Source organism: Carassius carassius, chromosome 21, assembly GCF_963082965.1.
Source record: "Carassius carassius chromosome 21, fCarCar2.1, whole genome shotgun sequence".
Taxonomy (NCBI): domain Eukaryota; kingdom Metazoa; phylum Chordata; class Actinopteri; order Cypriniformes; family Cyprinidae; genus Carassius; species Carassius carassius.
The window spans coordinates 25,344,309-25,401,109 of NC_081775.1; the positions used below are offsets into that span (position 1 = coordinate 25,344,309).

Here is a 56,801-nt window from a genome sequence, read left to right on the forward strand (position 1 = left end):
ATTCTAACCCAATCAGCCTGACATAATGATCTCCAGCCTTGTGCTCGTCAACATTCTCACCTGAGTTAACAAGACGATTACTGAAATGATCTCAGCAGGTCCTTAAATGACAGCAATGAAATGCAGTGGAAAGGTTTTTTTGGGATTAAGTTAATTTTCATGGCAAAGAAGGACTATGCAATTCATCTGATCACTCTTCATAAAATTCTGGAGTATATGCAAATTGCTATTATAAAAACTTAAGCAGCAACTTTTCCAATTTCCAATATTTATGTAATTCTCAAAACCTTTGGCCACGACTGTACACGCACACACATAGAGCATGATTTACACACATGATCTGCTCATTAAGGTAAACTGGCATACAGTCTGTATTAATATATGAAGTTTTATACCAAAAAGATTTTCATAATCTGAGGGCTCTGACATCATTTGCATCATTGTGATTGTGAAATCATCACCAGTGATTACTGCAGATGAAACGTTTGGGATTCTGAGTTTGGGATTTTGAGTTTTATAAAGAAGACTCCTATTAATTAACAGTAATTTTGTTAAACATTTTTTACAAGTTAAAATTGTAATATATTTAAAAATGCAATTTATTCCTGTGATACGAAGCTGATTTTTCAGTATCGTTACTTCAGTCTTCAGTGCCATCTGATTCTGATTCAGAAATCGTTCTAATATGCTCATTTGGTGGCCAGCAAACCTTAGGAATGTTGAAAATAGTTCAATTTTTTTGGGGAAATGGTGATACTTTAAGGATTCTTTGATGAATAAAAAGTTTAAAAGAACAGCATTTACTTGAATTAGAAATGTAACATTAGAAAAATATTTGCTCAATTTAATGCACTCTTCCTGAATAAAAGTATATATTTCTTTAAATAAACAAACAAACACATTCAGTGACCCCTTTTGAACTGCAGTGAATGTCACTCTTGATATGTCAGGAAGAGACTGAAACTTGTAACCAACAATGTAGAATTTCAACAAATGTGTTTCCCAGGCCTTGACCATTTTTTTTTTGCAGTCTCAGCATCATTCTTTTTCAGATGTAAGAGATGGAGATGGTTTTATAATGCTGAGACAAACTTACAGCTGCTTGGGTCTTAGATAAGAAACACAGTCGACATCACAATATTCCATTTTTCCTTCTGCGTCAGAGTCCGATAATACGGCTCACCCCCCCGTTCTGGAGATGGACCAAATCTCCTGGGCACTGTGGTCAAGATAAACATGCCCTTTTAGCTCTGAAAAAACAAAGACCAAGTAACATTGTCCATTTTTTTGTTGCTCTAAGTTGCTAAAGTTTCTATCAGAAACATATTTAACTACTATTAGCTTTGGTGAAATAGTAGTGAGTGCCAGAAACATACTTGAATAAAATGTTCACTGCTAGTTATTCTTAGAGAAAACTTCAGACATAGAGGTGCAGGGACACAAATGGGCATTTTTCATCTGAAATGTTTGAATTAATTTGCATTTTAATAAACTATTCATATTCATCTTCCGACTCCACAAGAAAAGTCAAAGCATGTAAACAGACTAAACTGACTAAAGCATCTTGACCTTGTGAGCAAATTTAAAGGAAAATTGACCTCTCTGTGTCCTTCTATAGGAATAATAATAATTTAAAAAAAAAACCTTGTAGGAGTCAATAAAGTGATATGATATATATAGAAAATGTATTTACAATGTACTGAGAACAAAGTTGAGCTAATTAGACTTTTTTAAGTTAAATAAATTAACAACAGATTACAAAATTCATGCATTAACTGTTTTAAAACAAACATGACTAAAGTTACACGGCCCAGTTTAATTTTTTTTATCTGTTAAAGAGACTTTGGACATGTGATTTTCCGTAAATCAGTCAGATTTGTATCAAGGATCTATGTACATAAAGAATCATGATGTTAGCAAACATCTGTGTAATGATTTACCAATCAGCAGGGGAAAGAAAACAGCAAGAGGACCAGACAGAACAAACAGACAGACGGTTCATGGGCTTGAAGCTTCTTTCCTCTTGGAACTATAACTGCGTAAGTTGTTTTTCTAAACTGATGTTTTATTTTTACAAAAAATGTAGCTTTTTATTCCCATTCTCGTCTCTCACAGCAAATATTAGCAATCACCACCAGGCCTATAGGCTATATTGTAGGTTACTGAATAAAAAATTATATGCATTTCATGTTTCATTTTTAGTATAGAGTTGGTTTTATTTAAAAATACTCTTATGCTAAATATGAGATGTATGTGTTGAGACTATAATTTACAGATTTGTTTTTTGCTTTCTCTCCAAGATTGAATTCAACACTATGAATTGTGTCCTGCTGTTGCTCTGTGCAGGTGTAAGTAAATTAATCACAAAATGAGGACATTTACACAATATTTTGTGGTAGTAAAATAAACAATTTAAAGTGAAATTTTATCAATTGTGAATAACCACTGTACTTTTACTATTTATTTTTCACTACCAAGTTCTTGTTCCGTCTTATTGTCTATGCAGGGAACGGCACGAGCGTCACGACGCTTGATCCAACAGATCGCGATTCGCCTCGCGTCAGCACACAGATGCCCCGCCCAGATCTGTTGCAAATTTAGATTTTTATTTTATTTTAATTTTTTATATCGTATTATTTTCATGCATTATCATAATCACAAACACAGGCTTGTGGCGCAAATAGTTTTCCCGTTCTTTCTGTTTACATGATCATAAGTCTCGCACATAAATCAAGAAAATTGTTTACTTCCGCAGTGCAAAAAAGAGTTAACTAAAACTAAAACCAAAGAACTCTCTCTCTCTCAAGTTGCCAACATCATTTAACTAGATGTACTAAAATAACCAAAAAAATGTTTTTTTTAAACTATATAGCCTAGATGACAAAACTAAAAAGTTTACATTGAAATTATATATATAAAAAAAAAATCTGATTTACATTTTAATCACAATTTTAATTGAAAACGAAAAATAAAACTATGTATAATTATTTATAAAAACTTTAATAGTAATGATAAAAATTACTTCCTCTCAGTAATTAGGTTAGTTCACCCAAAAAGGAAAATTCTGTCATTAATGACTCACCCTCATGTCGTTCCAAACCCGTAAGACCTCCGTTCATCTTTGGAACACAGTTCAAGATATTTTAGATTTAGTCCGAGAGCTTTCTGTCCCTCCATTGAAACTGTGTGTATGGTATACTGTCATGTCCAGAAAGGTAATAAAAACATCATCAAAAGTAGTCCATGTAACATCAGAGGGTCCGTTAGAATTTGTTGAAGCATCGAAAATACATTTTGGTCCAAAAATAACAAAAACTATGACTTTATTCAGCATTGTCTTCTCTTCCGTGTCTGTTGTGAGCGCGTTCACTGCAGTGTAGTGATATCCGGTTCGCGAATGAATCACTCGATGTAACCGGATCTTCACCGGCGTAATGATGTCATTGGCGATGATTGCCCTTGATTCAAGCCTTGGGTTTACCCGCGCTCATAACACTAGCACAGAATCAGTTCAGAATCAATCATCAAAAGAATCAGTTTGGTTCAGACGCTCTGTGTGTCAGTCTGCTTCATGCTGAATTACACATGCGCAGTATCATTAGCTCCTCGGTTCTCGAATCGGATGCGTCTGACAGAAACGGTTCTTGACTTGAGAATGAGTCATTATCTGGCTCGGCTCGGTGTTCATCTTCAGTTCTCTCTTCACAGCAGTTCAGTCAGTGTACTGTTTGAGTAAATGAATTACTCCGGGATATTGGTTTGTTTGAACTCCGAGGGAGTGTCAGCCACATTAAAAAATCTAACAGCTTAAGTCATTTATGGATTTATGCTTATTGGAGACGCGAATCGTTTCAAATAGGGCTGTCACGATATTCGATTTTTCATATCACGGTTATTGTGGCCATAAGAATTCACGATATCGATATATCGTGATATCTATAGAAACCTTGGAGGGGAAAAGATAAGTCAAATGATTTTTTATTTTGTTTATTGAGTTTTTCTTTTTCACCCAACGAACATAATATTGATACTGATAAATGCAGGGCACAAGACTCTGGCTTTCTCTGTCTTCTTTGCAGCTCCTATAAAATAACAAGAGAGAAAATACTGTCAAGTTCAACAGTATGATGAATAAATATTAATGGTAACACTTTACAATAAGATGTCATTTATTAACAATAATGTATTAACATGAATGAACAACGAAAAATACATTACACAATTTATTAATCTTTGTTAATGTTAATAAAAATTGAGTAATTGTTCATGTAAGTTCACAGTGCATTCATGTTTACAAACACAACTTGCGATTTTAATAATTCATTAGTAAATGCTGAAATTAACATGAACTAAGATTAATAAATGCTGTGGAAATATTGTTTATTATTAATGTTATTTATATATGTTAACTAATGTAATTAACTAATGTTAACTAATGAACCTAATTGAAGAGTGACCGCAGATGAGGCATTCAGTGCATGGCACTGCGACCAACTTTTTATAGAGTTTAATGCAGCAAGATCAGTTTTAATCGTGTAACTGTTAATAGATTTGTACAAAGAAATAAAGTGTTACTACGCACAGGCCATATTGATTGCAAATACAAAAACTAGACGAGTAAAGAAAACGCGTTACTTATTAAAATAATCACCCTTTAATCAAATATATGAACACAGAAAACTGCTGTTAACAGGTTAATATAACGTTTCCCATTCTATGACCAGTAAAATAATGGCAACTTACTCTGATGAACACGGCTCTCCTCCGAGTAGCTGCAAGCACTGTGTCTCCTTCTTGTGTGACAGTGTCAGCGTTAAGGCACAATACTGCCACCTGGGAGCTCAACCAGGTACTGGCACTGGAGTATTTACATGTGGTGTTATCATAAGAGAACAGTTCATTTTAAATATTGCGGTTATTGCTAATACCGGTATATCATCACACACTAAATTAACACGATATCTATAATTGTTGCTTTGAATATCATGGTTATCGCCAATACCGGTATATCGCGACACCCCTAGTTTCAAACGATTCAGTTGGATTTGTTGAACTGGTTCAAAAAGATCCGGTTACATCGAATGATTCGTTCGCAAACCGGATATCACTACACTTGAACGCGCTCACAACAGACCCGTAAGAGAAGACAATGCTGAATAAAGTCATAGTTTTTGCTATTTTTGGACCAAAATGTATTTTCACTTGCTTCAAAATTTTTTAACTGACCCTCTGATGTCACATGGACTACTTTGATGGTGTTTTTATTACCTTTCTGGACATGGACAGTAGACCATACACACAGTTTCAATGGAGGGACTGAGAGCTCTCGGACTAAATCTAAAATATCTTAAACTGTGTTCCGAAGATGAACGGAGGTCTTACTGGTTTGGAACGACATGAGGGTCATGAGTCATTAATGACATCATTTTCCTTTTTGGGTGAACTAACCCTTTAACAACAACAGGATGATTTCTGATGTGTCTAATGTAGATAGTTCACTCTAAAGTTAAATTAAATAATTCCTGTCTTTTACTCACCTTCAGGTTGCTCAAAAATAGCTTGACTTCATTTCAGTGTAATTTAAAAAATAAACAAAAATCTGTCCCTCACTGCCTTCAGAGGACTTGCATGTATAACACCCTACACTCATATCAAATGGACCACAACACTTTAATGGTGGGTTTACAATCTCCCCTTTCTTCAGCTTGCCCTCACTACCTGTGACATCACTGTTCTGCAAAGCTCCAGCATTCCCCTTTTTTGTCTTCCTGATGATGCCCCTGTGCTGGATGACCCCACATACACCTGGAGCTTCACGTCTGCTCACACAAAGAAGCAGCACACACTTGAGGAAAAAGGAAAACTCCTGAACCTCAGAAACATAAATGCCACCCAAGAAGGAGAGTATAAGTGTGTTAAGGATGGCTATAAAAGAGAGGATCATATGAGGTTGAGCAGAACATTCACAATACGTGTGGAAGGTTAGAAGGTTTTGTTGCATTGATGACTTTTAATCTCAGAGGTCAATGACCAAAATGAACCTTTTCTTCTTTCTTAGTGCCCCCACCGTTTCAGGAATGGCAGGTCGTCAAAGAAGTAGCTGGGAATGATGTGACACTTCCATGCAAGGTTTCTAGGGTTTTCTCTCCGGGAGAGACAGAAAAACCTCCTGTCATCTGGAAACGAGAGACAGAAAATGGTGTGATGTTTCTCAAGCTCGACAAAGACAGAAATGACCAAGAGAGGGACAAGAAACATCAGAGGATTTTCTGGAACACCCGCCCTGAAGAACAGGACTGGGCAATTAAAATTAGTCAGATCACAGCGGAAGATGCTGGGATGTACCACTGTGTCATAACTAATACATCTCAGATGCTGTCAGTGGAGCTGGAAGTGACAGGTACTCCTTTCAGACACTTATTTAAAATGCAATTTTCTGTCTGTTTTAATGTTATTCTCAAAATGTATTCGTAAAATAAATGAATAAAATACATAAAAATATATTACAATATATGTATATAATTTTTAATAAATACTGTGTTTTAACTTATGAATAACAAATCTAAACAAATAATAATAAAATTTAAACAAATATATTATATATGTGTGTGTGTGTGTGTGTGTGTGTGTGTGACCCTGGACCACAAAACCAGTCATAAGGGTCAATTTTTTTAAATTGAGATTTGATACATCATCTGAAAACTGAATAAATAAGTTTTTCATTGATGTATGGTTTGTTAGGACAGGACAATATTTGGCCGAGATAGAACTATTTGAAAATCTGGAATCTGAGGGTGCAAAAAAATCTAAATATTTAGAAAATCACCTTTAAATTTGTCCAGATGAATGCATATTACTAATCAAGAGTTAGGTTTTTATATATTTACAATAGGAAATATAACAAATACCTTCATGGAACATGATCTTTACTTAAAATTCTAATGATTTTTGGCATAAAAGAAAAATCAGAAATTTTGACCCATACAGTGTATTGTTGGATATTGCTACAAATATACCCATGCTACTTATGACGGGTTTTGTGGTCCAAGGTCACACACGCCTTTTTTTATTTTTTATAATATTCTTACATTTAATTGTATTAAAATACAAAAATATCTGTAAAATTAAATGTTTGCATAAATTCTGTTTTAGTATTATTATTATTATATTAAGAAAATGTATTATAAATTAAAATATAATGAAAACAAATATAAAAGCTTGTTTTAACATTATTATTACACTTTAGAAATTATTTTTTTTTTTAAATAAAAAATAAATTGATTTTAGAATACATTTTATTTAACGATACATTTTCTTTTAATATTATTCTTATATTTAACTTAATAAAAAAAGAAATGATGTAATTTTTAAATAAAATGGATGTATAATTTCTGTTAAGTTTTAATATTATTATAAAAAAACCTAAAACAAACATTTACAAATGTTTTTATATTATTTCTACAGTTAAGGAATAAAATGAAACCAAAAATATAAATAAAATAAGGAAAATATAAAAAAATATATACATTTTGTTTTAATTTTACTCTTACAATATAAGAGTAAAAGAAAAAAATAAATTAGTTATTTTTAAAATATATGTTACTTATGAATTTACTCAAGGGTCATCTACTGTAAAACAACATTTTATCTGTAAATGGAATGAGATTTTCTTTTGGGGTTACGTAAATTACTAGTTATAAATTACGATAATACACAAACTGTATTTTTTTATATTTAAATCACATCCTTTTGGAAAGAAATGAATTATTTTTCAGGGTAACCTCTACCTCCTATTTTATACCTTAGCCCCCCCTGTGCACCCCTGCTCTGGCCACACTGGCCCATGGGAGGACTGTGAGGAACATGACAGCAGATCAGGGCAGGCAATTCTGCAGGATTCACTCAGAGACTTCTCCGCCTCTGTCTACGCCAAACTTAAAGGCTCAAAACCCCAAACCAACTTGATCTTCTCCCCAGTCAGCATTGCTGTAACTCTTTACAACCTGCTATTGGGTAAGACAAATAATGGAGGAACATCATACAGTCTCCAAAAGGCTACACATTGTACTTTGAGCTGCTGAGCCTCTTACTTCTCTCTCTTTGCATCACCGTCTTTCCAAGGTGCTCGAAGTGAGACCAGAAAACAGCTGGAAGCTGCTCTTAGGATTCCCCTAGAATTCTCCTGCGTGCATTCTGAGACAAAGAAACTGAAAGAAGTGTTAAAGGACACACTGAGAATAGCCTCTGCTATCTTTTACTCCCCAGGTAGCCGCAGAAAAAACTGCTTTTTCAAAAGGATATATGTAGTCAGAATAACAGCATTGCTGTAATTACATCAGAAGCACTTATTCTGGACTTCCTTTTGATACTGCCTAAATTAAGACTGCAGTCATAGCCACAGCCTGAAGAGTTTTGTTTCCACAGAGCAACAGTTGGGAGAAGCTTTTGTCAACCAATCAAAGGAGTTCTATGATGCCGTGCCAGAGAAACTGACCAATGACAGCAATCAAAACGTGATTCTCATCAATCAATGGGTGAAAAAGAAGACAATGAACAAAATCACTGAGTTAATTGATTATATAGATCCGACTACCTCGTTTGTTTTGTTAAATGCTGTCTACTTTAATGGTAAGTGACTTTATATATAGAAATACTGTACCTTTATATGACACTTGTCATGGAGTGTTTGTTTTGTTTCTTTGTGCTTTACAGGTAAATGGAAGACAGTTTTTGAATCAACAAAAAAACGGGATAACTTCATGAAGTTTTCAGGTGAGGTCATAGAAGTGCAGACTCTCTACAGCTCCAAGTATAACCTTCAAATGGGCTACAACAAGAAATTACAGGCTGACGTAAGTGTTGCAATTTATGCACAAAGGTCATTATTAGGAAATGGTGCCATTTGTGCGCAACTGACTTGGTACAGAATACTTAACTTAGTTACATTATATTATATTATATTATATATAGGTTTATCTTGTTTAGTGTATGAGGCAAATACATTGTTATTGTTTTTCTATTTAGAATATCAGCCAATTTGCATGCCCCCTTTCACTATTATATATATATATATATATATTTATAAATTATCAAAAAAGTGCAACTGTGTTATATGTTTTTAGATACTTCTGAGGCAAGTTTCTCTTAGTCTTTATTCGTGTCTCATTAAGCTCTATTATGGGAAAAATATCAGTGATTACATAAATTTTTCTTTTCCCAGAAAATTTTGCTTTGGCAAGAAACAGAATAATATTTATTAGATAGGGTGGTGCATTTCAAAAAGTAAAGAAGTATACCTATAGATAAATACATAAATAAAAACACAGTACTTTTCACACAATTCACCTATCTGTACACCGCTGTTTTCAATGTCATAAAAACGGGCTGATGCCTTCCTTGTTCTAAAAAGTCCCACCTTCAGAAATACGTAACGAGTTCTGATTGGGCCAGCGGTTCCTGTGTTGTGATTCGACAGCAGCTTGGAAGCAGCAGCCTCCTGGAAACTCGATTGGGCTAGTTTTGGAGTAGTTTTGAGAAGCAAGTGGGCAGGAGCATGTGCTGGAGATGTACTTATAATCACAGGAGCGTTTTTACTGACGAGATGCGCATGAAAATCGCATTCGTTTTTTTTGTACAGCCCTAACATCAAGTTAACAAAGGTAAACAGCGTTGCCCTTTTTGTAACAAGTTACAAAAACTGTTAAACGCACCAACTTAAATAATAAAATACACTTACCGTTGTGGTCCATAAACAACGCCTTCTCCAGACAAAGAGGGAACTGCTCCGTCTTTCAAGAATAATCTTTGTGCGAATCCGGCATTAAACTGATTGAGATTGAGGAAGCTGTCCTCAGCAAAATGTGCTGCATATAGTTTTACATGTGGATGATAATTTTCGGGAACCGAGTTAAACATAAATTGTAACCATTAATCTCCAAGTACAGCGTCCCTGGGAAGGCCAAACAAAGATTATTGGACTCCGAGATGAAAATAACAGCGTTTCAACGACATGGCGACAAACACAAACGCAACTCTTCCTCCTTCTCCGCAGGCGGCAAGGAAATCGACCGGAAGTTGAAGTCGGCCGCGAGCTGCCATTTTGTAGCAGAACTTCACTTGCGTTAGCATCCCATTGACTTTGCATTCATTTTGGCGTCACTTTGACAGCGAATAACTTTACATTTGAGGCGTTTAAAGACTCCATTTGTCCATTATTTATTTCTAAAGATACACAATGTATAAAGGGCTCCATTACCTTCTATGTTACATTATGGCCCCGTAGAAACAGTTTTTGTAAAAAAAAGGCTAACGATTGCGTCATAACCACTCGACTCTCTGTCGCACAGTAGAGAAATTACCATACAGACAGGAGGAGAAGCTCGCAGGCAATTAACTTAATATGGCGTACTGGCGTTACATTTTAAAATACTATACAAAATAATTAATCAGAATACTTACTCCTGCTCACTCACGCCAAAGAACTCCCCGCTCAAGATTAACGATGGCAGTTTGCACGCACAACCACTAGAAGATTTACATCTGTCAGACAGGTTGCTGATGTCATCAAGCTTAGTTTGAGTCTGCGCGTCAGAAACGGAAGTGCTAAAAATCGCTAAAAATGGGCTTCACTTGTCTCAATTGAGTTCCAATGGGGTCGCTGTGTCCACTTCTTTTACTGTCTATGCTTCTCTGTCGGAGCGCGCCCCCTTTTTGTGAATTAAAGTGGGCAGAGGTTAGTCAAAAAACTGTTTTAGTGACGTCATTACTGCAGGAACTAGAGGGATGTAGTCCAAACGGGTCGTTTTTTGTAGGCGAATTCTGTTAAATAAAATATCTCGCTTGGCATTGAACTTTGAGCTTTAGAATTTTACAGATATTATTTATACTCTAACAAGAACATTACACACTAACTAAAGTTTAAAACATGGGATCACGAAGGGGACCTTTAAATAAATAATAAAATATAATGAAAATAAAAAAATCCTTAGTTTCACATTGCATAAATAAAACAATTTCCTATGAATGATTTTTTAATAAATTGGGAATATTTGTACAAGTACAAACACATACATTGCAGAACTATTTCTCCAGGTTGGGAAGTTCTCTCTTACGGGTAAAAACAGCCTGTACATACTGATCCCACGCACAACATCAGAAGAAGCCTTTGTATTGATGGAGAATAATATAAACAAAGATTCTATTGAAGCAATGGTATCTGAGATGAATAATGTCCCAGTCCAAATCGCTGAGGTCATCCTGCCTAGAATTAAACTGACAGTGGACACACAACTGGAGGACTTACTGAGGAGTATGGGTAAGAAAGACACTTAATTTACTCCAAAATGCTGCATCATTTACTCATCTTGTTCCAAACCTGTAATCCATTTTCTCAGTAGAACACAAAAAGAGAGTTAAAAAATATATATATTTTTAAATGTATATAGCTACACAATCCTATTTTCAATACAACCTAAATATAGTCAGAAAATCGTGCACTATATAATATAATACTAAGATATTCCAAGTCATATATTAACTTTCTGAGAAGAAAATCAGAAAATAGAAATATTTTGGAAAAATGTTTGGCCTGTTTTTCACTCAAAGCTATGATATGGCTTCAGATATATTGGCATATAGTGCAAGAGTCATATGGACCACTTTTATTATATGTTTGGCAGCAGTGAATGGAAAATGAAGCTCATTTTGAGCAGCAGTGAATGGAAAAATTTGGCTCATTTTGTATTCCATTGGGGGGGTTGGGGTAACGGCATGCAGATTTGGAACAAATGTGGATGAGTAAATCATGACCTAATTCTCCTCACCTCTGCTCAGGTTTGTCAGATCTCTTCTCAAAACCAAACTTCTGTGGAATATTTCCGGAGGATTCTGAATCATTCATCTCAGACGCCCGTCACAGCGCCTTTCTCTCACTGACGGAGAAGGGAGTGGAGGCCGCTGCAGCCACAAGCATCTCTTTTTCTCGCTCCTTCCCTCAATTTACAGCTCTACAGCCCTTCGTTCTGATACTGTGGAGCGATGAGGCTGGCGCTCCTCTTTTCATGGGAAGAATAATCAATCCATAAAAAGAGAGATAAAAAGACATCACAACAGTGTCTTGCCACTTTCTGTTCTACATTCACTCTTTTATCACAAATGCATTTATGTAACAATATCATGTTATGCATGCAGAATCTCAGTCATTAAAGATGTACTTTACATCATGCATTCGTTATTTATTTTCCATGAAATGAACAGAAATCTGATGCCTGAATGAAAGATCATAAGACTCGAATGCACAAAACTCGCTCTCATTTCCAAACAGCCACTGTTGAACCAATTTATTTTGGACACGCAGTTACAGAGACCGACACACGATGGCAGTCACATAACATGTTCCACACAGACAGTCAACGAGGACACGTGAGAGAGACTTGAATAATCCTCCTTCAGTTTGACCCCTCCTTCATTAACGCTCCCCCTGGAGTCCCATCTTGGCTGGCAGGTGATGCCAGTCCCTTATCTAAATGCCATGCTGTTTCATCAAAGGTAGCCTGGATTGTCCCAATTCACTGAGCAAAAATAAATACCCTTAGATGGGCCCACTGATGGATATTAGGACAAACATAAGCACTGCAGATCGGTGGTCCATCAAAGCATATGTGACATTCACTTGGCATGCAGCTGCTTAGAATAACATTTGATAATTATACACTACTTAGGCAATTCATTTGATAACTCAAATGTAAGAAATAATATATATGAAAAAAAAGAGTCAGGAATGGCCACAGGGGTAATGACAGGATTAACAATATTTTTTTTGTGCAATTAAATGCATAAAATGTCTTCGATCAAGACCAGATTCAGAAAAGTAGATTCAGGTAGCTGATTTATGGAGTCTAATAAACAGCTAATAAATGCAATCACACAGATACAATTAACAGCCGAAATTCCCACGCATGGCAAGAAATCTGCAATCGTTTCACAGATCTTATGTCAGGATGACAAAACAAGTGTAACAAAGCGAACAGAACAAGATTTTGTGTTCTGAACCAAAGACATCCTTGACAGGTAGTTTGTCCTTCAAAGGCTTGGTATGATTGCTAATTTAACCCCTAATGGGGCGTGCAGTCGTGCATGAGGCCTTCCAGAGGCGATTCACCCTCCATACTGGCACTGTCCTGGCAGTAAGGCCTCTAAACCAGTAGAGGGCGCCGTGGAGAGAGAGAGAGCAAAAAAGACTGTCAATGTGCATCAGCGCTTGTTTTTTTGTGTAGGAGACTGTACAAACATTCAACAGAGACACGTACAAAGACAAAACACAGACAGGGGCATTCACACACACATTTGTGTTGAGGTGACTGTCATTTGGTTCTTCTCGAAGTGACAGGCGGCAGTTCTTGAGTGAACGTTTAAATCCATAGACAGCTCCTTTCATTGCTTTAGAGTTCCTTCATGCGCCATCCCTTGTGCTTTTCCTGTGCATCATGTTTTTGTCGGGCTGGAAGAGACTGTAAACTTTCATCCGTAACAAATCACAAAAGATAAATACATAGGTACACATACACATTTACAGTCAGCTGGATGTGTTGTGCTTTGATAGTGTGCAAAATTAAAGCACCACCAACTGTAACAAACACCAGGATGCTATTACACGTTTCACATGTAATAAACAATAACACTATAATATGGCATGAGCTCCTGTGGCATAGTCACAACACAGTACGATTTCACATTAGTGACGTGTAGACCAGAAAAAGGGGTCGATTGTTTGTGCGTCACAATCTGGGCTTGTGATCACACACTTGCTTCTTTCTCATCACAAAAGAATCTGAAGCTGTACAATAGATTATGATGCTTTTTCTCACGCATTAATATTGAATGTCGACGTCATCGTCATCATGCTCAGACTGAGCATTATTGCATTTCTTTATCATTATTACATTTCAGAGGATGAACATATGTGTGCTTGTCTGTGTTAGTCACTGCTAGGGGCTCCTTGCTGTGTTAGTGTGTGCCAGTACTCCACTTTCTTTCCTTTGTTTTTTAGACACTCAAACCAGTGTTTCAGTCTCTCTCCTTTTGCATTAATCCCCAATTCAACACCACCTGAGAAAGAGAGAGAAAGAGAGAACAATAGGATACCAAATGAAAAATAGCAGGACTGCATGATTACGAAAAAATTAATAAATCATAATGAATAATTACACTACTGTTTAAAAGTTTGTGGTTAGACAGATTTTTTTTTTATGTTTTTGAAAGAAATCTCTTATGCTCACCATGGCTGGATTTATTTGATCAAAAACACATTAAAAAAAAGCATACAATTATTAAATAATATAATGTAACCGCTTTATTCAATTTGCTGAGTTGCTGATAAAAAAACATTTCTTATTAGCAATGTTGACATTTTTTTATACATTTTTGTGAAAAAAAATTATTTCCAGGATTCTTTGATGACTAGAAAGTTCAAAAGAACAGAATTTATTTCTAATTGTTAGAATAAATATGATTTATCCTTGCTGAATAAAAAATTTAACCCCCCCCCCCCCAAAAAAAAAAAAAAGAATATTAAATTATTACAGACCCCAAACTTTTGAACGGTTTTGTATTTTCCTTTTGTGTGTGTGTGTGTGTGTGTGTGTGTATGACATGCAACTGCATGCTATATTTGTCTAATATATTCGGTTTTATACTGTTCATAATTTACCCTGGGTTGTAATTAGATGCTTATTTACATATTTATAAGGTTAATAACACCAAGCGGAGAGTGATGATGAGCATGCAACCTCTTTCAATACCTGCATTTCTATATTCACACATAAATCGGTTTTAAATCTTGTGTTTATAATGACAGTTTAACTTTCCCAATGGAAAATGTAACTAAAACAGCACATGAATATTTAATTGATGAGGTAAGTATTATGGTTGGATGTTTCCCCACGGTAACATTCTAGCACATGCTATCTGCTTTTTAAAATTACAAAAGTAAATTATATTGCGTACATACATATTGCTTATATATGTGTATATAATATGTATATTTGACTGTGTTTTCTGAAGCTGACACTTCAGCATGTCTCTCCCTAGTCTAACAACTAATGCTTGCTCTGAATAATGAAAGTGCGTGTGACTATGTTGGTGGACACAAGCTGCTTTTCATTTCATCAGGGCCCTCACATACTGAGCTTCTGTCCCGCTTCGATCACTCCTACACAAACACACACCTCACATCAATACCACATGCTCATGGCCACGAGCAAGCCATGACAAATGAACCCTACGCATGACATCCCTGTCATAGGGAATGAAAGAAAAAGAAAGGAAATAGACAGGGAGCAGGTGAAAGAAAGCAAGTTGGAAAGATCCAAGAAAAAGTTAAATAAATACTAAGCTTCATTGCACTTGTCAATCCGAGACCTGCGTCCTCGGTGTGCCTTTACGCCTGGATGTCTCTCACAAGCCTCCATTCATTCACATCCCTTCATGTCTTTACACTTCTGTTGATCCCCCCAATCCATTCCTCAGCCATCCCCGCTAAATCAGTAACACTGACATCAATTACTCTCACTGTCCTGATCGTTACAGAGCACTCGTGTCATTCAACCATAAATAAACAACAAGAGCTTTTCTGTTCTTGTCTCTTCCTTGGTTTCTTTTCATTAAGGGACAGTTCAGCCAAAAATGAAAATTCTGTCATCATTTACTCACGCACATGTCTTTCGAAATCTGTATGATCTTTTTTCTTCTGTGCAGCACAAAAGCAGTTACATATTTATAGCAGAATGTTCAAGCTGCTTTTTCATTAAAAGTAAACAGTGACCACAGCTGTCGAGTGACACTTTCAGCAATTAACGACTATTTTAGTATGATTCACACTGGACTACTTTTATGGTCCTTTTTTTTTTTTGGAGCTTGACAGCCCTGGACCCCTTCCACTTTCCTTTGGTGCTCCAAGGAAGGAATGGCATGAGAAAAAGCAAATGATGAGATCTTTGGATGAACTTATATATAAAACTCTTTTCTTATTCTGTACAGGAAACGAGATATGCAAGTTGTAACATTCACTTCTACAAGAACAAAGCATCAAAGCAGCACCATCTTAAAGGAAAGATCCATGTCAAAATACGTTGAGCTCTACCTGCAGCATCTGTGGCATGCTGACAATCATTTGAGTTGTCGCTCGGTTTGCATTTACGTGGGAAGTCTATGCAGCAAAGCTTTCTGCAGAAATGTTCAAATCAAGTCACTATCTTACTATCAATGTGTATAACAGACATATTCTATAAATCAGTTTTTTGTCCTTGTACTTAATTTTGCTGCAAAGTTGTGTGTATGCAGTGTAAATACAGAATGTATAACTAAATATAAGAAAGGCACTAAACAACTGTTTCTTGTATAAATCAAGGTATTAACAAGTTAATTTTGAAACTTTGTGTACTTCATGTTTAGTTAAATGCTTCGAACCAAAGACTTCAATGGAAATGCATATTTTTGCTTGTAAAACTCACCTATGAAGTCATTGCTCATGCCTAGGTCATAGTCCCATACTGAGATCTCCAGGGTTTTTTTGGCTAGCTGATCAAGTGGGACTTCATAGGAAAACTCCTGGGTTCAAGACGACACACATGAGTTTTGGTAGAGGGACAAAACAACATTTATATTTATAATGAGTGGTGTGGTCACATTCGACTTTGATTATGCAAAATTACGAACAGCAGGATAGGCTTTCAGGATCACATTCTAGGGCTTCTGCTTTTAAATAAATCATAACTTTTAAGTAACAACAGTAATACAATAAAATGTGTCATATATACCACCTACAACACTTTCCCACAAATTGCAAAAAAAAAAAAAAGTTTTTATTCTTCATTTTGAGTTGAGATCAATCGGTGACTATAGAAATTCACAGGTCAAAGTTGATCAATCTTTGGTATGCAGCCAAGTATGAAAATTCTTCACTTGTGCCTGCGTTTCCACTCGCCCACATTCACATGAATATGAATGGATCTGAATATACTGTAGCTGAAAGTCTAAAGGACTGCATGACTGTGGCAATATCCTAATTGTGACGCATTTCTCCCTGATTTTTTATTCAGATTTTTCCTTTAGATTAAAATGTTACGCTTTTAAGGTCTATAGACTCATTTAAATGCCTTTTGTTTTCCATTGCATTTGTCTGTGACTGATGCTCAGTCACAGCAAAAAATTGTTTAAAAGACAATTTAGTGCAAGTTGACTTAAGAAAGGATTCAGTTTCTTAAATTTGTTTATTAATCAGGAGAGACATAATCTCAATTAATTGTGGAGCTTCATGTGACCACACCTTTAATAGGAATAGCTGACCTCGTTAAACTCCGGGTTTAGAGTCTTCTTCTTCACTGAGGTTTTGTATTTGGACTTTTTCCCCATGTCAGGCCGCAAAACACTGATAAAGAAAAAGAGAAAGAGCCAGAAATGAATCATTGCTCTGCAGTGAGAATTTTATAACTTCTAAAACATCAAAGCAAATCATTAGCACGGTTAATGCTCACAAAACATCCACGACACAATCAAGGCAGAAAAAAAGCACAGACAAGGGTGTAAGAGCTCATTTTAGAGCATGACGAATTCTAGAGCGAGAATAGAGAGAGAGACCTTGTATAGTGAGCTGGCGATGGTGTTGTTCTGGGTGATTCATTCAATCTATTACAGACTGAGAGATGATAATCTCTAATTGAGGATGGATGGAATGAATGGATTGAGAGGGTGTTGGAGGACAGATGATGCATCCCTAAGATCTGTGGCTCATGGAGTCATCAGTGGATAACCAACCAGGAATCATTTATTATTCATGAGAGATCTCAACCTACACAACATGTTACAAGGAGAAAGATGGAGAGAGAGATGTGTGATATGTGAAGAAAAAAAAACGCATGGGTATATGATGCAGGAGACATATTGCCATCTACATGGATCCATGAGTTATGAATCCTGCTCCCAGTACCCGAAGCAGTTACACAGCACACAGCTAAATACACTTTAATAACACTTAGAACAACATTAAATTCACTATGAATGAATCGTGCCAGTGTATATTTGCACAGGACATCTGTGTTGTTGGAGGCTGATTAATTCAAATAATTAAACTAATCAAGTAACTGCAATTCAGAAACATAAATTAGCTCTTTAAAATGATGAACACACACATGACTAGACTGTACGTCTGGATATATGCTGTTTTTGGTGCTTTTCTCTGTCATTTGATGAATATCTGCTGCTATGATCAAAACAAAATGATCAGAGCATACAATACGAACACAAAAATCTCTCAGATAAAATGAATTTAAATAATGCAACATTTACGGGCAAATATCACTGCATTTTGTGAATAATATACATCAGAAAATATAATCATATATTACTGTATATAAAATATATAATAATAATAATAACATTATATAGAATGAATTACATAAAACCAGTTGTTTTAATATATTACCAAATTTTATGAGTGACCTATTTGTTGAATTTTGAACTCAATTCATTAAATTTCAGTCAATTATAGTGATCCAAATGACAGAAACATTCAAAAACAAGAAACCATCCAACAAAATCCACAAACACATCATTCTACTGATGACTGCTTCTCTAATCTCAGGGAGTTCAACACGGGATTCACAAAACGCTTGCTGCTGAAAGATGAATCAGTATCCTGTTTATTTGGGCCAGCTGCTCCACTGAATCACAACCTGTAAGTATGATAATTAATGGATGTTTATATTTTCTATCAAGTGTTTAAAATACAGAACTATTGAAATAGGTGTATCATTTCTGACATGCACTGTACGTGGTAGATCAATCACAACAGACTGGGCCATCTGACCAATCAGAGCAGAGCAGGCTCACGGAAAGGAGGGGTTTAGAGAGACTGAATCTTTGAACTGCTTCAAACGAATCATTTGAGAATAGCTGGAAAATAAGGTGGTATTAAATGCATATTTTGAGAAAACGAAAGCGTCTTTTGACTTTGCATGCATGTAATCCTATTTTAGGAATTTCCTAAAACAATATAAGGAACCGTAAAAATTGCACTTTAAATGAGTTTCTTGTAAGCTTGTTTATTAAACTGGTGTGTAAAAGAAATAACACACTTGCAATCATGCTGTCAGTTTCCATTTAATGTCAACTGGATAATATTGATGGATTATCATTTAACAGCACAGTGTGTGTTTGGTGCAAAAAATGATTTACCACTGGATAATAACCACTGGACTAATGACACACTATTGAAACTAATAATAGATGCTTGAGTGGTGCATCAATATAAAATCAGCCAATCTTTAGATATTAATTGACTGATTTGCTGGTACATGTCAGGATATTAATCAGAATATTAATGATGTTTTATTTCTGTGTGAAAAGCTTTATGTCACTGACAGGATGACTTTGCATTTGTAATGACTTTTTAATGTGATCCTATTAATTTTGTATTGACAAGTCCTGTAAAAAGTGTTGGATATTAATTGGACGTCATTTAAATTTACAACATTTTTGGATGTGTTCCTCTACCCCAGGCCTAATGAATAGACAGGCGTGGGACATGGGACAGCTGTTTCTTTCATGTCTTCATGGAAAGTTGTGACAAAGACATCAACAGTTTGTCAGACCTTGAAAGAGTTACAGGGCAGATAAACTTGGTTTAAATAGCAAAACTGACTGATGCCAAGATTGCTAATATTAGATGCTATTACATTAAGCATGAGGCACATAATGTCCTTCTCAAGAAGAGCTGCAAGAAATTTCATTCTTGATACTACAGGGTTCACTTCAGATCTAACCCTAAGGAGACAACTGTCATCATCTGGGTAATTAAAAGAATAACTGTCGTCCTGGAATAGCCCGTCTACAATGACAACCGTCAGTCCTGTATGAAAGAAGAAATTTGTCATGGACAGAATGTTTACGTGTTCAATGAGACAGTCTTGAGTATTGGAAATCATTGTGTAGCGAGGGCAAATTCTGATGAATAAGAATGACTATCGGGCTCTATTCTTACAGAGCAAGTTCAGTTCATAAGAGGCATGGTAAAACAAAAAAATCATTTTACATGATATTTACATATATTAAAGATGAAGTGTGTCATTTGTAATTAGTGCAAGCAGCATAAAATTAGTGTGTAATTATCATTCCTGTAGCTCAAACAGTAGCAAGACTGAAGGTCATGAGTTTGATTCCAAGGGCAAGTGCATGAACTTATTAGAAGTACACCATGAAAGCAATGTATTCTGCCAAATGTAAAGGTAATTTCTGTGCCACTAGTGCCATCAACTGAAAATGTGTATGCGTGCCAACTTCCCTTCTATATTATGCAAAATTCATTATGTCCAAATACACAGTATTCCTTAAGATACTAGCTAAAAAATTCATGAATAGCCTACTGCTACCACCCAGAGTCACAAATATCCAATAGACACTTTACAATCCAATGAGGCCACGAGAGAGTCATCACATGACAATGTTGAAATCTAGTGTGCTGTAGGATGTAGTACGTCCGGACTGAATTACAACACACGTGTATACTTAAAACGAAAATGTACAGTACTATTCAAAGCTTTGTTTTTTGTAACAGTTTAATAGTATTTTATGAAAGTCTCATAAGCTCACCAAGGCTGCATTTATTCAGTCTAAATACAGTAAAACAGTAATATAAAGTAACTTTTTTTTATTTTAATATATTTTAAAATGATATTTATTCCTGTGATGGCAAATTAAATTTTCAGCATAATTCTTGAGGTGTCACATGATCCTTTAGAAATCATTCTGATATGCGGCTTTGCTGCTCAAGAACATTTCTTCTTATTATCAATGTTGAAAATAGTTGTGCTGCTTAATATTTTTAAGAAAAATGTGATATTTTGATATAGTTTTGATGAATATGTTCAAAAGATTTATCTGAAAAAAATTTTGTCTTAATTTTGATCAATTTAGTGCATCTTTGTTGAATAAAAAGAGTAATATATTTTCAAATATATATATTTTTTAGTAAATTAACTTAAATTGAAAAAAAATCTTACTGACCAAACTTTTGAACGGTACTGTACTTCATTAATGTTTGCTCAACAAATGAAGTAAATATTGCAATCATTTTGGATGCCATAATGACTGTTTTCCTAAATACTTCCATTCCATCTTCCATTAATAAGTCAAACTGACAGTCCTGTCTCTAACTCACGCCACTGCGTCAACTCTGCACTGAGACTGGAGAAAGTATTTTAATCAAGAAAATTACACACTTCAACTTTAATGTGCACCTGCATCCATGTATATGTGAATTAGTCACTAATTACATTTTGACTTAATTGTTTCTGCAATTAGTGAAAAATGCACATTCAAGAAGTCGGTGCACGATGCCAAGTGTCTGAATAAACATTTGAATGTGAGCCTAAATGTCTCGCCGTTGAAACAAGTTCAGATGAAAGCAGAACTATTGAAATTGTGTCCCATGTAATGACATTAATTAGAGCATGTGCAATAATATCTGCATTCCCTTGTCTGTTCTAATTATGTGGTGATGCCGAGGGCCAGATGAAAATAGAGCTGAACTCTACAAGGTCTCATTCATAATCACACACAATCTGAAAAGTGGGGGCATATCTAAATCTTATCAGCCTCTTAATACACATTAGAAATATCATTAGTTTTAAATGCATAGTTTCCACAGACACACTCATGCGAGAAAGTACTTGAAAGCATAAAACTAAAACTTTCCAGACACGGCATTGTTGTGACAGATATGATATGAATTTAGAAAAATGCGTACGTTTGTCAAAGAAGTCTTTTCTTCTCTGCTGTAGTTCATGTCTTCGCTCCTCAGGAAGTTTACTTACTTTCTGTCAGCGGCTCAGCACAACTGTGCCAGGCGTACTTGAGTCATGAATATTAATTATTTTGTGATGTTCTGATTTGCTAAAAAGCAGACATTTAATGCTGGCCTCAACTGGATTACTGTTTATCATGTGCGTGTTTGTTCACTATAAAAGCAACCGATTGACAGAGGCTTCTGCAACATTAAATCAGAATTGACTTGATTTTACTTTCTTAATACCCATTCCTGTTCTTATTCTTTTTTTTTTTTGGACATGTTATTCGAAAGAAAATTAGCATCTTTAAATGCTCATTTAAAAAAACATCTTTCCATTGTGGCTAATTTGACCAAATTAATGACCTCCAATAACCTGTCATGAACAGATCTGATTTTAACACTGAGATTTTTTTTTCATATTTTCCATTTTGTTGTTTTATTGTCACTTTTTTATGTCTATAAAGTTTTTTGTCATTTTTATTTTTTAGTTCATCAAGTTAAACTAAATGAAAATAAGAAATGTTACCTTGGAAACTACTTGAAATAATTTGTTTATATATATATATACAGGTCCTTCTAAAAAAATTTGCATATTGTGATAAAGTTCATTATTTTCCATAATGTAATGATAAAAATTAAACTTTCATATATTTTAGATTCATTGCACACCAATTGAAATATTTCAGGTCTTTTATTGTTTTAATACTGATGATTTTGGCATACAGCTCATGAAAACCTAAAATTCCTATCTCAAAAAATTAGCATATCATGAAAAGGTTCTCTAAACGAGCTATTAACCTAATCATCTGAATCAACTAATTAACTCTAAACACCTGCAAAAGATTCCTGAGGCTTTTAAAAACTCCCAGCCTGGTTCATTACTCAAAACCGCAATCATGGGTAAGACTGCCGACCTGACTGCTGTCCAGAAGGCCATCATTGACACCCTCAAGCGAGAGGGTAAGACACAGAAAGAAATTTCTGAACGAATAGGCTGTTCCCAGAGTGCTGTATCAAGGCACCTCAGTGGGAAGTCTGTGGGAAGGAAAAAGTGTGGCAAAAAACGCTGCACAACGAGAAGAGGTGACCGGACCCTGAGGAAGATTGTGGAGAAGGACCGATTCCAGACCTTGGGGGACCTGCGGAAGCAGTGGACTGAGTCTGGAGTAGAAACATCCAGAGCCAACGTGCACAGGCGTGTGCAGGAAATGGGCTACAGGTGCCGCATTCCCCAGATCAAGCCACTTTGGGCTACAGAGAAGCAGCACTGGACTGTTGCTCAGTGGTCCAAAGTACTTTTTTCGGATGAAAGCAAATTTTGCATGTCATTCGGAAATCAAGGTGCCACAGTCTGGAGGAAGACTGGGGAGAAGGAAATGCCAAAATACCTGAAGTCCAGTGTCAAGTACCCACAGTCAGTGATGGTTTGGGGTGCCATGTCAGCTGCTGGTGTTGGTCCACTGTGTTTTATCAAGGGCAGGGTCAATGCAGCTAGTTATCAGGAGATTTTGGAGCACTTCATGCTTCCATCTGCTGAAAAGCTTTATGGAGATGAAGATTTCATTTTTCAGCACGACCTGGCACCTGCTCACAGTGCCAAAACCACTGGTAAATGGTTTACTGACCATGGTATTACTGTGCTCAATTGGCCCGCCAACTCTCCTGACCTGAAATCCATAGAGAATCTGTGGGATTATGTGAAGAGAAAGTTGAGAGACGCAAGACCCAACACTCTGAATGAGCTTAAGCCCGCTATCGAAGCATCCTGGGCCTCCATAACACCTCAGCAGTGCCACAGGCTGATTGCCTCCATGCCACGCTGCATTGAAGCAGTCATTTCTGCAAAAGGATTCCCGACCAAGTATTGAGCGCATAACTGAACATAATTATTTGAAGGTTGACTTTTTTGTATTAAAAACACTTTTCTTTTATTGGTCGGATGAAATATGCTAATTTTTTGAGATAGGAATTTTGGGTTTTCATGAGCTGTATGCCAAAATCATCAGTATTAAAACAATAAAAGACCTGAAATATTTCAGTTGGTGTGCAATGTATCTAAAATATATGAAAGTTTAATTTTTATCATTACATTATGGAAAATAATGAACTTTATCACAATATGCAAATTTTTTGAGAAGGACCTATATATATATATATATATATATATATATATATATATATATATATATATATATATATATATATATATATATATATATATTTTTTTTTTTTTTTTTCATTCAAAGTTTCAATTTAGTTAAAGTTTCAGTTTTAGTTAACTATAGTACTAAATGATGAAAGTGTTTTTCTTTCTTTCTCATTGAATATACTGTTTAGCTAGTAAATGCAGAAAATGTTGGAAGTAAAATGGTTCACAAATGTGGCCCATCAACTTTTAAATCATTAATTTAGCCTTTTTATCTTTGCAACCCAAGAAAACAAATCTCTTTAAAGCGTAACAGTTATCAGATAATCTGAATTTCGAAATTTCCTAAAGTGTTTACCTCTGTATACACATAATCTCCTCTGGAGATAATTAACTAATCACTGATTGCTCTAAAAATAACTTTATTGAACGGAAAGGCTATGTCTACAAATTATTTGCTTGGTTAATTACATTTGAGATGTTTCAAACACAGCTGATGTGTCGATTCCTTTCCTGAATTTCTCTGAAAATGCCTGTAGCCTTGCCTTAGCACATTGATTAAATGGATTTCCTTCTTGCAACCTGGATATGGTGATTACATTCACATACAGGAGAGAAGAGATAGAGAGTTGAGGGTAAGCTTCCCTGCCTAAGCTTCTTTGGTTAAAACCAGACACTGTGTGTTGCCCGAGAAAAACATCTCAGAAAAAACAAAAACAAAACAGTCACTAGCTGCCCTTCTCTAAATATAGAGATGTAGTTTCTCCTTCCCCCTATGGAAAGACTACAGTATTGATTGGCCCCCAGTTTCCCTCTACAGTTAATCTCTACTTGTGTCCAGTGTCATGTTCCCTCTATTACAGTCTAAGCCAGTCTGGCACTCAACAATAACGATGGTCTGCTGACCCGGGGCCAATGTGGGAGAGTTAGAAGCTGACCAACACAAATGGAATTTTGACAAAATTAAGTGAAATACTTGAATGAGAAGCATCTTTTAGAATGGATTAAAATGTCAGACTAATTTAAATCCCATCATTTTCAAACCAATGAGTTTAAAATTATTTATACGGTTTAATGGTAAAATTTATAAAAATTATTTCAAACTGAAATATTATTATTTTTATTTTTGGGGCGAATGATAATTGATTTCTATAAAGAAAAATAGTTACAAATATAAATAAAGAAAAATCAGCCACAAAAAAAATTATATAAACATGCTGTCATGGAGTTTATCCATAGAATTATAGCTGTATCATTTCTTATATTGTTGTTGTAATTGTTTTTCTTAAAAAAAATTGACATTTCAAAATAGAAACATAAAATAGAAATACATAAAAATAAAAACAAAATGAAATTGGAAAATTCATTGGACATGAAAAAAAAATTACAAATATTTACTCTTCTTTGTTGAGTCTTACTATTTAGCCCTTTTTTCAAAATGTATATATAAATTAATATTTCAATGTAAATTATTTACATTAGCTAATTGGTGACACTGGAATACACCAATAATGTAAAAGCCCAGTGTTTTCAATTATGTCGCTTCATTTTATTTTTTAGAATCCATTAAATTATTACAAATAAAGCCTTTATTGCTATTAAAAAGACACGAGTGGCTGATGCAGAAAATCCAGTCTAATAAAATGAGTTTACTGCTTCAATAAATTCCAGCTAAATCCAGCCATAACTGGAATCAACCTCAGCGGACAAAAAGCCAAATAACATTTGGTCCAGCGGTCACAATGCACAAACAATCCCAGCATCCAAACAAGCCATGCTGTCATACATGTCATACATGAGAGATGGAGTCAAAATGTCCACCTTATCCTAAACTATATTGACAAGTCTAGTCCTAAACAAGCGCTAAAGCAGCTGTCACACACATGCACACGCACACTCCCAGCAGTCTATCCCGCTGTATAAAAGCAGTCCACTCTCTAACAATAGATTTCCACTGCTCCAGTGCGGCCATCAGTGCCTATAACTGGCACGATAAACAAGGAAATCCTATCTCCTCGGAGCAGATAGCGGAAAAAAACTCCTCTGCATCACACAACACATCAAAATACATTCACGATAAGAATGAACAGGACCCCATTTACAGAGAGAGAGTGGTCCAAGATTTATGCATGCTTTTTCAGACTTGAGCGGAAAGAGAGAGAGCGAGGAATGGATACTGTTGAGAAGAAGAGGTATGGCAAATGATAAAAGAACATGTGATGGGAAACCACGGGTGGCAAACTGAAACTGAGAGAACAAGGTTAAAAAAAATGACGACCGAGTTTTTTCTGACTTTCCGCTTGCCTCTTGACTCTCTGCATCCATCTCTATGCCCCAATCATTCTCTATGCCTCTAAATAAAATCTCCTCATGTCTTATGGTGTGGGTGGGCTTTGAATTACTCTTCGCAAGAACCCACAGGGGGATAAATTATGATCAACCGGAGGTGCAGAGAGAAATAAATCAACTTGAAATGAAATCCATGATGCTAACTAGGAGGAGGGCAAAGCCAATGAATTGAGTCATATTGCAATAACATGTACTTATGTTTGCATAATGCGGTGCTATGCAATGATTCAAGCGAGGACAAACTAAATTATGCATGTTAAAACGTGTTTTTTTTTATCATAATAAATGTGAAAATTAAATAAAATCTGTAAAAAAATTATAATCATGCCCACCATCGACTCAAAAGCCCTGGGGATTGTACTCGTCTACTAATAAGCTTTAACTCTATTTGAACAACATTGGTGCTTTGAGGTACTGATTACAACATTAGATCCACTCGTGTGGGGTAGAAGTCTCCATAAATCACACAAAACCTCATCTCAAACTTCTAAAAAACTTTTTGGATCTGGTTTTTTATGCTTCTGCAATGCCAAAAACTCTGACTTGGCATGAATAGGCGTTTGGACTAGAAGCTTCCACTTTTTTTTTTTGGCTTGGAGGATACTGGACATGTGACCCCCACCCACCTCTTTATCAATTCCAGCAACTTTGCCAACGTTCAGTCTTAAAAAAATGCACCAGAGACTCACATTTTGACAAAAGGGTCTGAGTAGCCATTCGAATCCATGGCGGCCAGGTGAGCACAGCGAATAATTCCCACAATCAGAGAACTTTTCTCTGTGACGTACATCAGAGAGACCAGGATACGGCCACGCTAGAGAAACAGAGAAAGACAGACAGGCTTGGTTCCACTGATCAATATTCAGACCATCAATAATACATTAAACAATATATGTCGGTAGGGTACAACCAGGCTAAACATCCCCTTAGGAACAACATGACATGTTTTTGTAGTTCTTTATTGTATACAAATGGAATAACAAAATTTGCATACATTTTTTTTTCATTTTATATATACTGTATATATATATATATATATATATATATATATAAAATATTCTTACTGTATTTCGGTCAAATAAATACAACCTGTACTGAGCTTAAGAATCTTTTGAAAGATGTGAGTATATACTTGAAACTCCTTGAGCAAAGGATGTTTTTTGCTGTTCATTTAATATATTACAGAATTTCAAAACATATTAGCTAAAATTAAAGAAATACTTTAGTTAGAGAACATCATATAAAAATATAGTACAGGCAAAAATTATAAGACTTGTCTCAAAATGTTTACGATAATTTTAGAGATTCTCGTTAGTGACATCCCATAAAAAGTTTACAATTTATTTTAAATATAATTACCTTATAATCAGCTACTGAATATGATAACCTTATTGACCAGGACAGTTTATCAGTCCAAAGTGAAAAAAACAAGTGTTCAGGATAGTGCTTTTTTATTGTTAATTGGCGTTTTGAGATATAAGGTCCTATCATGGGGGCTTTGTCCTCATTGTGCTCTCAACGTGAGTATTCTACAGTCAGGGCAGTTTCAGTGTAAATAGGGAGTTTGAAGAGGTCTCAAGTATATGGAAAGTATCGGATCTTTACCTCCTCTTCTGCAACAGAAGCCCCAGGATCCACTGCCTGGCTGTTACCCTCCCGGGTCTGTAAGACCATAGAAAGGTTATTAATAATACAGCAAATGCCCAAAAATTTAATTATGCATAGTACAAATTCCAAAGGACACATGGACACAGTGACACACACATACACACACTTGCATTTGTGGTTTGCGGGGACTCTTCATAGTCGTAATGGTTTTATATACTGTGCAAACTGTATTTTCTATCACCAAACACCTAAACCTACCCCTTACAGAAAACTACTGGCATTTTTTTAATTTCATAAAACAAAGTTTTATGTTTTTTAACCCTTTTGTTTTACGGGGACACATGAAGTGTCCTTATAAACCATGTTTATATTGTAGTACCCATGTCATTATACACATTTTTGTCCTCATAAACCATATATAGCAGTACACACACACACCTGTGCAATTCTCTCGAGGCCCATGTTGTATTTCTTGCTCTCTCCCTCCTTGAGTTTCTTGAGGGCCACCCTGACTTCCCCAATGAACTCATTCCGTCCTAAACGATCCATATCACACACACACAGCCTGCAAGACAGAGAGAAAGATGGCACTCCAAATTCTTCAGCTCAATTCTCAAGACAGAACGTGTTAAGTGTGTTGCACGCACAGCCAAAGAAAGAATACATCAAGAGAGGCTGAGGCTCTGAGCTGAGAAGTAGGTGGTAATGACTAGAGGCTAGTTATGATATCTTGTTGACCATTTCATTTGTGCTGATAAAAGCTTTAGGAACCATCAGATATAGGGAAATATTAACACTTTTTAAAAATGTTTTCCTGTTCAACAAAACCTCTGTGAGCACCCGAATATTACTAAAATCAGATTGGTGACAACATAAATTCAGATAAAATTACTTCTGTATTTAAATTGAGCCAATCTGCAAGACTAGATTGCTATATAAAAATAGTCATTATTAATTTTAAAACGTTTCATGCATCACTATTCAGTGGCAGAGCTATTTAATCTACAGTGCCACAAAATAAAACAAATGACATTGTATCTAAGTTGAGCGTTTGCAATATGAATTAATCATAAAGATTTAAAAGACATGGTTATGGCAAAAATCACCATTGACAATAAAAAAGTTAACATCTTTTGTAAAGTCTTATTGGATGCACATGTACAAACAAAAACAGTGCTGAAAGTCCAGCCTGATTCATGAATGAATAGTTCATAAGAGTCTCTTTGATTCATTTGAATTGACACTTCTGAGCCAGTTCTTTTAATAAACAAATCCAAAATCTGAAAATTTTGATTACTGTATAAAAAGTGTCACACTTTTCATTTTGAAGCATTCCACGCATTACTATTTAGTGGCAGAGCTACTAAATTTAAAGTGTCACGACAAAATAAATAATACTCTATGCAAGTTGATAATTTACAATCTAAATGAATGATAATGATTTAAAAGTAATGGTTCATGAAAATAATAAGTCTCTTGTCTTGTCTTGCTGGATGCACATGTAAAAACAAATAAACAGAAAACTGAAGTCTGATTCATGAACAAATAATTCAAAAGAGTCTAGTTGATTAATTACATTTGACTACTGAATTGACACTTCTGAGCCAGTTCTTTTAATAAATGAGTCAACATTAATGAGTCAAAAGATAACTGCAAAGTAATATTTTTGAATCATTCAAACAAATAATTCACTGAATCTGCCAGAATGCTTACTGAATTAACATCTGACTCACTGAACCGCATCCTAAATTTCATTCATGTCTGACTTGAAACGAACCTCTTTCACAGTGTTTGTGTCCCTAATCCTCTATGGATGACATTATGAAATATGATGAGAGACTTAAATCAGAATAATTGGTTGCTCAGCTGCATAAAGGTAAAGTAACAAATTGCAAGTTAAAGTTCATTTTTTTAATAATAATATTTATTTTTTAATATATTATAGATGAATACAAATTAAAATATTATAAATATGCCATATATTTTTTTCATCAATATAGCAATTTTAAAATGGGTTAATTTGCTTTTTTCCCAACTAAGTTATTGGAACCTGCAAAACCTTTTATCGGTCAATCTCTAGTATTGACTCTGAGAAAGAGGGAGATTAAGGGAACAAAACAACAACAGCAACCAGAATGAGAAAAGAGGAATTTAAGCAAAGTGCCCAATGTAAGAAAAGACAGATGGTTTTTACGTCAGCGACACAAGACTGAGTAATGAATATACAAACCAGGATGAGGAGACAGTACTGCGGGTGTCAAAGAGCGAGAGCGCGAGAGGCTGCACGTAAGCAGATGACACTGACATCATGATACAGTTGGCTTCACACTTCCTTCTAAGGCTCGATTAGTCATTCCTTCCAGCCAGGTGCATGCTCACATAAACTAACTGTATGCACTGCACACACACTCGTGTAGAGGTGGATAACAGGTGCTCTCCACTTCCTGTAACCTGTCCTGGGAACCGTTCTGCCTGAAGCTGCTATTTAATACTCGTGGGGTTGAGCTTTCCTTGTTAATGTCAGTCACAGTGATTATGTTGAGAGTTTGCATGCATTTGGATGTCACCAGCATGCAGGACATCTGAAAGACAGGTACTATTCAGTGTCTATTCATTACTGAACTGTGATGTCCAATTATGTCCAGACCCACTCAGAACCATAGTATTTCACAAAAAAGCTTTTCTTCAGAATTGGACCGCTCGATATTTAGAATTGGATGGATGGATAGCTAGAATGACAGAAAGATGGAAAGATTGACCTATAGGACGATGGATGGATGGAAGCATAGATAGATGGACCAATAGAATGATGGATAGATTGACCAAACGAACGGTGGAGGGATGGACGGATAGCTAGAATGATGGATTAATTGACCAACAGAATGATGGATGAATGGATGGATGGATGGACAGATCGACCAATAGATTGAAGGATGAATTTTTGGTTTGACAGCTATAACAATAGATGGATAGCTAGAATGACAGAATGATGGTTAGATTGACTGATAGACAAATGGATGGACAGATGGATGGATGGAAAGAATGATCTATGGATAGCTAGAATTATAAAATTATGGATAGATTGACCAATAGAATGATGGATGGACAGATGGATGACGGAAAAAATTATGGATGGATAGTTAGAATGACAGAATGATGGATCGACTGACCGATAGAATGATGGATGGACGGATGGATGGATTGACCAATAGAATGATGGATGGATGGAGGGATAGATCGATGGATGGATAAATAGCTAGAATTGCAGAATGATGGATGGATTGACCGATAGAATGATGGATGGATGGATGGATTGACCAATAGAATGATGGATGGATGGAGGGATAGCTAGAATGACTGATAGAATGATGGATGGATGGATGGATGGATGGACAGATGTAAAGACAGCTAGAATGATGGATAGACTGGCCGATAGAATGATGGATGGATGAATGGATTGATAGACAGCTAGAATGATGAATAGCTAGAATGATGGATAGACTGATGAATGGATGGATAAAATGATAAATTGAATCAGAAAATGTATCTATTTTATTTTATTTTTTATTATGATAAATCGAATTCCTCCACCAACATTGTCGAAAATTTTAAAACTCCCTCTCCACAACGGTTTATTAAACATCAAACTTCTGATTGGCGGTAATCGCTGCATCATACATTTTCACTCTAGTGAGGGTAAAAAAAAAGGAGGCTGTAAAGTGTCAGGTCTTGTTAGGGCACAGAGTCGGGGTGTTTTTATAATCTGGCACAAATCTGTCAGCTAGGCTCCTAAAAGACCACTCAACTCACACTGCCTACAAATAAACAATGAACACACATACTGTACGCTTCAGTGACATCCACTACGATGGCGACTCCAGTAATAGCCTAGAATGCTTTACTATAGTGGCACAATAGCACTATTGATAAGGCAGCCATTCTTCAGAAAATGTTCACTGCCAATAGCCTGCCAGCAGCATTGTTCTCATGTGGGAAATGACATTCACATGACAGAAGATAAGCTGACGATAGATTAACAGTTTATTGACAAAGGGCCATATGGGGGAGGAAATAAAGTAAATATGGAACTACTATTTGCTCTGCATTAACACCTCCAAAATCTTGCATAAAATATTAATTCCTCACGCATCACCCTTCACTGAACAACTACTGCAGGATTTGAGATCGGCCAGCTGTCACAGCCCAGACACAGTCACCGTGACAAGGTGCTGATGCTGCCCATGGTGACACTCCATCTACGCCCTGGGCTCCGACAACCTGCTCTTCAGGATGATGGTCACAGAGCGTAACAGAGCAGAAAGAATCATCGAATCAAACGCTTCCTTTGGGATTCCAAAGTGGCGAGAATCCATGTTCACCACAAGAAGCAGATCAGCACATGTCACTTTTGGCACAATGTATGCATCTAATTGTTTTTTTTTAATCTGCAAGAAGTCTCTGTTAAAAAAAATTCACAATTTCCACAAATATCTCAGCATACTGCAGAATCAAAAATCTGTGGATTGAAGCATTGAGGTAAATCGGGGTTGAGTTAAAAAAATTTTTTAACGGTCTCAACCAAAATGTGGAACAAGTAAAGCAAGCAGCTTCGCTCTCTCTTTATCTCTGTCTCTCTCTCTCTCATCCCGCGAGAGCTCCTGCTAGGTTTGTTTCCCAGCTGTGGATCACAAGGGTTTCTACTACATTTCTAGAGAAATTGCCCCTATCTTGTTCTGTCCTCTTGAGTTTTACTGCTCAAATTGTAGCATACCTCTACACAGAAGGTTAGACCCAAGTGGGGGTATTACCTTAAGGCTATTGTGTGTTATTTCACCACAGAGACTTCCACTACATGCTGTCGAAGACACACACACATACACACAATGTGCTCCGAGTGACACTATGCTTCTGCAGAGTTTATTTGACCTCAAAGTAATGAAATTCACACATGTAGTTCACACGTGATATCATTGTCATTAATAAGTCGAACGGAGAAACTCATGGGATTTTACAGAGAACCATATGTTCAAAGGTGAATTGGAAGTTCAAGTAGAGCCAAAAGTACTTGAAGCTGGTGTGAATCATGGGAAACAGAGGTAGTACAGTACCTGAGGGTTTTGGTGGTCATGTCAGCAGCCGTGATGCCATGATAGATGAGTGTTTCATTCCACACTGGATTCAGAGTGTTCTTTAAAGTCTTAGTGCGCAATTTATTTGCCTGAAAAAGAGAGGAAGAGTGTATTGAGATTGATAACTAATTTAATTTATAGACACATTGGATAAAGACAAAGCTCCTCCTGTACAATTTCTGCTGGCCTCGTAACAGCTGTGCACGCACATAAATTTGTTCTCACCATCAGTCTAATGGTGATGAACCCAGATTATTGTAAATGAGGGAGCACATGCTTCAGTTAGTCATTAGCATAAAACAAACTCAAACAATCTCCAAACAAGGGCTTCCACAAAACCTTTCCTATCTTTCTTTACTCTCTGAAAACACTCTCTAAAGATCACAACATCTTCTACAGATGCATTTACTTGAGACTAGGAAGCCAATTCTTCTACACAAAATTGTGCAGGATAAGAAGACTTATTTTCAGAAAATATCTTGTAATTTAATCTCTCTTACCCAACTTTAATTTAACCATAAATCAAGAACAATATAAGAAAAATAAACTTAATTCAACATACATTCTCCGAAAACCATAATTTATCTGATCTGAATGATGCTTAAAAATTTTACTGGAACGCAAGACAAAAATACTGATGAGAACAATGGCAGGTGAGGTTGAAACACTTTCTCAAACATTACTCTATTCAAATGGAACTTAAATTTATCACCATATAAACAGTGGAATGTTTCCACGAATTTCAGGCAATGTCATCATAGAACAGCACCATGAGCTTATTACTGAGACAGTCTCCCTGGAGCAACATGGGGTTAAGCACTTCGCTCAAGGGCATAATGGTGATGGTCAAGCAACCCTGCGGTCAACAGCCTGAGCCTTAACCACTACACCGCATCACCCCAGTACATCCTAAATGAAGAAACTGAGTTCTAAACTCACCACTAAACTAGAAGCTCATTCATCCCCAAAATAAACTTTTTCACATTTTCCCACCTAAGAGCATTTGGGGAAATAATTAACACCCCCCAAGCTCCATCTGTACAGAAATTATCACTGCTGTAAATAGTTTCTGAACTTAAAGAATCTGTTAGAATCAGATGCTGCTCAGATGTGCTACAGTTATTTGCACTTTTTTTTTTGCAGTGGGTGGTGATGTAGTGGTTAAGACTCTGGGCTAGGAACTGGAAAGCTGCTTCAATTCCTACAAAGCGCAACCCATGAGTCATCACCACTGTACCCTTGAACAAAGCACTTTATTCCAGGTTGCACAAGAAGTTATATGGTAATCTTGTATGAAAATCACAGAAATATGTATAAATACTGATTTGCCAGATTTACTAAACAGGGAAAATCAGCTCGAGAGCACAATTCCAAATCAGCACTGATGGGCGTTTATTGACTAATTGCGCAAATTAACATAGTCGCAAATGAGCAGAACTGATGCTCATCAGGGGTGGGTAATGTACTTGTGACACAAACACAATATAGTTTAAGACATGCATTATTTGGATGTTAAATAATGGCGCAAATACCAGTAATTTGACAAGCGCAAACATTAATAAATTGTGTTGTGTGATTAATTTTAATACTCTCCTTCCATACCCTCCCAAATGGTGTCCATGCCTTTTCAGAGCTAATTCTTCACCGCACATCTTTAGTAAATCCTGACAGTAGGGTACTATTTTAACAACAAAAGTAAATATTCGCTGTTGCAAGCTGTTAGTAAATCTGGCCCTATATATGTTCTGATTGACTGTGATATTGCACCACATTTTTGTATTCAATGTTTCAATCAATCAAACTAGTGTTGTCAAAAGTACTGACTTCAATACCAGTCGGTACTGCAATTTTAAAAACGTCAATTTCCTGCTAACATTTGAGCACTGTTGAGTGGATTTTTAAACATCGCTGATTGGGTATAGTGTTTATGCAGTCAAAAGATAAGTCTGTGATTGCCGTCAATGAGCATCACTTCAAGCCTTTCAATAAAATTTAATTTCAGTCATGACAACTCCTGGGATAAATTGTAATATCTTTATTAGTGTAGTTGGGTCTAGTGGTTAGAGAGTTTGACTCCTAACCCTAAGGTTGTTGGTTCGAGTCTTGGGCTGGCAATACCACGACTTATGTGCCCTTGAGCAAGGCACTGAACCCCCAACTGCTCCCCAGGCGCTGCAGCATAAATGGCTGCCCACTGCTCCGGATGTGGTTCACAGTGTGTGTGTGTTCACTGCTGTGTGTTGGTCACCATACTTGGCTGTATGTTACGTCACTTTTAAACAGAATGTGCACAGGTTTGGTCTTGGTGGACTAGATAGCTACGCTGCTGCTGCTGGAGAGCAAGCAGACCTGAGCCTCTGTCACAAAAAGTGTTGAGAACGGAATATTGCCATAAAATTGTCAGAGTGCCAGGACAAATCACAGAACACATTATCCATTATTTTCCAGAATCTCCATGTGAAAAGGCTTTCCACAATGCTCAAATCATAAAATTAAGAGGAAACATGCTACTGCTGCTAGAGAGAGAAAGATCCCCAGTAGCAGATCCAGACAGGTGGTGCTGGGGAGGTGGTAGGCCAAGATGAGGACACGCATACATGCAGACATAGCATTCCTTAAATAAGTCCTGGTTATATAGGAAAACGTTAATGAATATGTGAATCAGATTGGCTAGGAGCATTGAATTGAATGTAAGTAGAGTTTCATGGCTGAAATATTCATTTTATTCCATGTGTTTAACCAAAAAAAAATCAAATCCGAAATTATATTTAAATATGAAAAGGACGAAGAGAAACTTAGGACATGAGGAGAGAAGAAGAAATAAAAGTTTTAGCAAAATACTACAAATAGTTTGAGGTAGTGGTGCACTTTTGCAGTCCTTGCTCACTTCGCTATTTAGTTACTTAGCTTGTAAGGTAAATGTAAGACTCAGGTGAAACTCTGCTGGACTCTCCAAATGTAGATAAGTAAAAGTGACAGTGTTTCAGAACCTATTTTACCTGCAATAAATTCCAACAAATATCTGAGAGATTTCAGATCTACTTGGATGAAAAATCTAAGGGGACACATGCTCCTAGTTTTAATGGGCATGATGCATCTGGGTAGAGATGACAGTGGGAGAGATGAAGAGAAAGAGTCAGTCAGGGAGGACAGGAGAGGAAACATCATTTATCTCTTCTCCCTCAGGTGAAAGGCAGACATCTGCTCACCTACTTTGCAGAGGAGATAGAGAGGACGAGAGGCTTTCCCCAGCTCACCTCCTCTCCGTCACACACACACACACACACACACACACACACACACACACACACACACACACAATCATCATTACCCCTTCTGTTTCTTAACCTAAAATCTGCTCACACATACACATTTTTACCTATCTAAATGAGGACTAAATGTGTAAACCTCTATTGTTTTGTGTTAAAACTAATTATAAGACAAACCCAAACTATAACCTTTTGAAAATAATACTTTGTTTTTCAAGAGCAATGGGTGTGTTGTATGTCTGTCCATCCATCGGTTTGACAGATAGAAGGACAGATAGACAGACAGATGAAAAGAACGATCTATAGATAGAATGACAAAATGATGGATATATAGAACAACAGACTGACAGACAAATGGACAAACAGATAGACAGAGAGATGGATAAATTTACACATTATCTTTTAGTACTTATTGTATTTACAGGTGCATCTCAATAAATTAGAATGTCATGGAAAAGTTCGTTTATTTCAGTAATTCAACTCAAATTGTGAAACTTGTGTATTAAATAAATTTTATGCACACAAGACTGAAGTATTCTTTGCTTCTTTTAATTGTGATGATTTTGGCTCACATTTAACAAAAACCCACCAAATTATCTCAAAAAATCTCAACAAATTAGAATATGGTGACATGCCAATAAACTAATCAACTCAAAAAAGAAGACAATCATTGACAGCCTTCACAAGGAGGCTAAGCCACAAACATTCATTGCCAATGAAGCTGGCTGTTCACAGAGTGCTGTATCCAAGCATGTTAACAGAAAGTTGAGTGGAAGGAAAAAGTATGGAAGAAAAAGATGCAAAACCAATCGAGAGAACCGCAGCCTTATAAGGATTGTCAAGCAAAATCAATTCAAGAATTTGAGTGAACTTCACAAGGAATGGACTGAGACTGGGGTCAAGGCATCAATAGCCACCACACACAGACGTGTCAAGGAAGGGTATTTGTTAAATGCCAGCCAAAATCCTCAGAATTAAAAGAACCAAAGCCTTAAAATAATTTGTGCACTGAATTTATTTAATACACAAGTTTCACAATTTGAGTTGAATTACTGAAATAAATTAACTTTTCCACAACATTCTAATTTACTGAGATGCACCTGTATATTGTATATTTGTTTATTATTTATCTTTTTTTTAGCTTTCTCCACAAATAGGATTTCATGTTTTACTATCCTTGTGGGCAGAAGCACCATGACCGTAAAGACAGTTTTAGAAGCACTTTTAATGTGCAAATTAAGGTGTGCAGTTATTTTAAGTAAATAAGGTGTATGTCTAAATTTGGCCAATTCACCTGACCAATTCTGTCATCATTTATGCACCGCCATTTTGCTTCAAACATGCATGGCTTTTCCCCTGTAGAATAAAATGTCAAAACTGCTCTTTTCTTTATAACGAAAATGCATGATGATCACTGGCTGTCAAGTTCAGTTAAAATGTAGCTTTTGCATACTGAAACAACACTAACAACAACATACTGTATTAGGTCGGGACTTGAACCCGGGTCCCCTTTCACGCTGCACAAAAACTGTAACACTGAACTCATCTCACCCAAAACACTACAGAGCAAGTTGAAAAGTGTTACTTTTCCCCCTGTAGTCATGTTATGCCCTGCCTAAGGAACAGAGTGAGCCAGAACGACCGCTGGTACCCCCTGAAAAATTGTGCCGCTGCTTGTGGGGACGTTTGCTTTCCTCAATGTAGGCCAAATCTGACCACCCCCACAGACACAGCTCACCATCGCACCATTTCTTCTCTAAAATTCTGCTCCCACCCCAGACTCTCACACTTCAAATACCCTGACATGCATGCTAAACTCCCCAAACTGGGCAATTATCCTGCAACAGCTCGTTTAACAAATTAGTGTTAAATCAAAGAAATGCTCTGGCTGTGAAGACTCAAACACAATCTCCCAAACCGCAGCATCTCTCGCGCTCGCTCTCCTGACAGAGACAGTACACGTCATTCATTGCCTGAAGAACATGTTGCTTCTCTGCATATTTCATTTCATCTCTCTTGCTTGCTCTGTTCTACTCTCTGCACTGCTGCATTTGAAGCTGGGACCAGCCAAGCTTGGCTATCCTCTCTCTCGCCCCCTGAGGATGCTCGGCAAATGAATAAACACACTTTAATTCCAACAGACATTAGTAAAAAAATACATGTAACAGTCCATTAAAACAGCACCAACTGAGCAAATAGCTACCGGGACTTGAGATGAATCATTCAAACCACTATTCATTTAATTGACTTTACTGTGGCAGTACTATGGTACAGTGATGATGTCAGATGGTAAGATCATACTGAGTGTTTAACATACAGTATTCATTTACCATGGTATTTACAATTCAATAAAAAGTAATAAACAATACATATTTCTTGGCCATAAAAAATAATAGTACCATGATGATTATCTGATAGCATCACATAAAAAAATGAACCTTGGTACTACCTTTTTTTAGAATGCAGTCTCTTTTGTTCACAGAAGATGCATTTATTTGATCAGAAATACAGTAAAAACAGTAATACTGTGAACTATAATTACAATTTAAAAGAACAGTATTCTATTTTAATATATTTTAAAATGTCATTTATTGCTGAGATGCAAAGCTGAATTTTCAGCATCATTACTCCAGTGTTCTTGAGTGTCAAATGATCCTTAAGAAATAATTCTAATATGATTTGATGCTCAAGAAACGTTTTACACTCAAAACGCTTGTGCTGTTTAGTATTTGTGTGCAAACCATGACATTTTCCAGGATTCTTAAAAAAAAAAAAATGCATACATTTTATGAATCCTTGCTAACAGTATTCACTTCTTTCAATTGTTAAAAAAATAAATATATATATATTTTTTGGAACAATGTAGTACACCAGTACGGTGAATTATTCACAATAAAACTAGAAAAGTGCATTATGTAAACATTATTTTCTTGTTGACATTAAGCTTCAGTGATGTTGAGTACACTAAAAACATAGTACTCTCTGAGTTTGTCCTTCAAGCATCCATCAAAAAATGCTCCTACTTACTCCTACTAGCTTTCCAGCTATTTTCTCCCCAAGTTCCTCGCTCATTTTGCATCTTTGCCTGCGACAGCATATGGTTTCACCTGTCTCTCTCTCCTCCTTCCAAATCGTTGCTATCGCATTTTCTTCTAAATATTTTATCCTCATCTTTCACTTCTCTCTTCCCCCTTTTCTCTCTCTCCCTTTCCTTCCTCCATCTGGCCCAGGGCAGTGAGATTCCCAGAGCAGCAGCTTGGGAGAGTGTGTGTGACTCAGATATCTCATTCTCCATGCTGTGTGATGATGACACACACATACACACTCGACCAGGAAGGGCCACTCTTGAGCTCTACAATCTCTCCCTCCCTCTCGCTTTTTTCCTTCTGCCTCCTGCACTTTTTATGGGATGCTGATAGAGTTCCTGCATGGGAAGTAGCTTGTTAAAGGGATGGTACTAGCAATAATGGCTCAGTGCCATGACATCCCAAAGCTGTGTGACTTTCTTTCATCTGTGGAACATAAAACGAATGTTCAATGAAAGTGGATTTGGATTATCTATTGTAGCATTTATTAATATTTTTAAAAGGTTTTATTTTTATACTTCCAAGTGTCATTTTTGTTCAAGTCTTCCATACCACTTCAGCAGTGCAACAAACTGACTGGTAATGTGCTTTTGTCCATTTTTTGTTGTTGTTGTTGACAAAAGTCACCCTTGTGTGCTATATTTCAGTTCTTCATACAACAAGAAACAGATCAAAATTTAACATGAGACTACTGAAATACTGCATAGCAGTTTGGTCACTATTCACTTTCATCGTATGGATGGTATGTTGTCTAGGCAATATTTATAAAGTTTAACAAATGTTGAAGCTTTTACTTTTATATTTATAAGTAATTTTTTTACATTTCTAAACAGCTTTAATGATTTATTTGTATTTAATTTTTGTACTTTACCTTTAAATGTAAAAAACTCAAATTAGAAAATGATTGTGACAACTAACCGAAATAGATAAAAAATGTAGTTTAATCAAAATAGTATTTTTTCATCTTCTATTTAGATTTTATTTTATTGATTTATTCATTTTGTGTTTTTTTTACACTTAATACACTTAAGTTTCAGTTTTGGGACAAGCCCTCTTAAAGAAGAAGAAATGTCATACGAGGTCAAGTAAAAGACAAAATGTTTGTTTATAGGTGAACTATTCCTTTAATATGTCACATATGGATGCATATGAAACCATGAAGCATGTAAAAGGACAAAAGGAGAGAGTGTTATAAATGGGTTCATTTAATGCCATGCACGCCCACGTACGTGCGAGAGAGTACATGTGTACGTCTATGTCTGAAGGTGGGCGTCGCATACACGTCCATCACCTCTGGCTCGCACACCTTTTAAAAGCCCGGAGATGTCTGTATAACCCTGGTGGTCCATATTTACCAGGTTGGCGCGTGGGAGCATACGCAGGACGTGACGTTCCTCACTTTCTCTTTCCCTTTTGTACATATACGCACCTCCTTTGACGTGAGTCGTGTAACAATCTGTGCTGTTTCCATGACAACCACCTGCTGCTGTCCCCCCTCATCTGTCTCTCTCTTTTTTCAATCCCACCCTCCCATCCTGCACTCAACGCTGTGTTGGTATTCCAAGGTCAAAGTGGGTCATGTGGCGATAGACAATGAGATAGCGGCAGAGATTCGGACGAGAGTGCGGGAGAGTGGAGAAGAGTAAAAACCACTGGACAGAAGACAGGATACTCCTGTCACAGACTGTCCTGATATGAACAGATTGGAGTGCCGTGCATTTGTTACATGTGGTGAAAATGAAATGAAATGAAAGAGAATAATTCAGTGCTGAAACGCTCTCTGAATCCACCCGTTTCCACCGCATGTTCTCCACACGAACAGCTTCAGTGCTCACGGGTGGCCTTGATAGTGATGCATGCTCATCACGCCTGTGTATTGTGCAACGCATGTGTTGATGTGTGTATGTGTGTGCGTGCATGACAGAGAATCGCAACTTGTGCTGATGGTGCAGCAAGAGTTGAACCATGCTGTGTGCGTGTGAGAAGGTTGCAGTGACCTTGCTTGCTCCAGGCAGGAGGTGGAGTTTCACATATGGATCCGCCAGTCCATTGGAGTCCATGGCCTTTAGTCCCTGTGGGCACAAACAAGCACACAAAAGCACAAAAGACTTTATGTCACATGAGATTCACACTCATGTCTGGGGTGAGAGGTTGATAGATCATATCCTTACAGTGATATGCACACTTTAGGGCACAAGGTTGTTTAACTGGACTGTTTAAGTTTGTTTATTGCTTGCTCAAAATAAACCATGAAATAAATTTTGAACTCTATTTTTATTTGGCAAATTACATGAAAGTAAATTTTATGTTTAGCAAATGATGTTTTTAAATATATGATGATACTTGCTTTTGCTGGTCAGTTTTAGTGGCTTATGGGTAGATAAATCTATAGAGGGCATTTTATTAACATTATTTTGTAAATGAGTGCAGGATGAGTCATTTACACGTTCTTTACACGGTTTATGTATACATTTTATTATTCCACTTTTGTCCCAGACCTAGACTTTTAATATTAGAATATGAAAAAAAAACATTACATTCTACAAATGCTATATTATAACCTATACATATATATATTTTTTACCATTTGACTCTAATTCAGTTTCTAATTCATTTCTAAATCACTTTTTCCGCTCTTTTTTAAGACGACATTGTGAAGAAAAATTTAATAAAAATAATGTAATTTCGAATCAAGCTGTAGTTTATAGCCAAATGATGCAAAAAGTGTAAATGACTTCATTTGGTATACATAAATGCTACCTACTAAACTACTCTTAGCAAGACTGCAGTCTGTTGTTTTATTTAAAAAATGTTTCCACCACCGATTATTATTAAACACAATACATCATTTAAGATGTGGTGGAAATGTTCATTAGTTTAGGGGGAAAAATGTCAAAACAAAAATGTTAACTGTCAGAAATTGAGTTATTTCTACAACTGCACAAGCACAAAAATGTCTTTAGTTGTAGAAAAACCCAGTAGTGTTTGTGTGAGTATAAACTTACCTTGGCCTTGTTGATTGTGCAGTGCAAGCAGTTATTTTCTTGGTCAAATAGCAGGCTGAACTCCAGAGTTCCCAGGTAGGCTAATAGAAACAAAGAATAACTGAATGTGTTGCACGCACATTAGCTGGCAATCAGTCTTGCCTGTAATGACCTAATCAGGGCTGTGCACATACAGAGGGCTTGTAGTGTTTATGCACCATTACAGAGACTAATGAAGTATTTAACACTCTGATCGCATACCTCAGTTATCGCACACACACTCACACCAATCAAACAAACTCCACACAAAGCAATCAATACCGAACAGTATGGGACTCAGGTCCAGGTCGATGGGAAGCGCTCATGCCTCATTGGCTGCTTACTGGTGAATAAAATCAGTCAATCAAACAAACGGAATCGAGAACAGGAAATATCCTTGGATTCATGTATGTGAGGAGTTATGTAATAAGAAGCATGATTTTACAGTATGTGAGATTGGGCTGATGTGGTTAAAAATTTGGACTGGCAATGACAAAGGTTATAGGTTCGAGCCCACAAGGACTCCTTCAAGTACAATTACCATTATGTCCTAGAGAAGAGCACTTAACCCAAGCCTGTACCAGAAGGATGTATGTAGATTTGTGAATAATGCATCTGTAAAATGATTACTTTGAGCGTAAACACATGTGTAAACCCAACCAAAGGGAACCAAATGTGAAATGGTCACTAGCCATGAGACAAACTCACTGTCCTCGTCATCCGAGTCGGCAAACTCCCCGTTCTCCTCTTGCTCTCTCTCCCTCTTGCGGTCTTTCTCTCCGTTCCCGTCTCCGTCCTTGTCTTTGTCCTTTAGAATTTGTTTTTCCCGGGGAGGAGGGGGGGTGATGGGGAAGTCGTGGAAACGAGGGAAGAAGTCGGAGATCTGTGGGATGGGAAGGATGGGACCGGGGCACACATTGATGGCAAAGTGCTCCTGCATAGAGATCTTGACTGGGGAGGGAGGAGGAGGCACAGCGGGGCTGGGGGGACCCGCGGCGGAGGGAGGGGTGGAGGGAGAGGGGGAGGAAGAAGGCAGGGAGAGATGGGAGGATGGGTTGCTGGGGGGGAAATGGGAATGGGGTGGAGGTGGTTTGGAAACGCTCATCGAGACCACTGGAAAGAACTGTGTCGAGAAAAAGAAAGAATGTTTCGAAAACAACTATCACTTTTTTTTGTTCAAGTGCTGGGCAAACGATTAATTGCAGCGAAAATAAAACTTTTTGTGTAAATAGCATGTGTGTGTGTGCTGTATAATTTTATTATGTACTGTATATATATAAAAACACACACATGCATGTACAGTGCCCTCCATAAGTATTGGAACAGTAAAGACAAAATTGCTTTCTCTGCTGTGGTGTCAAGACATTTGCAAATATGATTGCATTTCTTTGCCCTGATAAAGTCCTTGATTGAACTGGCAGGGTGTTTTGGGTCATTGTCCTGATCTAATATGAAGTGCTTTCTAATGAGTTTGGTGGCATTTTCTTGAATATTGGTAGCCAAGATGATTTTCTACCCTTCCAAATTCATTCTGCTACTGCCGTCATACATTAAGTCATCATTAAAATGAAGAAGACCTGTTCAAGAGACAGCCATGCATGCCCAAGCCATGACGCCACCTCCACTAAGCTTTACAGGTGAGGATGTATGCTTAGGATCATTTGCAGTTCCCTTTTTTTCTCCACACTTTTGCTTTGCAATCACTTAAGATAGAGGTTAATCTTTGCCTCATTGGTCAATCAACTCAGTTCCAAAACTCTACTGGCTCACATTTGTGAAGAATCTTGCCTTCGTAATTTTGGTGCTGATCAGAGGTTTGCATCTTGCTGTGTAGCTTCTGTAATTCTGTGTCAAATTCTCCTGCAGATTGTAGATTGACAGAGCATCACCGCAGCAGGTTGTTGGTGATTTTACAGACATGTATTTTAGGGTTCATTTTCACAGCTTTTATGATTTGTCTGTCATCAACTACTGTTGTTTTTCTCAGCCGATCAGGTCGTCGTTGTTTGCTGATGTCGCCGGTAGTTTCCAAACTCTTGATTGCTCCATGCCCATTGTTTTTCTATAGTTATAATTGACTTCCTCTTTCCTTTTATCATCCAAATTGCTTCAGAGTCGGCTTCCTCATCTTCATCCTGGTTTGTGTGTGTCATCGTCGAATGCAAGACTTGCAGAATGCAGAAGCAATGGATATAACTGATAAGACACATTCCCTGCTTTTAATATCTGAAAAAATTAATGCAACAGCACACAGCTGAACATTTAGAAAGATCTGTGAGGCAACTGTTCCAATACTTTAACTCACATCAGATAGGGAGATGAAACTCTAAAAGTGCTGATCTTCTTAGCTGGTAAAACATCTTTGTGTTGATTCACCCAAAAATAAAATGTGACATACTGAAGTATCGTCTCATATTCATCTTTTAATCATATTTACAGATTTCTTGACTCCACAGAAAACAGAAGAATTTTGTCTTTACTGTTCCAATACTTATGGAGGGTACTTTATATATTTAAGAAAAATATGTCATGTGTATATATATATATATATATATATATATATATATATATAATATGAATATTAATATATACTTGTAAATACATGTAAAAAATGTTTATATATATTGTATGTATGTCTTTATATTTACATAATAAATATACCCACACATATGTATTATGTGATTATGTACACAAAAACCCTTTATTTTGGATGCAATTAATCACGATTAATCATTGCCCAGTGCTATTTTTTTTACTTAAAAAAGCTTTATACAAATAAAATATAAATACTATATATGCTGTATTAAAATAAAAACAAGATAACATTGTACATCCTTCTCATCTCATAAACTGCAACAAAAAATAATCATCTTATTATTCTTTTTTTTCTGGTGTAGTTTTCCTATTAAAACATCATTAAAACAAGATCCTTAAAACTTACTTTAGAAGCAAAATTGTGTACCATAATGGATTTGCTTTCAGGTAATTCTTCTTGAATTAAGTTTATTTGGCATTTTCTAATTAATTTTTTTATGTTTATATTTCTTAACCCATTAGTAGATTCTTCTTGTTTACAAAATAATTCAATACAGGTTTTATGCTTAAAAAGTAAAATTAAACAAACATACATACAATCATAAACAAATAAGCATGCTAAAAATTTAAAGTGATTGAAAAATTGTTCAGTTTCCTCTTCCTTTAAATAAATACCGTTAATTTTCCCCCTTCCCTTAAAATAAATGTAAAAAAAAAAAAATCAAATGACCCAAAAACGGTTAAATTCCCCTTTCCTTATAAGAATTTTTTTTAAAATGAGTTTAAATATACATTTAAATATACTTTTAATATGGAAAAAGCAACTTGAAGAGTGTTAAATATCTTCTTTTATGTTCTGCAAAAACAAAGTGCATGTGTGGAAAGACATCATCTTACACATTTTCAGCCAATTTTGTGGAGCCAATTTCACTAAACTAAAACAAACTGTTTGCTGTAACAAGTGAAACAAAAGACTGCCCCACGGCCCCTGACCCAGACAGATAAAGATGTGTGACAGACTTTCTGCTGATAACATCTTTCATTACCAGTAATGCGGCTGTTTTGATTACTCTACCTCCCTAAGGACAGAGATATAGTGTCTGTTTCATATGCGTCCTCTTCGGTGCGTTCTATCTCTGTCTCGCACATTCTCTTTCAACCTTTTTTCACATCTTTCCCTTTAGTTCGTAAGATTCTTGTCTCGTGAACTAGACCATCTAATGAGCCAAAAATAGAATAAGCAAGATAAAATGGCACTGTTGTGAGTCAAAACAAAGTTTTTTTTCCCTTTTTGTTTTGTGTGCTTGCTGGAAATGCCACACTAATGAATGTTTTTGTAAGTCTAAAATATCTAACATACAACATGCTGCACAATTTCACTTTGCCTCTTGGCTTATCTGACTAAAAAAAGCATTTTACATTACAATAACATCACAGTCAACAATATTTGCAGATGTGTGGCAAGACCATCATTTCAACACGTTCATACACACAGTGAGGCTGCTATGATGCAAAAACACTGTCACATGGACAAAAGGCTGTCAGGCTGAAAAACATACAGTACACATGTTGGCCAGCACAAACAGAGACATATCACATGCAGAGTTAAACAGAAGTGCAAATAAACCCAGCTACTTTCAAACCTGACTTAAAACATACATAGAAATGTGTTCACTCACGAGGAAATATACCTGCAGGCAACATACATGCATGTGGACACAAACACACTCTCTCTCTCTCACACACACTAACAGGTGGTCAAGCTGGTACACAAACATCCATTATCAAGCAGAAAAAAATACAAAGGCACACACTCACCCAATGACAGTCTTCATCTGTTCCAGCACTCCATCTTGTCTTCACTCATGGTCTCTCTCACACACACTGAAGAGAAACCACCGTCGTTTTGTATCAATATATCCTCCCTCGTTCTCTATCCCTCTCTCACAGTCTCCCTCCCTCCCTTTCACTACTCTCTCTCTCTCTCTCTCTCACACACACACACACACACTCGCTTGACGCGCTCTGACTCGGTTGTGACGTTTTCTTTAAATTCTCTGCGCACTGATCTGTCACTCACCATATACTTCTGAGATTTAACAATGAGCGAGAGAACGCTGAAAAGAGAAACTGAGGACATATGAGAAAATGAATAGCAATAGTAAGTCCGTAAAAAGATAAGCGGAAGAAAGAACTGTAGAGAAGTTACAGTATGTACAGAAAATCGGGACTAGTTGTCACAGATATTTTTGTAAGATTAATTTACTCACCCTGCTGTTGTTCTAATTCTGTATGATTTTCTATCTTTTGTGATACACAAATGCGATAATGAAATCGAAAGAGGACTGGCGCTGTCAAGGTCCAAAATGGCAATATTGTCACTAATATACCATAACAGCAGTCTATACGACTCATACATATTCCAAGTCTTCAGAAGCCTTCACAGCTTTGCGTAAGCAAATGATTAAAGTTATTTGCCGAAAAACGTGCACTAGCTCTCCTGTGGCATTCATGTGAAAATTAGTGATGTTCCATTTGTGAACGAGTAATTCTTTTGATTCAAACCTTTTCGGTTGACCCAGTTCAGAAAAATTTAATTAAATATGATTTGTTCAAACGAATCAAACTATTCAATTAAAATCGATTAAGAAAACACAAATCTATTAATGAAATACATGTTTACCAGTGCGATTTCATTTTGTTTACTTGTTTAAATAACACATACTATGATGACATAACATTATTTATAAACTATTTTATTATATTATTTTATTTAAAATTATCATATTATAAAAGTTTGCAACTATATCTAATTGTACTTCTCTTTGTTACATACATCCACAAAGAAAAGAAAAAAACACATTTTGTGCTGTTAAAGAAAGAGGAAAAAGTCAGTTTAGTCAGGGAAAAAAAGTATCTATTCTAACAGAAAACTGCACAAAAAAACCTCCATCATCAAAGCTTTGCCGCAGTACTGGCTATAGAAACAATGGAGAAAAAAATGCATCATGGGAGCTTGTACGTGACCAGTTGGTGCCGAGATATGCTAGAGATTTACTCATATTTTACTGTTCTGCTTCCTTAGGAGTTCTATCAGGAAAATGTGTCATTAAAGTCATTCTCAGTTTTAAAATGTTACTGTTGTCACAACATAGGCCCATTTAATCATACAGCATTCTGATTTTTACACTTTTAAAAATAACAGTTCCAAAAATAAAAGAACCATTTTGGGTTCCCCAAAGAACTTCCAGTTTACAGTTCTTAAAAAGAACCATTATAAAGAACATTTAAATAATCTAAATAACCTTTTATTACTCTAAAGAATCTTTTGTGCAATGAAAAGGTTCCATAGATGTTAAAGTTTCTTCATGGAATCATCGATGCCAATAAAGAACCTTTTTTTAAATGAGTGTAACATAAAAACCATTTAAGTTTATTGCAGAGGGTGTTTTAACAGACTTGCATGTATCTTTAGTAGAGATAGAGAGTGTGAATTTCAGTCTTATTTAAGCCCCAGATGTCGCATATCTTGGCTCAGTTTAGCAGGAATCTTGCTGAGGTGCACAACAAACTTTGTCAAGTTTGTATGCCTCTCATTATGAATTCACAGAAGAGGAAGAGAGGGACGCTATGTGATACAAGGCGAGAAAAAAAAGAAAAGGGTATTCTACAAATGCTGATGAACTGGGAGATATGATAAGCCTAAAACCTTCGGTTTTCACTTTTGGCATAGGTGCTAATTTGTGCACTGCTAAAACCAAATCAGTAATGTGTCTTCAAAAATAATTAACAATTAGATAAACATTCAGTGCAGCTTTTGAGCTGAAGGTGGTGAGCTGAAGGTCACCTTGTCACACAAAGGTCAATCATTACAATCTCAGTATAACTGTGCAATGGCCTACATCTCATGATGCTGGAACCAGCATGGATTTTAGAGCATTCAAACGTGTTCCTAAAATCCCTAGCATAAAAACAAAAATGCTAAAGTAGGACTCATGGCAAATATCCCACACTGCACTGATAAATGCACATACATAACTACAAAATAATAGAGTGTGTTAATAATTAATTATGTATGAAAACCAATTTTTATTGCCTGACATAAAAACACACATTGAAGAATGGACCTGAAGGATGGATCATTTAAAATGTATGTATCTGTTTGTAAATTATATTCTGGTACATAGTCATCCATATTTGCCAAATATGTTAAGCACAGAAGGTAAAGGAGCATGCTAGACAGAGCCATATGAGCACAAACACAGTGATGGTTCAATGGCTCTCTCTTACCACATAGAAAAGTAAAAGTAAAGTAATAATCAGTGGATGATCACCATCCACTACAAATAACCTGTCATCCTCCATTACAAATGCTATGGCCGACCAATTCTCTACATTAGCATGGGACACCGAAATAATTCACCTTGATTTACATACACAAACTGAAAAGCGTTCTCGCACAGATATATTTATCTCTCGGTTCTCCAAATACACTGGAAATAGATGGATGTTCTTGCCCTTGCACATATGTCTCTGTCCTCAAACGTACAAGCTTGCCTGTTCTCTTCTCGGAGAACCCGGGTGGGCGTCAACCCTAAAAATGTATTGAATCTTTGATTTAATGATGAATCTATTCCGTTCTAGGATTCTGGGGTGACATTACTAATAGTGTGTTCATGCTCGATTACCAAACTATTACACATCCTAGAAGAGCCTTAATAACTAGTTGCATCCCAGTGACTTTTAAAAATCACTTCCCTACTATGTAGTAAGCACAAAAAGAGTAGTATGAATGTCTAAATTCACAGTATTTAGGCAAAAAGTACCCAGATGACCTACTATTTTCAGGTGAGATTTTGAAGTACACATCTAATGGGTACTTTACTATCCCATGAGAACACGGGAGAGGATTTGTGAATGGCAACTAACGCTGGTAGGTCACATGACAATGGAAACATGGTGGAATATGTCCAGATTGTATTAATACTTCACACATTACTCAAAAGGACCTCCTCAGAGAGTAAGCGATTTTAGACTCATGTTGTGCGTTACAGCAGTAGACATTGACTGGGTCAGTGAGCAAGTATTCCCCACTGCTGGGAACAATGTTTTGTGGTACAAAAGCCACACCTACCTACATATTCACCACAGACCATCAATTAATAATGATGCTGAGTAATAATTACTCAATACTCAATATCAATACTACAATACTATACAATACTATGTATCAGTAATACATGACAACAAGATATTTTTTATGGTAAAAAGAAATTATGTCTGAGTTTAGAGCATATATTAAATTTAGATATTTGGACAAGGCTTTGCTATAATTAGCTGAATTTGAGACTTCTTTTTAAAATGTTTATATAGTTAATTCTGCAATGAAACTGAAGTAGCGACAGATAATCGTAAATGAAAAATGTGGGCGACGTCTTGGTTTTATGGATCAGTTGTTTACTGGATTTTGAAAGGTGGGCATTGCACTTAAAAATGGAAGCAGATAAATGCGCATATTTGCACCAAAATGATTGGAAAAGTCTTCAATATGTCATGCTGGAGCAATTTTGAGTTGTAGTTTTGATTCCTGACACTAGAGGGTGGATAAGTATTTTTGAGCGCATTTAAAAAAGGGTGCTGATGAGTTACATATGAAAGACATTTCTGCCACTGAATAAAAAAGAAAAAAGGTAATTGCGACTTTTTTTCTCAGAACTGCGTAACAAACTGCAGGTTATAAAGTCAGAATAGTGGGATTCAAACTTGCAAATGCACAAAATAAAGTCAATTAAATCTTGCAATTCTGCCTTTTTTTTTCGCAAATGCAAGAAAAAAATTGTATCGCGCAATTCTGACTTTCTCGCAATTCTGAGTTTATATCATGCAATTCTGATATTTTCCCAGGAATTGTAAGAAATAAACAATTGTGAGTTATTAAGTCCAATTCTCTCAATTCTGACTTTATTTCTAATCATTTTTTTTTTTTGCAATTGTGAGTCACATAATACTGACTTTATAACTTGCCACTGCACAATAAATGGATTGGCATATCCAATTTATCCTATTTTATGGACAATGTGTTGTTTATTCAAGCTGTATACGTCAAAATCAAGACTTCTAAAATTAGCCTGTGTCCCTACAAAGAATTATGATTAAACACTAAGGTCAAATTAACAACAACAGCAACAAAAAAAGCAAAGAAAAATAAATATATAAGGTCTACTGTATAAAACAGGCCTAGTTAGAGTCAAATTTCATCTAATGCCAACTTTAATCTTTACTATTTTCTAAAAACAGAGAGTACTGTGTAAATGGTATTATGCTTATTTCACACCTTCACTGTCTCGTTAGTTTTCTGTTTTTCCATCTCAGAGGAATCCACCTCTGTCATCATTCACTTTCACAAACTGATAACACATCACAGTCACTGTCCAACTCTTTGAAAGTTTGCTCTCTCCGTTTTGCTCTTTTCCTCTTTTATAATAGACAGGCAGGTCCTATTAGCCCTCTGCCAGTCTCATCTGTAGTCCTGACAGTCAGTAAGCAACAGCTGTGCCAAATTCTCTCTCTCTCTCTTCACGTCAACGGACATATGACTTTTCTATTTAGCTGTGGGGGAGATGAGCTAGATTCCAGTCACCCAACTACCTCACAAAACACCACCGCCACTCTCTAAAAAGCTAAAAGCACTGTGTGGGATGCAACAACAGTCAGAACTCATCAACAGTATTCCAAATGGAAGCATAAGTGGTTTGTTGATGATGCATCACATACATCTTGAAAAACTTCAAAGAAGGGTTATAACAGAAGGCATGATTCAGTTAATAAAGAGCTTGAACTTTGTGGCGGTGAGGTAATTTGTAATATTTGATGTAACTTACATGACATTTTTTTAATTGTATATATTTTGCATGTAGATTTATGAACTTTTGAGAAATGAGTTATTGATGACTATTTATGGAATATTTGTATTTAAAAAATGTAGTGATGTAAAACGATTAATCGCGATTATTAATCGTGATAGTTTCTCTCCACATCACTCAAACAGCCTAAGCTCTTCTGTGTCAGCCGTGCCACAAGGATGCGCTGTTTCTATGTGTATTTATGCTTTGTTTTGATAGAAAACAGTGCATCCTTGTGGCACGACTGACACAGATGAGTGTAGGCAGTTTGAGTGATGTGGAGAGACACAGAGGACACTGTTGACAAAGGAATTATTGAATCAAGTCATTATTTTAGTTTTCTTTGCTTACAAACAGTATTTTCGTAGCTTTATAATGTTACGGTTGAACCACTGATGGCAGATGGACTATTCTGACAACAGAATAGTTGTCATACTTATCTGGACTTTGACATTGTAACTTCTAGGCAGTCTATGGGACAGTCACAAGCCTGCCAGTTTTCATCCAAAATATCTTAAATTGTATTCTGAAGACGAACAAAGCTTTTACAGGTTTGGAACAACATGGGGGTAAGTGATTAATGACAAAATTTTCATTTTGGGGTGGAGTATCCCTTTAAACAATTATACTTATTCAATTGACCACAATGACTTTTTAACATGAAGGGTAAGAAAACAAGCCTAAAAGAGAGTTAATTTCTTCAGACAGACTGTAAATGATTAATTCTTGAAGATGTTGCAAGTCGGTGTTTACACACAACAAACCTATCATTATTTTAATAGAAAATGTTTTTAAAATCATTTATTATTTAAACAGATTAATTCATCCAGAATTTGGAAGACATTTTGCTCTCACTGCGGGACTTTTCAGGGTCGAGGAAAATAAACTACAGAGTGGCAAGTTTCTTTCACGGCTTTGAAGTTACGTAAGTCTCACGTAGCAGTGTGCAGTTATGCAGTATTTATCACATACACTTCCTGTCTGTGAACTCTTCTCTCAGGGGTTTAAATTAGTTCCTCTCCAGGGATAATCCTGAGCTGGGGACTAACCAAGCACAGCACTCACAGCTTGGTGCCAACACAGCCACTTCACGTTTCCAAATGACCCAATTTCTCCCTCCTCTTCATCCTCCCTCTTTCCCCCTTGCTGCATTTTCTCTCTCTTATACATCATCCTTTTTTCCACCTTTCGTCTTTTTCTTGTTTTTACTGATTATTCTTTCATTCTGCTCCTGTTACTCCCTAATGGGGCCTTGCTTATCATGCTGTTGACATGACTGATAATAGGTTAGTTTCGCTGGAGAAACTGACTGACATGTGATTGATAGCAAATTCTACCACTCTTTCTAATATACAGTATATAAACATCAGAGAGAACATACACCAGAGAGAAAAATGCATATATGTAGATGCAGACATACAGTGTAGAGGTTGGCTCTGTTCAACGTACTGCAGAGAATAAATAGAAAAATTGAGTGTGCCAGATATTACCTCAAGGGCAAGATGATAGACCGGATTTGAAGGTGACTGTGGTATAAAGGAAAGATAAAAATGCAAATATTAAGAGAAAAAGACAAGAGGAGGGAAGGAAAGAGGGATTAAAAATAATAACATAAATAGAGACATAAATCAATGCTAAGGCAAAAAATATTGTTGCACAATAACTGGATGGAAATGTGGGAATGTTTGCAAGAACTACCAGAGAGTGGAATAGGGGTTATGTACAACAGACTTGCGTACTGTGTAAACCTGGTCTTGCTGCTTCCGGTTCAAGCGTTTTGCAAATTAGTTAAATATGAAGCAGTTTTACTCAAGATGCCTTCAAAGTAGATACCAATGATTATCAAAACCAATGTCCATCACATCTGTGCAATGATATCTTAAAAGTTTTTTTTAATTCTTTTCACCAACACTTAAATATTAAAAAATAATAAAACATCAACAATAAAAACAGCTACCTAGTTTAAATGATTATCTTAAAAATCCATAGATATTACTATTATTTATTAAGTGTATAAGTGTAAGCAATGATTTTCTGGGTTTGGTCTGGTGACGTTCGAAATATACCCTATTCAGTCAGCTGGTAAAGAGACAGCTTACAAAAAAAGTACCATTCTACTTTTTTTTTTTTTTTTTTTTTTTTTACATGGTACCCTGTAATATCATATATCTAAAGGGTTACTCCGCCCTAAAATGAACATTTTGTCATTAACTACCTACCCTCATTTTGTTCCAAACCCGTAAGACCTCTGTTCATCTTCAGAACACAAATTAAGATATTTTTGATGTATTCTGAGTGTATTTAATTCAGTGTATTTAATTACACTTTGATTTTCATGTCAGTTTTTTTTTGTGTTCAATGGCGCTACGGTGACGTGAAGGAAACAAATTGTTTAATAATTAAAGTCTTTATCTTTAATTTCTTTGCATACAAAAAGTATTCTCGTAGCTTCGTAAAATTATGGTTGAACCCCTGATGTCAATAGAACTGTTTTCTATTTTAATATATTTTACAATGTAATTTATTGCTGTGATGGCAAAGTTGAATTGTCAGGAGTCATTACTCTATTCTACACCGTCACATAATTACTTATTTAATTTATCTAAATACTTATTTAGAAAAATAATATAAGTGTATGACAATGCTGTTTTTGTGTGTGCGAGTGTTGGATCTCTTCATGCATGCCTCTCTGTGTGAGACCAAGTCGACACACATACCAGCATGAGACATCTTATTTTTTGATGTGTCTAGCAATTTTAAAGCCATGTTTAATGAAGCAGAATGCTGCCATTATGTGCTCATGCAGAATCATTAGTCACCTCTAGCATTCCGCACCATCACACCTAAACCCTAATCCATAACAGTCCCTGTTCAAAAACACACCTGGCGTTACCCTCACCCTGCATGGATGAACACTGCTACCCACTGAACACTGAAATTGAAACATTATCACAATACTGAAACGTGTCAACTTTGCTATTTCTTGCACACACAGTATGTCTAAAGAATAAATCCACATGCTGCATCTTCTGAGAACTTCATAACACCAACATTCTGAGAATCACTTGACTGTCCATTTTAATGAATATGGAGTTTATGTTTCAGCAATGGCAGCAGGAGTTTAATTCGCTGACTCCGGTTTAGTTGCTCAGTTTTAAATGGCCCAGGTCTATTGGGAACTCACACTGGAATAAAATTATTGCTTGACTTGCCTTTTGGTTGCTTCTGAGAAAAAAAGGAAAAAAAAGTTGTGAGGAAAATGTGCAATGCAAAATCAAGCCTTTTTGAAGCACAGTAAGCATAAACGAGTGTAATAGACTATGACGGCTCACCTCAACATTACCCCCCCCCAGCAAAAAAAAAAAGAAAAAAAAAAAAGTGTGTCTCGCTTTCTCTTGACAAATGTCATGAGGACAGCAGACAAGAAAGCATCAATAATAACTCTTGCTCTCTTGTCTAAGGCATGAACGTTGATGGACAGCATTTATACACACTTGCAGTTCTCGTCTGATAAAGCTAATTTACTAAGACACAATGAATTCCTTCCGTATGATAATTATATTTCATGATATACTGTAAACAGAAATAAGCTGTTTGAAAATGGTTGGCATTGTGTAAGCATGTATAATATTGAAATAATGTGAACCCGTGACCTTTCGAAGAGTCTTGAATACATCAAAAACCATCTGGCATAATTAGATGGGAATTATGCATAATGTACAGTAGGGTACAGTACATTACTCTGCATGCCATCACGCAAACATTCTCCTAGCCTTTTGTTAGCCTTGGAGCTAAAGAAACACACAGAAGAGGTTTTTGTGTTCCTGTTTTGTTGCAAGCATGGATTTGAGATTTAATTATGCGACTTCTCATTATATAGCTTTATTATGGACTTTGAATTTACCCCGTCTGTATTACTATTCATTTTATATCTTAGTTAAAATGTTTAATGATTATCTTCGAGACATAGTCTAGTAACAAGATGAGACTCTGCCCTAGGGTTAAGTTCTTTGCCTTAATTAAAAGTCCATGCAATAATGTAGCCGAACTGTTTCTAAATACATGATCCAAATCTTTGTCTTCATGACAGCCGTTCATTAGGACCTTATTATCTGCAATAGTTCAAGCTTATTTATGTCACAATTTGGAGCTGTAATTACATTCATGAACCTTGCAATCAGCTGTCACTGCTGTGTTCAGTGTTCATTCACACTTCATGAACAAAGTTGGAATCAATCAAACTTCCCTGACCTCTGGCTGACTGGGTCGAATGCTGGATCAGTACACAGACACAGTACACAGACACAGTGCAAAGGGGTGAGCATGGCTAGTCATCACACTTTTACTCAAGATCAGTTTTTGTATAGACGCATACATTAAAGTCTTGGCTACAAAAAGGATATTGATTATATCCACTGTAAGCAGGAAAAAGAAAACAGTTTATTGACATTTGTGACAACATGCCCCAATAAATGTTGTCACACTATGTGTGGTAAACTTCCACAATGGAGCCTATAGGCTTTTAAACAGCAAAATAATTATGAAAAACAAATTCGGAAAAAAATAACAAAAATGTATAAAGTAATTTCGTCCAAAACACTATTCTTATAATTGTGTACAAATTGTATAAAAAAGTTAACTTGTGACAAGTGCCCCAGACTAAAATAACCTTATGAAAAACAAACATAAAAATAGACAGTTTAAAAAACACTAGAGATGGTACTGTTATTTTTAACTAAAACGATCATTAACTGAAATGAAGCAGAAACAGAATCAGACAAATATAAAAAAAAAAAATTGAAATGTTTCATTGGGAGAAAAAAGTACTGCAAGTACCAAAGCAAAAAAAAAAAAAAAAAAAGGTCAAAAGAACATAATAAAATAACTAAAACTTAAAAAAAAATTGAAACCTG

The 56,801-nt window shown here is 36.1% G+C and overlaps 2 protein-coding genes across 4 annotated transcripts; one reads left to right on the top strand and one right to left on the bottom strand.

Annotated features, from left to right (window-relative positions):
- Positions 1-2,289: 2,289 nt before the first annotated feature.
- serping1 (serpin peptidase inhibitor, clade G (C1 inhibitor), member 1) lies at positions 2,290-12,221 on the top strand. The gene is made up of 9 exons (XM_059504033.1): positions 2,290-2,348; positions 5,705-5,981; positions 6,059-6,400; positions 7,807-8,013; positions 8,122-8,265; positions 8,425-8,628; positions 8,713-8,852; positions 11,092-11,314; positions 11,833-12,221. Exons 1-9 carry the CDS (start codon positions 2,316-2,318, stop codon positions 12,081-12,083), a joined length of 1,821 nt encoding a protein of 606 aa, XP_059360016.1. The 5' UTR covers positions 2,290-2,315; the 3' UTR covers positions 12,084-12,221.
- A 102-nt stretch (positions 12,222-12,323) lies between these two features.
- Positions 12,324-46,963, bottom strand: doc2d (double C2-like domains, delta). Of its 3 annotated transcripts, none has more exons than XM_059504036.1 (12): positions 46,805-46,955; positions 46,062-46,203; positions 43,160-43,574; positions 42,434-42,513; positions 41,426-41,500; positions 33,053-33,162; positions 28,383-28,509; positions 27,942-27,998; positions 27,026-27,150; positions 17,344-17,425; positions 16,509-16,605; positions 12,324-14,106 (listed from the first exon to the last, which is right to left on the bottom strand). In XM_059504036.1, exons 3-12 carry the CDS (start codon positions 43,554-43,556, stop codon positions 13,976-13,978), a joined length of 1,281 nt encoding a protein of 426 aa, XP_059360019.1. In that variant the 5' UTR covers positions 43,557-43,574; positions 46,062-46,203; positions 46,805-46,955; the 3' UTR covers positions 12,324-13,975. The 3 variants fall into 3 exon arrangements, with proteins under 3 accessions (XP_059360019.1, XP_059360018.1, XP_059360017.1); XM_059504035.1 differs by having other exon boundaries at positions 46,033-46,203; XM_059504034.1 differs by lacking the exon at positions 46,062-46,203 and having other exon boundaries at positions 46,805-46,963.
- Positions 46,964-56,801: the final 9,838 nt, after the last annotated feature.

Coding starts and splice junctions, on each gene's coding strand:
- serping1 (XM_059504033.1), top strand. CDS start 2,316: ATGAATTGTGTCCTGCTGTTGCTCTGTGCAGGT. Junction 5,982..6,058: donor ATTCACAATACGTGTGGAAG/GTTAGAAGGTTT, acceptor CTTCTTTCTTAG/TGCCCCCACCGTTTCAGGAA. Junction 6,401..7,806: donor AGTGGAGCTGGAAGTGACAG/GTACTCCTTTCA, acceptor TTTATACCTTAG/CCCCCCCTGTGCACCCCTGC.
- doc2d (XM_059504034.1), bottom strand. CDS start 43,556: ATGAGCGTTTCCAAACCACCTCCACCCCATTCCCATTTCCCCCCCAGC. Junction 41,501..42,433: donor GCACAATCAACAAGGCCAAG/GTAAGTTTATAC, acceptor TTGTGCCCACAG/GGACTAAAGGCCATGGACTC. Junction 28,510..33,052: donor ATGACCACCAAAACCCTCAG/GTACTGTACTAC, acceptor TCTGTCTTGCAG/GCTGTGTGTGTGTGATATGG.